Here is a 65562-nt window from a genome sequence, read left to right as displayed (position 1 = left end):
CTAATACATCAACTTTGAGGACAAAATGTCCTCTTGCTGCCATATATATTCCACCGACTAACAGGTGCCGTGATGAAGAAATTATCAGTTATTCATTTCATCTGTCAGTGGTCATAATGTTATGATACCTACCTTACACCCGATCGGTCTAAGGTATAATTTTATACGATCAGCACTCAGTGATGGCAAAGTGACAATTGAGAAGGCTATTGCCCCACAGAAGAAATAGTGGCTGATGTTATGACTAAACCAGTGACAAAATTTAAACCAGAAAAATGCAAGAGTTTCATCTTTGGCGTAAATGAAGTGTAAGAGAAATACAAGAATGTGTTCATGTGTTATGTTGTTGGTTATGTATGGTTTACTACACAGTGTGAGAGCAAGTGGGGGTGTTAACATTTGTAATAGGTGTGCCCCATACTGCTTTCTTAGAATAGATACATGCAAAAAAAAATGGTTCCGGTCCAACAGAATACCGAGTGATGTGTGATTTCAAACCGCATTTTTGAGACCTTTTTTGAGGTCTCTGGTTCATTGCTAGCCTAGAAATCTAGACACACCCTAGCGGCAGCAAATAAAATTTGCAGCCAGGGTGTCTTACAACTCTCTGTTGGCTTACGAGCTTGAAAAACCAAACTCTGGTCAGGCCAATTACATCATGTATAGAGTTGGTGGACGGGCTTAACATAATGATGGCAGAATTGAGACGGTTCCATGTGCTACTTGAAAACAAAGAAGCTGGCAAACAGCTGTCTTTTGAATCGGATTTGGCCGCAACTCTGGAAGGCTTAGAGTTAAACTTTTCTTTGAGAAAAGAACAAAGAACGGCAATGTAGTCATTCTTAAAAAAGAAAGATGTGTCCAGAGTTTTGCGACAAAAATTTAATCTATCAACTAGCTTTGCTTAACCTTCTTCATTGCTCTGGTTGTTTGTAGCGCTGTTCTATTGCGTGTGCGGAGGGAGTTTGAAAGACAACCGTTTATCCCGCCCCTCAGATTGAGCCCTGCCAATGGTCTGTTCCTAGACCAAACATCTTGATATGTGTCTTGTCAGGCTAGCCAGTTCATAGCAGTTTTAAGGAGAAAATACTCAGCAATTGTGTGGATTTATGACTTTGCACATAGTTTGTCTTAGCATATTAAAACACCATATATAAACAACATTAAAAACTTGATTTTCACCACATGGGGTCTTTAAATGTCGACACAAACAAAGGTATTATTCAATGTCTTTGCTGCTATCATTTGATGATCCAATTCAACCATACTAATAAGAAAAAATGACTGAAGATAAACATCACATTTGTGTTAATTTTTTTTATTACACGGCTCCGTGAAATACTTGCTTCTGATTGGTCAATCGCGCATTCCAGCGGTATGTTAATCCCAAATAACAACCACTCAGATTTATCTTGACCGGTACTACTTCTATGCTTAACGCTGGTGCCATCTTGTGGCTTAAACAGCCGTGGGTTACAATGGAAGACTTCAAGGCGGGTTTTCTTTATAAAGTTTTAAATATGGATATTTTTCTTATACAAACGCATCGATTCGAATCAGAAGGCTCGATTTACCCATCGGAGTCGTGTGGAGCACGTTATTTGACGGACAGCTGCATTTTTTATGGACTTCAAACACAACTACAATTACTGCTTGGATTAACGTTTGTCTGAAAGAAAAATGTCATGTACACCTATGATAACTTTAGGGTGAGTAAATCATAGGCTTGGTTTCATTTTTGGGTGAACTAACCCTTTCAGCATTCATTTTCAACATTTAGCAAGGGCATATGGCAAATCTTCAGCAATAGATAAAAGCTTAAATTAGTTTGGAACTGTTTTTCTTCGCGGAAGCTTTGCATAAGAGCTAATCAAATATTTAATCTCAAGACAATATTTTGTGTCTAATTTATTTGAAACTAGTAGACGTGTAATAAGCGGGATAATGTACACCCAGCTGGTTGTTATTGCAGAATAAACCCCGACAGAGTGATCAGGACCCCGACGCGAAGCGGATCCTGATCCGCTTCGGGATCCTCCGCTTCGCATTGAGGTCCTGATCACTCTGTCGGGGTTTATTCTGCGATAACAACCGGCTGGGTGTACATTCTCCCTTACTTAATTGTTGAATTAAGAGTGTTGACATTTCTTATGCGTCCTATTTCAGAAGGGCTGAAAGGTTATTTTTGAGCTGCGCCATCTACTGTACAGATGTGAATATGGATTCCGCTCAGCCTGAGGCTTATTCATTTCCCTTTTGGTGTGAAAGACCCTTTACATTTGCCAAACATGTAACTTTTGTTGGTTTGCTTTAATTTGTTATTAAAAAACAATCAAGCAAGCCCAGCCCAGGTGAGAAAAAGTAACGCATTGCTTTCCATAAAAAGTAACTAACGCAATATTTAAAAAATAATTTCCCCAACACTTCTCATATACTGTAACTGCTTGAAATGGACTTTGTGTCATTCAAAATAATGTCATTCAAGTTGTATTCTTAAAAAAAAAGATCAAATTAAAGATATATTTGAGCATGTCCTAATAATTACTACGCATTGCATATGTGTTTATGCTTCTAACACCGATTCTGTTCTGTTGTTTTCATCTGTGTAAGGTGTGACCCCTTGTTATCGTCATGGTTAAGTTTTGGTGTCCATGGTGACCATCTGTGCTCCTCAAGAGGATATGGTGTCACAGCATCAAAAACATCCCTTCCCCCTTATCTTAACACAACTTAGCGTCACACACTGATGGAAAAATAACAGACTTAAAGACCAGGTGCTAACCTGATATATGCAGAATAGGAAACAAGAAGTCTTACCTGTAGCCATCAGATGTGTTGTTGCATCAAGCCTCTGGTCTGCTGTGATAATTTCAGAAATCCACAGGTTAAACAGGATGATGAGAAAAGGGTGGAGCTTATGTAAATTAGACAGAAGGTTGAAATTTGATCAGAGAAAACCAGAGAATATTCCACAATCCCAAATGGAGTACTGAAGGAAAATGAAAATTTAGAGTTTCATAAAACCACCCAAATGTATACGCAAAGAATGAAGGCTCAACTTTTATTCGCTGAAGTATTGTTGCTGCCGGTGCCACCATGTTATTGAGATGCTGTGTTTTTCTTTGCGAAAACCAAACTACTTTTCCGAAAGAGGCCAATTTTTTTAGAGGACTGTTTCTAGCACAAAGGGCATGTAGGAGCAACAATAATGTATGGTAGTGTCAGGCCCCAGTGATGATAATGCATGCAGAAGAAGATGAAGAAGGACGAGGAAGATGACTTTAGTAAACAACACTTTAATGGACCTTCACCACTGGAAACATAGACTTTAATCAGGACAGGTACAGAGACGGTGTACTGACTAGGGCTGTCCTCGACTAAGGATTTAGAATTGTTGAATCTCTCTATGGTCGACCGATAGTCGAATCATCTATGTGTGCAGGGTATTCTCACAAAAATGCGTATAAATAGTACGAGTGTGCAATGTCGTGGAATGTATACGCCAAAACTCATTTTGGCGTGTCTATGGCACGCTGTTTTTCGCGTGCATATGATACGCATTTTATGGCGTATTACACATACGAAGATAGACAGATAGACATGTGACAGGTAGGCCATGTGTGAAATAATTACTTTTTTAAACCTAAAACCACATAAACACATTGCATTAAACCAAATACACAAAATAATGTTCTTTTTTAAAACCGCCGTATGAACCCTTTAAAGAGTGATTCTCATGCTGAACATGGCCAAAATTTGAAAACACAAGTTTTCAAAAAAAAAAACTCTGGGATTTAAACAAGTTTCTGAATTTTTTAAAAAATTATGATCCTGTAGGACGTAATAAAGGGTGGAATTGTACCACCAAAGCAAGAGCAAGAGCTCGCACATCAACAAGCTTTGTCGAGGTTTTTGGTTTTGGAGTTAGGGTCCGTCAGCAGCGTTGTCATTTTGGGTCATTTAGGCCACGAAATCAACAATGTGACTTAAGAAGGTAACCTTGTTCAGCTTTCCAAATAACCCAGTGTTAAGGAAACAGTGGATAAAGTTTGTTTTTCCCAAGCAGGTTTTTGCAAGTGTGTGTGTTTGTTCCCAGTCATGAGTCGAAACACAAAGTTTCATTAAAAAAAGCTATTTTGTTTAGTCCCCCCTCCCCACGCTGTATCCATACTGAACCGTGACTCTCAACCGGCATGTTTGTGTATAACTACACCCTTAATAAACGTACATTTATTATACGAAGTACAGTCAGATGACCGACTTTTTAATTTTCAGTGTGTGAGATTGTCCTGTTATGTTGTTGTTGGTATGCCGGAGCGTGAGCTCGTGATGCCCCACCCTCTTCTTGAAAGGGGGCTGGGAGAAGCAGCTCATTTGCATTTAAAGGAACACAAAAAAGACACATTTTTGCTCAACCCCAAAATGTGGCAAAATAGGTCTGCTTTAAACAGTCTGTGTAAAGACACTTAAATCTTCAGAAGTGGTTCAGGTTTTTTGTCCACTTTCACTGTGTAAATAGAGCATTATTGGTTTATTTGTTTACGGATACACTTTAAAAAACTGTATCATGTTCACTTGCTGCCATATATATATTCCACTCACAAACAGGTGCCATGGTGAAGAGATAATCAGTGTAATGCACTTCATCTGTCATAATGAATTTATGAATTCAAATAAAGAATTCTATATTGGTCTTAGCACCGAATCTAGAGGTTATTTTAAGGGTGTTCTTTACACTACAGTCTGTGTGTTTCACTGATCTAAATCTGAAACCCTTGATTTATTACACTTGAGTTCAACCTCACCATCTGCCTAGTGTCACAGATAGCACTCAAAGCTCCAAGCTTTCTAATTTGCATGAGCAGAGAGATTTAGTCAACAAAAAATGTGCTATCTGTCCAATCAAAATGTCAGAGTGTGGATGTGCACAAGGCGTGCATATATGCATGCACTTGGAGACTAACACAAGATGATGGTTTTCTGTGCATTTCCACCCATGCGAAATGAAGGGCCCATCAGGGGCTTATTCGGAGTCTGTGCAGATAGTTGATGATTAAGACTCAATCCAGCCCTGTCACAGCTGAGAAGACACACCATATTCTTCTACCGCTTCTGACCATCTCGGGATTGATCATGAATTACACTGTATATCTAATATAAACATTTGAAAGGAGGGAGGAGGGAGGTCAATTTCAATCCAATTGGACTACTTTCTTTCCCCAAAACATTGATATGCTCGACGATAAATGGGGCAGTCATACTGGTGGCTTGATTGATCTGTGGCACATAGAGATCCCAGTGGACAAACTGTGTTGTTTTTCGTTTGTGTTTCTTGAAACGATTTCTTGATTTTAGGCAAGCTAACATCTGGCAGTGATCCAGAGTGAGACTGATGATATAGTGATAATATCTCTGCCGGAGCAGCACAGGAGAGATGAGAGAAAGGAAATGAAAGCCAGTTCTACAAGCATTACATCAGACTAGAGACTAAAATTGAATGGCATCACTAGATAGCATGGTGTACTATAGTTTGTTAAAGTATTGTACAAAAAGCTCCCAGACGTTATGAAGATAAAACTCCACTTAAACATATAATAAATAAATAAATAATAAAAATAATAATAAAAATAATAATAATTTGCCTCTAACCTCTATATTTTTAAACTAATATGTAGGACCTCCATTTGTATAGCAGCTATATTGCACATTGCACTTTTCCCCATTCTCTTTTCTATGTATGATCGACTTTTCTCTTGTTCCAATGGACCTGCTTAATATAAAAGGTAGGGAATTTGCACGGATTACCCAGTAAGAACTTAGACCTTGAGCAAGGTGATTATAAATCATGAATGAAATCATCAATCCATTTTTCTGTGGACATTTTATGGATTCACCACCATTCTTCAAGAGGTCTCATGAAGCTCATTAATACATTACAGTCTCATAACTGATTCGGGGACATTTCTACATTCCCTGACATCACATCATTCTGTTCACCATGACCACTAGAATAGCTCAGCCCTGTCTGTGGGCTATTTAGAGTGGGCTTTGATCTATTGGTTCTAGGATGTTAGAAGTTGGAACTAATTAGCCATTGTGATGAGATGATAAACGTGGTCCTTTAATCTGTCCTTTAAGGCAATAATCATCAGTGTCCTGTATCTTCTTATCTCTAGATATCTGCTTCATCTCATCCCTCCACCTGTCTCTCTGATATCGCTTGTTCATCATCAGCCTCTGTAGAACATCAGAACAAGTGTGTATCATTATAGCAATTACAGAACGTCAATGCGCTTCCACACACACGGGAAAAGCATACACCTGTATGACCGGCTGCTTTTGCTTAAATGTGTTTACAACAGAGGAAATATGGAATATACAGTGGGGCAAATTAGTATTTAGTCAGCCACCAATTGTGCAAGTTCTCCCACTTAAAAAGATGAGAGTGACTTTTCGTAATTTTCATCATGGTACACTTCAACTATGAGAGACAGAATGAGAAAAAAAATCCAGAAAATCACATTGTCTGATTTTTAAAGACTTTATTTGCAAATTATGGTGGAAATCTAGAGCAGTGATGTTTTGGGGCTGTCGCTGGGCAACACGGATTTTCAACTCCCTCCAAAGATTTTCTGTGGGTTTGAGATCTGGAGACTGGCTAGGCCACTCCAGGACCTTGAAATGCTTACGAAGGCACTCCTTTGCTGCCCGGGTGGTGTGTTTGGGATCATTGTCATGTTGAAAGACTTAGCCACGTTTCATCGTCAATGCCCTTGCTAATGGAAGGCCCAATTAATTCTTTCCTTTACATGGATCAGTCATCCTGGTCCCTTTGCAGAAAAACAGCCCCAAAGAATGATGTTTCCAAAGAATGATGGAGCAGAGAATAGGTTCGGTACACAGCAAAATGGCATGAAAAACTCCTTTTTTTTTTTTTGGCGTGTATCGCGTTTTGGATAAGAGCTCTTCAAATACTTATTTTCCACCATAATTTGCAAATAAATTCTTTAAAAATCAGACAATGTGATTTTCTGGATTTTCTTTTCTCATTCTGTTTCTCATAGTTGAAGTGTACCTTTGCTGAAAATTATAGGCTCATCTGTCTCATCTTTTTAAGTGGGAGAACTTGCACAATTGGTGGCTAACTCAATACTTGGTCAGGAATTATTTTGCAGAAATGACTGCTTCAATGCGGCGTGGCATGGAGGCAATCAGTCTGTGGCACTGCTGAGGTGTTATGGAGGCCCAGGATGCTTCGATAGCGGCCTTAAGCTCATCCAGATTGTTGGGTCTTGCGTCTCAACTTTTTCTTCACAATATCCCACAGATTCCTGACCTGAATGTGGTTCAGGTCAGGAGAGTTGGCAGGCCAATTGAGCACAGTAATACCATGGTCAGTAAACCATTTACCAGTGGTTTTGGCACTGTGAGCAAAATCTCCTGATAGCTAGCTGCACTGACCCTGCCCTTGATAAAACACAGTGGACCAACACCAGCAGCTGACATGGCACCCCAGACCATCACTGACTGTGGGTACTTGACACTGGACTTCAGGCATTTTGGCATTTCCTTCTCCCCAGTCTTCCTCCAGACTCTGGAACCTTGATTTCCGAATGACATGCAAAATTTGCTTTCATGCGAAAAAAGTACTTTGGACCACTGAGCAACAGTCCTGCTTCTCTGTAGCCCAAAAGTGTCTTGACCTGGGGATTGCGGCACCTGTAGCCCATTTCCTGCACACGGCGGCTCTGGATGTTTCTACTCCAGACTCAGTCCACTGCTTCCGCAGGTCCCCCAAGGTCTGGAATCGGTCCTTTTCCACAATCTTCCTCAGGGTCCGGTCACCTCTTCTCGTTGTGCAGCGTTTTTTGCCACACTTTTTCCTTCCCACAGACTTCCCACTGAGATGCCTTGATACAGCACTCTGGGAACAGCCTATTCGTTCAGAAATTTCTTTCTGTGTCTTACCCTCTCGCTTGAGGGTGTCAATGATGGCCTTCTGGACAGCAATCAGGTCGGCAGTCTTACCCATGATTGCGGTTTTGAGTAATGAACCAGGCTGGGAGTTTTTAAAAGCCTCAGGAATCTTTTGCAGGTGTTTAATTAGTTAATTAGTTGATTCAGATGATTAGGTTAATAGCTTTTTTAGAGAAACTTTTCATGATATGCTAATTTTTTTAGATAGGAATTTTGGGTTTTCATGAGCTGTATGCCAAAATCATCAGTATTAAAACAATAAAAGACCTGAAATATTTCAGTTGGTGTGCAATGAATCTAAAATATATTAAAGTTTAATTTTTATCATTACATTATGGAAAATAATGAACTTTTATCACAATATGCTAATTTTTTTAGAAGGACCTGTAGACAGTGTGGTACAAGACAGAGAACAAAATGAGAATAAATAGAAGGGTAACAAGCAAGAGTGCAAATGGTGCAAATTAACCAATAATCAGGTAACAAGAGGGGGGAACCAAGGCTAGAGTCTGACAGAAGAGCACATGGCACATAGAAACAAACAAAAAGAACATGACAGAAGCCATTCGCTCGCACAAACCAACAAGACAGAATGGCACATGGCAGACAAACACGCTCATCCGGCATGTGCCCAAACAGAAAACACATGAGACAGAGTGCACAGAGCATGGATGTCAGGACCCCAACGGCGAAACTGAACCAAGACTAAAACGAAGTGTCAGGATCCAGACACCATGACCCAAACATGTAAGACACAGACATAAGAGTGCACGGCCCAGAGAATACCCCCAAAGCCGTACACTCACACAAACATTGTCAGGATCCTGTCACCAAACTACAAGACCAATCAAGGTGACAGGACCATGACGATTTGTTTATGAGTCCACTACCCTAATTAAACATGCAACTTGGTGAGGTTATTATTTAAAATAATCATTTTATAATTCATAATGTTTGATATATTTTGTACTGTTTTCAGGAAATTGTGCAGTATGCAGTAAGCTATTATTTCACTCCGAGCCTTTGACATTCAATCCGTTTATGAGAATGACATACAGAAATTCAATATCATAAAACACCAGGATTAGTCATTTCAAGCATCAGAGATCGCCAAGCTTGCTATCAGTGCTGCAATGCAGTGAAATTTTGACTTTGCAGTAATTATAAAGTATCAATTCTCTGTTCATGTAATTTACATTATCATAGTGTCTACTAGCATTATTCATTAACTCTCTTCAACCTATTTCGGTGTCTCAAATATCAAAATATTATTTTCTTAAAGATTAATGTAGAAGAACAGATGTTGGTTGGCACCTAAAAGCAGACATTTCATCTGTATCAATGAGTTTCATCACATTTTTCAGCACAAAATAAAACAAGTCAAGTAGCTTGTCTGTAAGAGGGGAAGGTTTGTCACAGTTCCAAATCCAACAGTTAGTAGTTGATCTCCGAGGGACACAAAAAGACACTTTGTACCTGAGCAGAACATCAAGCAGAACACTCGCTGCACAAGTGGATCATTTGTCGACAGCCATTATGCTCAAACACCTGCTTAAAAGAGTGAGAAACCTAAATAAGAAAGAAATGCACAAAGCATTACCAGCCTCTATATAAATAGAAAATATAAACACTACTTTGCAGATAGTCAATTTATTTGTGTACAGTGCAAAAGTTACCATTCATGTACAGGTCATGTCAAGTCAAATTTATTATAGTGCTTTTCACAATGCACATTTATTCAAAGCAAATCATGATGCTAATGTTTGTAATATCTTCATGCCTTATGTTCGCATTTAGCAGATTAGAGTTGGGCGATAGTATAATTCACATTTTGCAAGGATACAAGCAATCAACCATTTAATATATGTCATTATATATCGCCTTACATGAGTCTGCTGTATGTATTCAGATAAAGTTGGACACATCCAAATTTATTTAAAGTGCTAGGTGATAATATAGATACATTTTGCAGTTGAGATTTTCTATATAGCTTATATTGCTTTGCGTGAATGTATGCGGATTAAGATGCTTATATTATAAGCCTATATCGAGTTTATTAACCGATAGTACACATACACTGTAAAAAAAATATAGACGTAGTGTCCGTGACATCACCCATAGGATTCTGAAGTGCAGTTTTGAAGCTTAAAGTAGAGACGAAGTGGCCGTTGCCATCTTGGCAACGCATCATCACGCCCAGATAACAGAAAATGGGCGAAGAGGCGGGACATGGGCGGAGTTGAGGTGACGCGAGAAATAACAGACAGCGGATAAATGGCTATCCACCTATCAATCAAAGTAACCACACCCTTAATTATGCAGAAGTTTAAGGCTTTATATCATGTAAACGAATGAGTAAAAAAAAAAAATACACCACCTCACAGTGGTCATGAAGGTCAAAATAAGCCGTATAGACCCAAAACACTATTTGTACCAAGCTTTTTGTATCTCTTTCTTTTTTTCTGCTGTAAAGTTGGGTATTTTAAAGGCGGGGTGAAATGCTGTTTCATGCATACTGAGCTTTTTACACCTTTAAAGACTTGGATTCCCATCCTAAACATAGACAAAGTTTCAAAAACTAATGTTGGACGTTTGATGGAGTATTTCTGTGTTAAAAATACTCCTTCCGGTTTCTCACAAGTTTCGGCGAGTTTTTTTCGAGTATGGGTCTATTTGACGTTAAATAGAGCGGAAGGTCCTTGTATGGGCTGTACAGGCTCTTCTCCCGGAAGGGTGCGCGCGCGTCACTAGAGGGAGAGAGAGGAAATGCACGCTGTAAACAGTCTCTCAGCTGCAGATCCAGTCGTCCGTGAACACATGTCGCGCCGCGCTTCCCTTTATTTCTATGGGTGACGTCGAGCGACTTCAGCACTTCAGCACAGCATTCCGGGAAGGCAGCGCTGCATTTGAACCGATTTGAACGCAGAAATGACGGGAAGCTTCAAGGCATCGCTTCAGTCGCGTCGCAAAGTGGATTTCCACGGTCACTGCTGTCACAGGACTTCACCAAATCATACCAAAGAAGTGTGTTTTTGACAGAGCGGTCCTGCTTTGGAAGATGCCGGTGAGTAAATCAACTTCAAATGTCTCTGCTATTGGCTACCGTGGCATGAGTAAACATCAGTAAACGATACGATCGCGTGCTTCGTCATTCAAATGCGCTAACGGTTACTCCATTGTTGTTCTGTATAACGTTACACTAGTCTGACTCTGACGTGCAAAACCGTTTTGCTTGCTACCTCTAAGGTCTAGTCACATACAATAGTCCATAAACCGAATCATGTCCTCATAAACTGCACACAAAGGCCCCTAAATACAGTACATACCACAGAGACGGACATCCTGATGTTGCCGTTTCTCCTGTTCAATTTATTTCAGCCTCAGATTTGATTGTGGATCATTATCTGTATTAGCTGAGATAGATGGGTTTCTCCACGCTTGAGGACGTCACCGCTTTGCGCGCTCATCATTCTTTAGCTCCGCCCACACGATGCGCCTCCAGGCGCTCGGTTTTTTCCGGAAGGACTCGGTACAGCCCATATTTCTTTTATAAATATGATAAAACTAAAGACTTTTCGGAGATATGAAGGATGCAATACTACTCTATAGGTACTCAAGATTGACATGAGATTGACTGAAACTGAGTGTTTCACCCCCCCTTTAACATGGGGCTCAATGAGATTCTGCTCCCTTCTTGAGCCTGTCCCTAGTGGCCAGTCGATGAATTGCAGTTTAAGTTACTTCCCTATTGGCTTCAACTAAAACTGGGGGAGTTTGCCGGTTGATAGCACATCATAGCACTATTTAAATGAGCTTGACTTATTCTGCATATGAATGAGTGCTCGAAATGCACTTCCTGCTCTTTTCACTCAGGTTTGTGTGGCGCATAAATAATACATGGTTACTTACTGTGAAGTAAGCCTAGGAAAAAAAAAATGCTGAAAACGCCTCCTCCTAGAGTCTTTGATTTATTTTTCAAACTTTGCCTTTATAGAAACACTAGGAATCAATCACAGCTGTCTGTCAAAGACAGAGGTCTCTGATGCTCAGTGAAACATCCACCTAGACTGGAACTATACTGCAATGATGATGCCTCTGTAATACAGACAAGAGGAATGCTTTAACTTTCCAAGCGAGACCCTTTCCAGAATTTCATCGCCACACTGCGGTACATCTACGGTCAAGCTGTCAGCTAAGATTAATGGGAAGCTCACTGCCCCATTGAAGCTCTTACCATCATGACAGATAGAAGGGAAAAAATGACACCGCATTGTAGCCAGAAGCGATGCATTACGTCCAGCAATTTGTCTGTCCACAGCGAAAGCAAAAAGAGCTATTTGAGGTCAATGAGGCTAAGATTAGTTACATGACCAGCGACCCTTTCTTTAATCTAAACTACCAACTGTGTATTTAAAAAAGCAGTGTTCATGCTGAAACCGGTGTCCTGCTTAAAATAAGATTAGATAGTGCATCCTGGGTAATTCCATAGCTCCTGTATACCTAGATCACTATAATGTCAGCCAAAGTTCATAAGATCAAATCCATTTACAAACAAACAAGTCAGACAGACTGACTGACAAGCCAATGTCCAATTATAACCTCACTGAAATATCAGATAGAAAAAGAACTGAACAGAGAACTCAGACATCTGTTCACTTCTAGCATCTCTGCCAGCAGGCAGCTAAATGCAGTGATAAAGCTAAATGAAGTGATACAAAGTCACATTTAAGCCTGAAATTTAATATGATGTCAACAGATATGCTAATAGAAGCATCCAGACAGCACCATACATGAATAGTTAAAAGGATGTAATAAGGAATACAAGTTCCCTTGATGCTTTGAAAATAGCATGTAAACATATTGTAACTTCAAGAACTGAAAACAGTTCAAAAGGCCATCTAATGACACTATACGTCGCAAAAACGTCTTGTTCAAAAAACTTTAAATGTCTGACATCAGAAACCCACATTTATGACCTAATGATATTGTGTATATATATATATATATATATATATATATATATATATATATATATATATATATATATATATATATATATATATATATATATATATATATAAACTTTATTGATCATTGTAGTCCTTCAGCAGTTTGTGTGTTATATTTCAGTATGGATTTCAAGTGGCTTTTATTAAAACTGCATAAGCACAGAAAAGTGCTGTAATGCTGTGAAATGTCTAAACACACTCATAGACATGCATCATTGACCTATTGCTTAAATTGAAAGGTAAATGGGTTTAGTGCTACCACATTTTGAAATCTAAACAGCAACTTATCCATTGAATAAGAATCAATCTTACCATCAAGTATATCTGATGGATGGCCTCTTAAACCCTTCTTGATGTTTCTACATCAATCACTGGGGCCAAGAGAAGACACTTGCCATCTAGATATGGCCTTCCTTGATAAATAATGCCATATGATACATCATTCAAGCCATCCTTCAACAAGATTTCTCAATAAGCACTGCGGCTAAAAGCATCTTTATAGCTAAGCTGATGGCACATCTCATGAAGCTTCCCCCATCTAATGCTGTTAAATGGTGCAGATGGTTATTAAGTTCATATAAATTGTTACTGCAATAGAATGTTCCATCAAAATGGTTAAGAAAATAGTTTTCTCTTCCAAGTTGTTTCATAACAGTTTAAGATCAGTATAACGTGAACACAATTTTAAGCAATAGACATTAGGATGCTGATGACTCAGTGACCGGCAACAATTTCAGTCGTGCATTACCACTTGTTTTTTGCTGACATTTATCAAAAACATGCTGTGGAGAATGCCATGGTATCATTTGTTGGCTTTGTTGGGCTTCACTGAAGCTCGTTAGAAGTACAGTACCATTGTGAAATATATTCTTATCCCTCTTTTCTGACAACTTGTGAGATTGAAGAACATATGATGATATTTCTAGTAAGTGATATGTGACCCTGGACCACAAAACTATCCAAAATATTTGGCAAAGATAAAACTATTTGAAAATCTGAATTCTGAGGGTGCAAAAAATGTAAATACTGAGAAAATTGCCTTTAAAGTTGTTTAAATGTACTCTTTAGCAATGCATATTACTAATACAAATAATAATAATAATAAAAAAATGATATATGTACAAAATATCTTTATGGAACATGATCTTTACTTAATATCCTAATGATTTTTGGCATAAAAGAAAAAAACGATTATTTGTTGTGTGGTCCAGGGTCACATATAGTGATTTTTGACAGAAATGGTTGATTATCTGGATAGTGTACTTACTACGTAACTTGAGAGTGGACTAAGACCTGATCCTGGCTCTGCTTGGGTCAATCATGTAAGAAAAACAAGTGATAAACAGGTTTAACCTTTACATTAAAACAAGCTGATGTCCATTTAATGATTCAACCAGCTGGTTAATCCTGAGAAAAGCTACATATGTAATTTGATTGGTTCATCAAAGCCTTTTTGTCTCCTCTGTACCCTTTCCGATTCATGACTCAGCCTTCTGGGACTTTTGGCGCAGTAGCAACATTGTTTATGGAGCATCTGATGCAACGTGAATGCTTAATTGGATTATAAGTGCAAATATGTGATTTGTTGACAAAGCAACTTTTTTATTATCTCTTTTTTATTATCTCTGAGAATTTATTGCATGTTTAATTCCCCCTCCCCTCCATCTACCCTGCAAGCATTGGGCAGTGGGACAATTTAGTGACCTTACAAAGAAGATTTTCACCTGGGGGCATCAGACTCTCTTAGGGATAAATCGGTAAGAAGAGGTGAAGACCACAGAGATGGAGTTGACCTCACTGAGATCACGTAATGGTGAACCAGAGCTCTAGCAAAAAACTGTACGATTTATAACTCCGTAACTGCTGCATGTCAGAGCTGGCAGATGGCAGGGGCACATATGTACTGCTTTGTAAAAAGAAGAGAATAGAACAGGGTGACTGTGTTTAATGACTGAGTGTTTCAAAGAAGAGGATTAGAAAATCCTTCTATGAACCCTTAAAAACAGGACAAGACTCCGAGATTACTGTTGTTTTATTTGGAGCTGTTCAAGAGCCATTGCATGTTTTATCATATTAAGAAAAGTATATGCATTATGCACATTTTCTGGAAGAGCAATTCTTGCATTTAAAACAGTCAACCAAAAAGCACATCTTTGGATTTGTTAAAAAACGACCTATAATTAATTTAAGGAACGTAAATTCCTCAGCTTTATGTCTAATGGCGTGGAAAAAGGCTCCAAAGGTAAACTATGTAGCTTAATTTTTATTTCTATTGCATGTGTTTTCATGGAGTGCTAAATCTGGAATAAGTCCACAGTGTAAATATGAAGGAAATAGTACTTCAATAAGATAAAGTCAGCTTGTGGCTGATGGAAGACAAAATTCTGTAACTTCAAGGCCCTTTAATTCTTCAGTTCACCCTGTTCATTGCAAAAGTGTCCAGTTTGAGGGCATGGAAGAACATGTTTGATCTAGTGAAGAGTACAATGGTTGTACATCACTTAAAAGGCTCCTGCTGGTAACGGGTGCTTGTTATTCCCGGAAGTCTCTCCGCCATTCCCGAGTAGGGAAAGGTCTTCAACAGAGCCTGGTGTCTCTGTGTCTGGAGTAAGAACTAGTCTAGGAGGAGGAAAGTTCACCCATCCTCCATCCTGCTCGTCCTCGGCTCCTGCGGTAGCAGCCGCGGCTGCCGCGCACTCCTCCTTAAAGAGCCTGTCGTGCTCCTGTTTCAACTCCTGGTAGGAGCGGGAAAACATGTGGAAGATGGAAGTGGCTGGGAAGGCCATTATTAGGATCCCGCTCAGAATGCTGCTAAGTGCCACCACCTGACCGGGGATGCTCCTGGGCACCATGTCCCCATAACCCACTGTAGTCATAGAGATTATTGCCCACCAGTAAGAGGCGGGAATGCTGCTGAAATCCTGTACTCCGGTAAGCTCGCTCTCCGCCAGGTGCACCAGTGGAGAAAAGAGCGTCACGGCTACGCAGAGAAAGAGCAGCAGTAGGCCAAACTCACGCATGCTCCGCCGCACTGTCAGCCCCAGCGTCTGCAAGCCCAGAGAGTGGCGGGCCAGCCGCATTACGTACAGGATCCGAAGGGCACGTAGGATCCTCAGTACCAACCCGAGCTTGTCCAAGTAGCCCTTACCTCCAGAGGGTCGCTCATTTTCATCAGTGGGGGTTTCTCCCACGACCAGAGACACGTAGTAGGGCAGGATGGCCATAACGTCGATGATGTTCAGAGGTCCACGGAGGAACTCCAGCTTGCTGCGTGCCTGCACGAACCGTAGCAAAAACTCCAAGGAGAACCAACCCACACACACCGTCTCTATGATGAACATGTGTTGGCATTTCTGGGAGCACACACCCTATGGAGAGAGAGAGAGAGAGAGAGAGAGAGAGAGAGAGAGAGAGAGAGAGAGAGAGAGAGAGAGAGAGAGAGAGAGAGAGAGAGAGAGAGAGAGAGAGAGAGAATTGAATTTTGAATTTTGAAAAAACTTTAATCACAATAATTCACACAGCTATTACAACAAAATTAAAATAAAAATAATAAGAATAAAATAAAAATAAAAATAATAAAATAAAATACACAATAACAGTCAAGCCTCACAAAAAAACAGGCTTACAAAGAAAAAACTAACTCCTCTTCAAAAACAACACACAATGCTCCATTACAACACCAAATCATCTTAAACGTAGACAAGTCATCCATTGTTTTATAAAATTTAAAATCAATCACCACTCTTGATTTAACCAACATTGAAAAAACCTCAGTGATGCTTTGGCAAGGCTTTTGCTCTATTTTCTTTTTTCTACTGGTATATATTGCCAGCTTTGCTTGTCCCAAAACAAAATTCAACAATTGACAGACATACCTCTTATTGCGACTATACTTAAAACCCAGAATAAACATGTTTTCAGAAAAAGACTCTTTACAACAGTTGAAAATATCCTTTAAAAATATAAATAATTGCTCTAATCTAGGACATTGCATAAAAGCATGAAAAACTGTTTCCCTTTGAAAGCAAAAGGGACATTCAGGACTAACTTCTGGATTTAAAACAGAGATAAAAGAGTTTACAGCAATGATACCGTGAAGTATTCTCCACTGTAAGTCCCCTGCCCTCTTTGATAATGGCGGCTTATATAAAGATCTCCATTCAGGTTTTACATTATCATTTAGCCCCAAAAAAGATCGCCATGGTGTATCAACCTTTTTTTCAAAATATGTCTTATTAAAAGCCATAACACAAGCTCTATACAACAAATTTCCCTTAGTTGACAATAGATCCAACCACAAAGATTGCCACTTCTTTAAAAAAAAACCTGTACACCCATCAAGATTAGGCGAAAATTCTAGACAGGGAAAAAGATCCTGAGCATTGGGGGTGTATGTCCCACAGTTGTACTCTTTTAACATTTGGTTCTCTTCAGCTGTAAGAGCTAATCTCAGCTTAAACAAAAACAAAGAAACAAGACGAACAGATCTAATACCCAAATGTTGGGATGCCATCTCTGCATTCTCCAGATTTGAGCCAGCCAAGGTCAAAATCTGTCCTAAAGTAACCACCCTGGATTTTTGAAGAACAGAACTGAACCCATGTAAGTTACAATTGTTCGTTATATCCAAACGTGCTCCAAAAATCAAAGGTTCCTCTAACAGCCAGTGAAGAGAGTATGATTTTTCAGTCTTTTGCACATGAAACAAACTCCACACTTTAAAAAGGTTTTTATAAAAGTATGGCATCTTTGAAAAGTCCATTTTTAAAGGGTTCATCAAAAAAAGATGTTTGTCCAACCCAAACCCCCCAAAGTTTTGCAATATGGCACAGGCAACGGCCCTCCAGCTCACATCAGACGCACCGTCAAAAAACCTCTGTAGAAACTGTAACCGAAAAGCAGCGGTTCTGCATTGTAAGTTCATAAGTCCTTGTCCTCCTTCTTCCTTAGGCAGGTATAAAACACTCTGTTGTACCCAATGTAATTTGTCCCAGAAAAAGTCCACAAGGACAGCTTGAATTTTTGCTAGAAGTTGCTTTGGAGGATCCACACAAGCCAGCCTGTGCCACAGAGAGGAGGCAGCCAGATTGTTGACAACGAGAGCACGTCCTCTATAAGACATATTTGGAATCAACCATTTCCATTTTTCCAAACGCCCCTTAATTTTTTCACACACCCCTTCCCAATTTTTCTGTTGAGTTACATCATCACCCAAAAAAACACCTAAATATTTAATCCCTGTTTTACCCCAAACAACCCCATCAGGAAGGTTTGGTTTTCCATCAAACCACTGACCAACCAACAATGTCTCACATTTTGACCAATTGACTTTAGCAGAGGATAATAACATAAACTCTCTAATTAATTTAAGTAAAGTTTGTACATCATTTTGTCCACTGATTAAAACCATCACATCATCAGCGTAAGCTGACAAAACAATGTTATTTTTACAATTGGGTAAACATAAGCCACACACCTTTTGTCTTATTTGTTGCAACAATGGTTCAATGGCCAAAGAATATAGCATCCCAGATAAGGAGCATCCTTGTCTTATACCCCTTTGAACCTGAAACGGAGCGCATAAGCCGCCATTTATCTTCAGTACACTCTCAACTTTACTATAGAGTACCTTGATCTTGTCTATAAAATCTTGACTAAAACCAAAAGCTCTTAAAGTCCCCCACAAATATGAATGTTCGACTCGGTCAAATGCTTTTTCTTGATCCAAAGAAATTAATCCGACATCTAACTTTAACAATTTTGAAACTTCTAACACATCACGAATTAGTGAAATGTTATCAAACATTGATCTGCCACGAATACAATACGTCTGGTCCGGATGGATTACCTCGTCCAACACTCCAGCCAGTCTGTTAGCTAATGCCTTTGAAAGCAGTTTGTAATCGCTACACAGAAGTGAGACGGGGCGCCAGCTCTTTATCTCAGTGAGATCCCCTTTTTTCGGTATGAGGGTGATTATCGCTCTGCGACAACTCAATGGCATCATACCTTCAGACAAGCTGTCATTCAGTACCTGTAGTATATCCACTCCTAGCTCCGTCCAGAATGATTTATAAAAATCAACTGGGAGACCATCCAGTCCTGGAGCCCTCCCAGACTCCATGCCTTGCAGGGCCTTATGCAGCTCCTCCAAGCTCAGCGCACCTGAAAGGGCTGCATTACCCTCTTCAGACATCTGGGGTAAGTGAGTTAAAAAGGCATCTCCTTCATTGCTCCCTGACTCAGACTCACTTCTATATAGATTCTGATAAAAAACAACTGCTCTCCTTCGAATATCAACTGGTTCTACTAACAACCCACCATTCTCAGAACGCAAAGCTTGAATTAAACGTCTTTGCCCATTCTTTTTTTCAAGGCTGAAAAAGTATTTGGACGGCGCATCCATTTGTGCTATACTCTGAAATCTTGACCGGACCAGCGCCCCTTGTATTCTATACCCCAGCAGATCATCTAACCGAGCCTTTTTCCTTAATCCAATTTCTAAATATTGATTATCTCCAGTGGATTCCGCTAACTGTTGACATTCATTTATTTCAGTCTCTAAATTCTCCAAAGATCTTCTTATCTCTCCAGTAACATTGTGAGTGTACTGCTGACAGAACTGCCTAATCTGAACCTTGCCAAAGTCCCACCACTGTTGTACTGATTGAAATTCATGCTTTGTATTTCTGTATTCCTCCCAAAAAAAACTTAAAAGAACCCCTAAAAAACTTGTCACTCAACAAAGAGCTATTAAAATGCCAGTAAGCACTTTTAGGTTTGAAGGAATTTAAAATGAAACAGCATTGCACCATTCCATGATCTGAAAACACTATAGGAATAATTGAACATTTATTAAAAATATTAAGATGATGCTTAAACCCATAAAACCTATCCAATCTAGCAAACGACATTACATTGTCTCTTGTGTGAGCCCATGTGTATTGTCTCTGAGTTCCATTTAATTGCCTCCAGATATCAGATAGGTCATACTTCTTTATTATTTGGATGAGCCGCTTTTGTGAAGGCAAATGAGGTTCAATGTGGTTTCTATCCAGTATGTGTTCAGTACAATTAAAATCACCCCCCAAAAATAAATATTCTTCAGAAGAACAGTTTTGCAGGATAGAACATAATGTGTCTAAAAAAACCATCCTTTCCACTACAGCAGTTGGAGCATAAACACAAATAAATACAAACACATTATTTTCAAAAAAAGCTCTTACTTTTAAAAGTCTGCCTTTAATAATTTCTTCAACATCATATGAAATAGGACTAAAACTTTTTGCAAACAAAACAGCCACTCCAGCACTTATTGAAGTAAGATGGCTCAATACAGAAATACCCTCAAACTCCCTCGCCCAATCAGCAGCATTTTTACAATCACTATGTGTTTCTTGTAATAAAATAACATCTAATTTCTTCTGTTTTATCACTTCATTCAACATGGCTCTTTTCCTAACGTCTCTGGCACCATTCACATTCAAGGTAGCCAGGCGTACTTCACTCATGACAAAAGTAAAGAAAAAGAGCCCTCCAACACACAACAAATCACTAAAAATGGTGTCTCTTAATTTCCTAAACATCATTACACAAATCCTTGTCTAAATTCCTCACGATCTTCTTCAAACGGTACACTTCCCGATTATTAAAACCCCCTTCTGCCATTAGGCTTCTCGTTTTGTCAACAAACTGCTTGATGTCAGGGAAATATTCTTGAACACAAACACCTCTTTTGTTTTTTGTTGCCCTAAGAAACATCTTTATGTCCTCACTATCATAGCTTCGACCAGAAAAATCTCTTTGAGAAAGCACTACACTGGAGTCAGACAGCTCACTATCACTTTCAGTCTCCTGGTCCTCACTAACTTGTACATCCATTTTTTTACAAACAATTTCATCCTGCAATTGACCAGGCTTTTTTCTTTTTTTGGGTACTTTGAACATTTTGTTTTCCATCTCTGTATCAACACAATCCACATCTCCTATACTCATCAACAGCGGCAAAGTCATGTTCCCTGCAACACCAGATGATTTTTTACCTTCTGCGTTCCCAGAAAACTGTACCCCATTCACTTTTCCATCATCGCAAACAGTTGTTTCATCGCGTATCATACCTGAACGTTCTTGATGCGTCGAGGTTGAACCAGCCTCAGCGAAGCCAGCAGCATCCACCCTCTCACCGTGGAGTTCCTTCCCCGTGACCACCGACTCCGACTCGGCCCGGCTCACCCCCGGCGCCTCATCGTTCAGCAAAACAGCCTCGGTTGCTTCACTCATTCCGTTAACGGAGTTTTCTTTATTAGCATCGGTTTCCGATTTATCCGGACAATTCCGAATTACATGTCCTGATTTGCCGCAACCGAAACACTTTGCTTTCGCGGTTGTAACAAATATCACGTAATCAAAACCTTCAACCCGAAAATTAAGTGACAATTCTAACTCGGCATCATCTTTAACTACCATATATGCGAAACGCCTAAAAGAAACAACGTGTTTCAAAAGAGGAGATTCACTACTGATCGCAATCTTTTTAATTGGGGATACCAGTTTTCCGTAACGAGACAACGCCTGAGTCAATATTTCATCACTAAGAAAAGGGGGTACGTTGGATAAAGTTACTCTTTTTGATGGTAATACGAGGGGGAGCACTGTGACAAACTCATCGCTGATCACGATTCCCTGCTCAACTAATTCGTTCGCTTTTTCAATACTGTTAAGGAAAATAACCATGGCACTGTTCATTCTTGAGGCAGAAACAATACATTCATGCCCTACAACCACGCCGACCGCCATGCAACATTCCTCAACACCTGCAGCGGACGCCACTTTAACCGCATGGCGCCGCTGTGAGTGAACCCAAACCCTGCGCACTTTGGGCCGTCATGTTTCCCGGTTTAACCAGGTAGCACGAGGCCCCAAAGGCACACCCAAAAACCAATAAGAATAAAAATGAAAAAAAAAAAAAAAAAAAAAAAAAAAAAAAAAAAACACCAACCGAAAAAGAGAGAAAAAAAGAGAAAAAGAAAGTTATTCACTCGAGAAAATCCACCCACGCTCACACCCGTCCACTCCACTCGCACCCAACACTCACGCCGGAAGCAGAGAGAGAGAGAGAGAGAGAGAGAGAGAGAGAGAGAGAGAGAGAGAGAGAGAGAGAGAGAGAGAGAGAGAGAGAGAGAGAGAGAGAGAGAGAGAGAGAGAGAGAGAGAGAGAGAGAGAGAGAGAGATTTAGTTCCCAAATCAATTATTTTTAATAAAAAAGATTTGGATCCCAATTTAAAATCAATCTGTTCAGGCTTAGCTTATTAGAAGTTAAGGCAGAAAAACAATTGCGAATGGGAGATTTAAAATACAATACCCCAGAGAGCAAAAGGATGGTCAGTAATACAAAAAAAAAAGAGGAAGGGAAATGGATAAGATAAGGAAAGTGCAGATAGCTACAACATTTTCCAGAAAATCTCAGTGTTTACTTTTAGTATTCAAGTCACACTATCCGATAAGTCAAGCTGTATCAGTTAATTAGCAAGAGTCAGAGGTCAGATTGAGATGGTGGGGGAGGGAGAGCTAACAGAAAAAAAACAGAAGAAAAAAAACAGACCACTTTGACCTTGAAATGCCTGAATTAAATACTCAATGTTCAGGCAACATGCTGGAAGTGACCCAAATTGGATTTTTCCCTTCATGTGACATGCCTCTAGATGTGATCCTTAAAGCTAAACATATCTGATGCAGTAAGATCTAAAATCACACATTCTGTAAACCACAGAAACCGTGGACCCATTACAGAATGACATCATCATGTATATACTTTCAATTTTAAATGTCTGTGGAGGAGCTCTGACCTCATATGTGGTAACATTTGAAAGCTTAGATTCTCTACTTTCAGGAGATATGCATCCTACTTGGTATTTGGGTATTAGGTATTTGGCATTCGTTTTACACAAAGTAATGTATTTACACTAAATTACCCTGGTACCATTTCCGCCTGGATTTGGCCTACCCAAATTGAAAAGCCTCCCATACACACATTCAGTGGTCTAGGTTCAAAATGTTGGTGTCATTTTACAGGAAACCCTTTGAAGTTACATAAAACACTGCTAAAAGTGATAAACATGTAAGTATATGTTGTCTGAGCTGAGTTGCATACAACATGACACAGGCAAACTTCTTTTGTCCACTATTTTCTGGAATTTAGTCCAAACGCCCTAACTGTCTGCAGGGTGCTAAAGCATACAGGTCCTGAGTTACACAATTTCAAAACTGAATTTATAAAAAAAAAAAAAAAAAAGAAAGTATTTTAAGGTTTTATTTAGTAGGTTATTACTACTTAGACAACATATACTTACATGACACCAACATTTTGAACTTAGGCTGTATGTGTTTATGGGAAGCTAGCTTTTCAATTTGGTATATATTTGGTATAATCCAGGCGGAAATCACAAAAATGGTCCCAGATCTTAAGAGGCTAACATACTGCATGCATATCACACTGTTTTATCATGTTTTTATCATTCAGTGCCAGTAAGCGCCTTGCTAAAATCTCAAAAACCGGGGGAGGAGCAAGCAGAATCACTGGAAAGATGCTGAGATAGCAGATTTAATTAATATTTGGCGAGATGCATTAGTTCAAGCTAAACTCAAGGGAATTTATCACAGACAGCCGTTCCATGTTAGCAGATTAGCTGTTCTATTTGTAGTTACTTGAAGATGTAACAGTTTTGATGTGTTTTATATGCACACTGTATAGAGTGTGATGTTATTGTTTCTGTATATACTCACTCACAGGTACTTTAAGGTCAGCTGCCTGTTCACAATGATGCAGGTATGTGTAATTTACAGTATAAACACAAATGTGAACAGTCAAAGAAAAACGATTACATCTCTCAGCAGTGCGTTAACAGTGTGGTAAGATCTATGATGTAAAACATAGCCTCAGAGAACAAAATTATATGTAAGAAATAATTGATCGCGGACTGTTGCTGTGCATGTCTTTATAATGTGTTTACATCAAGACATTTTTTTTTCAAGCTGCAGAGTTTTTATATCAAGATTAATATTTAAAAGGGGGAAAATAAATGTAATATATAAATATTTAATATATTACAATAAATACTAGCTGATAAATAAAAAAAGGATAATAAAATATTCAAAATGTATACATTTTATGTCGTTGTAATGAAACGATTATCTTTTTATTGAGTCAAAACTAGAAACAAAACTTTTATTTAATTTCACCAGTGTTGGTAATTTCAAACAAAAAAGGGAGAAAGTACTAATTCCCAATAAATGTATTATCAATAAAAACACTTTGCATCTAAATTTTAAATTTGTGAATTCAATTTTTGACGGGTCCCATCAAAAAATGAGGGTGCTGCAAGTATTTTCATTGAATTTTTAATGTATTACTAATGTTTGGCAGTTAACATGTATTGGAGCTACTGTTACTTTCACTGTTCATATTATTGTATCATTTTATTTTGAATTTAATAGCACAGTGAATATTTAGAGCTGCTTCAGCAGGGCTCAAAAAGTGAGTGAGTGATTTTTCTCTGTCTTTTGTTAGATTAACATTGAGAAAAAAATACAGCATCTGCTCGTATCCAACATACTGGTACAAACACGTTTTCTTTTCAACTGTTTAAGTTGACTCAGGCATAACCAGCTATATTTCAAAAGGATACTTGCCTATATGGCCATTTTGACATAATTTTGTGTTAATTTGTCCATTGAAGCTAAAGTAGACATTATAGAGAGAACTCAATTCAATGGGCTATTCGTATACTGTCTGAGGCAGCTCAGGCCAGGACGTGTGCTTCGGGTGTTTGCTCACAGAAAACTTCTTGAAAACATCGTTTGATTACTGTATTACCTTCCTGTAAGAATACAGGTAACCACTCGTTATACTCTGTTATACTCACACATACAATTAATCATACAACTCATGAAATTCTTTTTTTTTAAGCAATCAGAAATCTAGGGGGGCGGACATGTAAATGAGGGCCCCCTCAGGCCCCCTCGTGGCTTTGCCTCTGGTTTAAGCCAGTTTAGCATATTAGCAGTTAAAGTAGACTCCTTTTTTTGTGAATGAGAGATTTAAAATAAAATCTGTGAGAGCAAAAGGTTTGTCAGTAATACAAAAAAGGAAGGGGAAAATGGAAAAGATATAAACTAAACATAATAAATGGAGCAATTCTAAGAAGAATTGTAAACACAACAAAGAATCTGTCAATCTAGTTTAAAATGCAATCTGTGAAATACTACAAGGTAAATCCTCACCTTGAAACATTTATAATCAAGAAACCAACTGAAATACTGCATACTGCAAACCTAAGAAGCTCACACTGCCCCACTTAGCCTATTTCTTTCAAAAAACATTGAAAACTCATTCATACTTTTCCTTGTCAAGTCTGAAAAGCCTTTGCAAATGGTCAATCTTTCATTTGAGCAACAGACTCACAGTTAGAGTGAACATATTATCAAACTGCAGCAGCTCTGCGGGTGATTCATTTGTGTAAATTCAGCTATTTTAAATGTTCAGCACACAATTTGTACTCTTTTGTCCAGCACATTGTCTCCTTTCCCTCTCTCTCCCTTTCTGTCACTCTCCCCAGTTCTCAGTCATTCTCATTTCCTCCTTCTACTCCAACAACTTCCTCACATCTCATTTCTCATCCCTGTGGTGGGGATGGAGTGTTGTGACTGCAGCTGCAGACATTACGCATGTAAAAGAAGGATAACAATTTGCAACTCGTCAAGTTGATTGTCAATTTCTCAGTGCTAATGCACTTAGGGTGACCTTATCTCTGCGCTGCCACTAGAAATGTCAATGACATCCCCCCTCCTCCTTTGTGCCCAAAACCAATCAGCTGTAGCCCCAGCATCTATACAACCTGTACATTTAGAAATCACTGAGCAGATTACCAAGGCTTATACCGGGGCTTCTGAGTTCAGCATTCATAGCAGTAGGGCTGCACACTTAATCAAAATAAAACTGAAATCCTGATGCTTCTTGTTCTTTAAAGGGATAGTTCACCCAAAAATGAAAATCATCCCATAATTTATTTCTTCATTCAGACTAATACACAATCTGAATTATATTAAGAATGTCCTGGCTCTTCCAAGCTTTATAATGGCAGTGAATATTGGCCTAAAATCTGAAACTCAAAAAAGTGCATCCATCCATTATAAAAGTAATCCATGTGGCAATGATATTATGCAACGCAGGCAATTCCTGAAAATAGGCTAACTTCCATCAACATAACCAACGTGACAACTTGCTTTCACAGAGAGCGGGCTGGGGACTTTCATGCGCTGCACACATGGTACGGCAGCTAAATTCCTGGATTATTACGCAGAAATGAGAGTATGGTTCCTAGCCATATCAATCAAGAAAATCGCAACTTTTAATTTTTCATCGGCCTTAGTTTACAAAACACATTAGAAAATAAATAGAAAAATGCTGCCGTTATTTTGTCACTTATTGAGCAGTAGGCTAGATGGAGCCATTTACCTCCAGTCTTTGTGCTAAGCTAGGCTAGCAGTGGGTGTGTCAGAGTTATGGCACACTATGGACTTATCTAAATCTGAGGGATACGGCGAATAAGCTAAAGTCTCAAAAAGTCGGTGAGTTCCTTTAAATAGCAGGGTCTTTCATGTGGGATGCATGTGCATTCTGAGTATAATGATGAATTAAAATCAATAGGATGGTTGGAATAGGTTTGGCTCAACACAACTGCTGCAGTCCCAGAAAAAAACAAAGAAATGAAACAACCAAACACAGAACTACCATCCAAATCTTGCCAGCATCTTTGTTAAGGTAAACATGTTATATGAACTGACAGCCATCTTTCTGGAATGAGTTGTTAGATGGTCTGGTTGTCTGTATGAATCTAGAGGGAAGGTCTGAGAATGCATAAATGGATGTATTGAAAACGAAATGCAGTAAGGATAATCCGATCTGTGGGCTGCTTAGTGAATGAGATATAGGGACCCAGGAGTGGGGACGTCAGGAAGAGACGAGGGGTTGGACAGAGAGTTGAATAAGCAACGCTACTGCCAAAAACACAAACACGCGCGCACACACACACGTTTATCTGACTGTACACATTTAGAGGGTCTGAGAAACAAAACCAAACACATTACTGGCATGTACAGAACTTAACACTTGTTAGCACATTCTCATTTATGTTAAGATGCAACACACAAACTATTGGGGTCAGCTGTTTCCTAAAATTTCAATTAAAAATTAGACTGCTAAACATTTCCACATCTTATATTTTCATGGACATGCATCAGATATTCATAAAAAAACAACAAAATAAAAAAAACATTATTCATGAGAAGTGAAACCTCAGCTGGAATCTGGCCCTAAATGCATATGGCAAGTGAAATGCATGCTGGAAAACCATAAACTATATAACGCTCAACATCTAATATTAAAGCTTTTATAAAAAGATTTAAATTAAGTTATGGAAAACACTTGCAACTAGGTTTCTACACTTTCAGATATTAGGGCCCTGTAGGGCCATGGCAAAATCTTTTATTACTCAGAGCAACTGCATTATTGAATATTAAAAGGCACAGGAACACGTAAGGAAATTTTGAGATATGAAGCTGTTTAAGCATGGTTAAATCAAATCTATTTCAGATTAATCAGTCGTCAATGTTTTTAAATGTTTGGCAACAACTTCATTAGATGCATCCTCTGATTATTTTTCAAAATCATGGAGGGAGTTCCCATGTAAGGAATGGCACATTTGTTCACTCTTTTGGTGTCATTCGTAAAAATAAATAAAAATAATGACAAGTGAGTAAGTGAGTCATAAGTTGATTCACTAAAACCAATCTGTCAGTTGATTTGTTAAACTGCACCAGCTGAGCAACTTGTTGGCAAAGTTCACTCGGATAATATAATTACATTCATGTTCAAATTTTGGGGTCACTTTTTAAAGAAATTAGGTATTGGGATGTTTAATATGGTCATGCAGAATAAGGCATTAATATAAAAGTACTGATAAACAGCCAATATTATAGCCATATGTATGCTAATAAGAAACTAGTTAACAGTGAGAATTGGACCCTAAACTAAAGTGTTACCAAAAATTGTAGCAAACCCAAACTACAGTACAGTATATGCACATGGCACTGCAAATTAATGCACAGTTAAAGCATTTAAGTATAGAGAGAGAGAGAGAGAGAGAGAGAGAGAGAGAGAGAGAGAGAGAGAGAGAGAGAGAGAGAGAGAGAGAGAGAGAGAGAGAGAGGCTGGGAAAAGATATCACAAAGCTCACAGACATTCCAAGACTGATGTCTTGTCTCTGATGTTTTCGAGCTTGCCACTTGTCACAGAAGTGATAGAATATGAGGCTGAAGACTCTCTCAGAACTCTTTCTACAAGTAAGAGGGATTATTAACTGCCGAAAAATAAAATAAAAACAACCAAACACCTTGAAATAGAGGTAAATGGATGTTTAACATGGTGCCGTAGTCCTGCAGTGACAGCAGCTGTACAGTGTGATATGATGTAATGTGATTAAGTTGTCTCCACTGCACTGCTGCTGCTCAGCCGTGTCTTCCAGCTCTAACACATCAGACATGAGCCTACACACTCTGTCTCTCGTCCATAATCTAAGCCCATTATTCATACTCTGTCTCGCTATTTTCCACTTTCTCCTGCCAAAATATGTTGTCGAACATTTCCTGGCACCGAGTCAATAATGCCACGTCATTCCGAGAGCTCCTAGGAAAAGGCCAGAGGCAGGAAATCGTTGAGGTCAGCATATTGCTTTTATTTAAATCGCTGTACTCTCGAATCCCCTGTCTGCTCTCTATTCAATATTCGGATTGAACATTGTTTCAAAGACATAGAGGATAAAGTAAGCACAAAAATGTAAAAGCGTGCTCAATCTGTCATGTTGGGTGTTTATCAGGCTGTGTGTGCTGATGAAGGCATATGTCAAAATGACCTTGAGGTCATTGCCAGAGATTGAGAGAGAGAGGCAAAGGCAGAGATGGAGTGATTGGGACATCGAAATAACTCTGTGTGCTACATCGCAGTAACCCAGAAACCCTCACACGCACTAATACAGTCACAGAGCAGAGACAGACAGGAACATGACAGATGATCAGATATATCTGTGCCTGGGTCTTACTGGCAACCAACCTCCATTTTCCTCCCTGGAAAATTCGCGCACACACAAACACACATATGGGCTCCTAGAGAAAATATAATTATAGGTCAAGAGACTTAATGGTAAAGTGTGAGATTTTCTTAAAGGGGTGGCAAAACACAATTTCACTTTTCTAACTTTAGCTAGTGTTTATTGTTGTTGTTTTGGCATAAACAACATTTGCAAAGTTACAACGTTCAACGTTTAAAGCAAAGGTTTTAATTTTTTTTATTTCTAATGACTACAACAAACAGCCGGTAGAGAATTACAGACATTCCTCCAGGGTTGCTGACATCACCAGCCCTAATATTTACATAAACCCCTCCTCTGAGAATATTAAATAAGGGGAGCGAGGACATTTTTTATTGCTTAGTTGTTGTGGTATAGTTAGTAGGCTGGAGTGTTGTTGCCGCAATGCAGACAAAACCCTGTTACTTTCATCCGGATTGCACTCTGCCCCTCATAATTATTACCCAAATCTCGTTGTCTGTGCTACACATTTTACGGAGGAAAGCTTCCACAGTCTTTGCGAGTTCAATGCAGGATTCGCACAATGGCTTGTCCTGAAAGATGGAGCAGTTCCAACTTTAAAAACGGGCCACAACCTGCAAGTATTTATTTTCCATCGATGTGTTTTTCTTTACTAATTCATATTGTTAATTGTACATTGTAGCAAGGAAGTAAACAAATGACAATGCATGTTTGGCTCTGCAAACCAGATCGTTAAATGCTCATTCATACTTAAAAGGGTTAATTCACCCAAAAAATGAAAATTCTGTCAATAATTACTTACCCTAATGTCCCTTGAAGGGGGGATTCTGAAATCCACTGCCGCGTCAATATACCTGTATATATTTTTATCCTAATTAACTTCATAATATAAACCTTAATTAATATATATCTTCCTATATTACCTATATTATTATAATGATTCTTTCCAGTTATGATTTTGCTTTTAGTTTCTTGTTTTCTAAAGTGTATATTTGGTTTCTGAGGAGTGACTGAGGGTCTGGCCTAGAGATGTGTGATGTGTCACTAAACACTTGCAACAAGGTCGTGTGTTTGTGTTTTTGAGGCATCACACACCCCTAACATGTCAGAAGTGCAGTAACAGGGTTTGCTCACTTAGCCCGGCTTCCAGAGATAAAATATGGATTTGTCTTTCATTTAATTTATTAGGGGCCAAGCACCGAAGGTGCGGAGGCACCTATTGAAATCGTTAGTGTTCCTATTATTATTATTCTGCTTCTTCTTCTTCTTCTTCTTCTTCTTCTTCTTCTTCTTCTTCTTCCGCCATAGGAGTCTCTGGCAGCCCATAGAACCGTATGGTAAAAAGTTGTGAAATTTGGCACACTCATAGAGGCCAGTCTGAGCTGTCACTATAGCAAATTTGGTGCCTCTAACTCAATCCCTCTAGCGCCACCACCTGTCCAAAGTTTCACTCATATTTATGCTTATAACTTTTGACCCCTAAGGGCTAGAAACAAAATTCTTTTTTCATCGGATTCCTTGGCTCAAGCCGATTCGATTTCACCCTATGATGTCATTTTCCGGTATGCAAATTTTCCCGCCATTTTGAATTTTCTGAAAAACCTACTTTTTCGAACTCCTCCTAGGCCGTTGCTCCGATTTTCACGAAAATTGAAACAGATCATCTTCAGAGCATGTTGACAAAAAGTTATGGAATTCAAGTTGATTCGTCCAATCGTTTTCAATAAACGCACAAACAAATTTTACGTGGAGGTTGCAAAAACACACTAAAGGCTATATCTCCGCAACGCTTTATCGTATTCAAACCAACCTTGGTACATGTCATCACAAGCATGACTTGAAGCAACATGCAGCGTTTCGGCGCAGCGCCACCTACCTGTCCGGAGATACGAAAAATGCCTATTTTGGCTTATAACTTCTGAACCGTTTATCCAAAAATCATAAAATTGGTCTCATTAGATTCAGGGCGTCATGCCGAGTCGACTGATATCCAATTTTACCATGTCGGCCATTTTGGATGTCGGCCATTTTGAATTATGTGCAAAAATGCTGTATTTTATGAACGCATGAACAGATTGTTATGAAACTTGGTATGGGTCATCACCACGATGCCCTGAAGTAGCCTGAGAAGTTTCGAAACAGCGCCACCTAGTGGAGAATTTTTTTTTTCAAACGCTTATAACTTTGGGTGTGGTTGACATATTTTGATGGGAGTGTGTTTTTTGGTCTCCTGAATCCTTGCCGACTCCAACGATACCAGACTTGCCAGGTTTCGGCATATGGTTTGCGCAGAGTTGTAATTTAGTGCTTAAAAAACATTTGCTGATATCTTCGAAACCGCTAGTCCGATCGAGACGAAACCAGCCTCAGAAGTTCGGAAACATAGGTCGATAGCTATACGCTAATGCCCAAATCTCAAAATATTGATAGTAAGGGGTAGTAAAATCCAATCAAAGTCAGGTGTCAGTCCTTTTTTACGTGTTTTTTCATATAAATGTCTATAACTCCAAAACAAAATGAGATATTTTCACCAAACTTGACACACATATGTATGGGCTCACTATGAGGACACATAAAAAAATTGGTGGGATTGTGCCTCTTGGTGGCGCTATAATAAAACAAAACATGAAATTCCCATTGACTTCAATGCAGTATTATGGTTTAAAATGCTAATGCTATAATTTAAGAATGCATTAGCGTATCGTTACAAAACTCGGTATGTGTCTTCCGCTCCATGTCCTGAAGATACTCAAAAAGTTTCGGGGTAGCGCCACCTTGTGGTCAAAAGTTGTAATAAAATGTACAGAAATGCGAATAACTTTTGATTAAATTAACCCATTGTAATGAAACTGGTCATAATACAGTCAATGGCTCATGCCGAGAACATGGATACCAATTGTGCCATATTTTGCAAACCTATCTGTCCTCCGTCTTGTTATTTGTTAAAAACCTACTTTTTCAAACTCATCCTAGACCGTTTGTCCGATTTTCACCAAAATTGATCCGTATCGTCTTCAGACCATGCTGACAAATAGTTATGGATTTCGGATTGATAGACAAAACAGTTTTCATATACCACTGCAACAGAGTTGAGCCATGATGCAAAAATTACTCTTGAGGCTGTATCTCTGCAATGCTTTGACATATTGACACCAAACTTTGCATGTGTCATTGTCATCTCAATCTGACTAAACCACATCAGTTTCGTAACAGTGACACCTATTGGTCGAAAGTGATAAACCATTAAACCATTATTATTGACTGTATTTAAAATTTGACTGCTATTTTGCCTAAAATCAACTTAATAGGTCCTTAATGGCTCATTGTTGCAGTTGGCTTGAGACTTCCAGCCATGCTGGCATGTCTTGTCTTCTTCTTTGCGCTTGGCCCCGATAATGGCTGCTTGCAGCTATATTTATATTTTATTCCTTTTATATTTCCTTTTACTGAAACACAAAAGACTCAAGATGAATATTGCCTTTACTATTGTGTGTCCCTCTCACTGTAAGAAAGCACATGTTATCAGTATGTTTTGGTAAGAACTGGTTAGAACTGGAGCTTAATCTACTCCAACCTCGGAGAGACTGTGTATCTGTGTATGTGCGCAATATTCTATGTTACAGATCAGTGTTGAGAATTGTCTATAATGGGCACCCTAAGAGATGGGTGGACTTGTTGTTCTGGGCAAGCTGGCGCCTGCTCCAGATCTGGAAGGTCACTACGGGCCTAATTCCGGGTTGAAAGCGTCAACAAGTGACACGTCTATGGAAAAGGGCATCAGATTAACTGACTTGAGTGGAAATTTACCATGACTGTGCATTGTCTCTGAGCCAATCAGAACCGTCCACATTGCAGTCATGACGTGGATAAGACCTTGAAAATGGTATAACTGTTGGGACAATTGTATGTACGATAGGGCGAGGCAACGAGACGGTGAGAGAGGGAGCGCGGCCTACGAACTCCTTGTGAGACTTGAAGCTGGCTTCTGCTTTTGAAACTGCAAACTATATTCTAAGTAAATTTTTCTTTTAATTAATTGCAATCCTGACTCGGTCATCATTTCTTCACTACTGGTCCTGGGTCATAAGCTGTTTACCAGCTTAAACTGCTGAAATCACGTGACATTGGCGATCCGAATTATAAATTGATACGCTCATTCATAACCATTCAAATCTTTGTTTTAAAACAAACACGGAAGAGAAGACAATGCTGAATAAAGTCTATATTTAAATCTAACATATTTTGTGTATGATCCCATACAATAGCCTAGTGAAATACATAACTATATTTTCATGTGACTTGACAGTTTATTTTATAAAAAATTCTAAAAGGTGTGCATCGTACCCCACACCTAGATGAACATTTTACAGTTGGTTTAATGTAAGTCATTCTCTTCAAATGCTATTGAAGTTAGAAACATGTATACCAGTGTCATATGTAATTTTAGAGAATAAATGTGCAAATATCGAATGTCCTATACGACATGACAGCTTAATGTCAGTCACATCATTTGCACTATGGTTCTGGTGTTGAAACTATTTTCGATTTTTTTTTAATGATGAACGAATCTCCTACATACATCGCACATATATCTCTGCTTTGTTGTTCATGGTGAGAGTGCAGATTGCAGTGAGTGAGAGCACGCTCTGAACAAAACGATGACTTATCTGAACGCCTCTGATTATTAGACATTGCATTCATAAGCTCAACAGAATTGTGTGTAATTGGTTATAATGTGCAATGCGATTAGAACGGATGCCTTTTGAGAAGACTACAATAAAATTCAACCCGACAAAGTGGTTAGTGGGCTTGTAGTTGTCGCCAAAATATACTGTATATTGTAACCTATATTGACCAGTCCTATAGGTTATCTTTATTTTTGTCATCAGATCAAGTCTCTTGTTTCTCTTAACATTTTTTAGAATTCCTTAGAGAAACAAGAGAACATCAGAAACATGAGAGCTCAGATCATTTGGCCTTGGAGGAATTTGATGACAAATGTGTGAGTTCATATAGAATTTTTTGTTTTGTTTTTGATTCCAGACTTTGATAAATTGCAAATATAACAATGTGAGATTAACGTCTGTTTTAGCAAACAAAACAAAATCTCTGAATATTTAAGCAGCAGCTTTAATTTGCTCTCCATTTTATCACACTTCTGTCTAGGAGAAACAGTTGAGATAACAAAGTCAATACAAAATTAAAATTAAAACCATTTTCTTAATACTTCTTCCTGATCTTATTGTGCATCTCAATTGAACAAAAAAAAGTAATCATGATCTTTAATCAAAATGTAAAAAGCTGTGTATAAAATGACTTTGCTTTTCAGCTTACATCAAATCACCTCTTATTTTTGAAAGTCTCTTTATTTCTTTCACAAACACACACACACAGACACACACACACAGACACACACACACACACACACACACACACACACACACACACACACACACACACACACACACACACACACACACACACACACACACACACACACACACACACAGTTTTAGCAGTTTTAGATGCTTTAATCTGCGTAATCCTTCAAAATGCACTCTACTCAATTTCTCCCCCTTTTTCCATCCTAGCCCAGAAACCTAAAGTCTAAAGCACAGGTTTGGATGGTACGGTACAGCTCTGTGCTAGCTTAAGTACACAGTGAGACGATCTCAGAATCTTAAACACCTGCCTCTCCATCTCCTGCTTGCTAAGCACTCTCTATATTTCCAACTGAGACACACTCGTTCACTTCTCCCTACCTTATGCTCCTATAATTGAGACTAATGAAAAGATAAAGGGATAAATGAGGAGAAAGCAAGTTGGCATTAGTAGGGCGAGTTTTTTTTTAAATTTATAATTCTGTAATCAATTTTAAAGGTTTAATTCAATTTAAATAATTATATTTAAGTAACATTGTAAAAAAGGGATCCGTTTCCTTTAACCCTTGAATGCATGACTTTGCCAGTCATTCTTACATATTCGGGTCTTTAGCGACCCGGATATATATCTAACAAGGATAGATGTTAGACCTGTCGTGATAATATAAAACTCTCCTGATATTAGAGTAACAGTTACAGAAGAATAAAATAAAGCATATTTCGTTACCTTTTGGAGCTTGGAAGGGTTCAGTTTGAGCAGATGTTTTATCCCATCATCACATCCTCATCAGAGCTCATTTGCCAGTACATTCAGCATCTGCCTTATATTCGCGATCTTACGCATATTCTCTTCCTGACAGTTTCTTTACCAGATCCATCATCAAGTGACAGTGACACTAATATTTGAATGTGTTCAATACTTGCTCTGCAGTAAATCGCTGAGCCATTTCAAGTTTTTTGATTTTTGATTTTGAAGCAGATTATGATTATTAGATTAGATTATATAGTTTCGTTTTCTGTCTGAGAGATACCTTAGAAATCTAGACGCACCCTTGCGGCAGCAAATCTAATCTGCCGGGATTTTCGTCTAGCAACTTTCAATACACTTCTGAGCTGTCACTTCCAAACTCTGGTCGGGCCAATCACATCGTGTATAGAGTCGGTGGGCGGGGCTTAACATAATGATGGCAGAGTTGCGCTTACGTGCTACTAGTAAATACAGTGCTGGCGAACGGCGGTCTTTCGAATCAGCTTTGACCACGACTCTGAAAGACTTTGAGTTAAAGGGGTACTTCAGCGCTGGGAAGATTAATCTGTATTTAAACTGGGTCATCAATGTAGTAGAAATGTGAAATTATTTTTGAATTTGGTGCCTAGACTGAGAAAATACAGAAAATGTATTTTTGTCTCATGGGGATGAAAGACTACAATTCCCAGAATGCTTCGCTGCCCTCTGAGGCCATTCCCAAAGCCACCTACTGGATTACTGTGACTGAGTTGGAGAAGACACTACAATTAAAAACTGAACGTGTCTGTTCAATATAAATGAGTGAGGCACCGCACGAGTATCACAGCACTGAGCACTAACTGCAGGAGTGAGACAAATGAGCTGATGAGCTCTTGTGATGACAGCTGAGGTAATCGCGATTACATTCGCGGCATACATTCACAACGCAAGTTCAGTCTGGCGCGCTTCAGTTCATGCCTTTGCAAGCTTAAATTTCATAGAAATTAATTTGAGAAGTTAAAAGACTTACATTGCTCACCATAGCTCCGTTTAAATGAGTGCCTGCAGCTGCCAGCTGAGCTGTGAGTGTAATCTCCCATCCCCCATGCGCGGGTTCAAAACATGCGGAAATGGCTCCCTCTGCTGGATGTAGTCTTTAGCCTTTGGCCAAACATTCCTCCTATGATGCAAATATCGTCAATTTGCGTCATAGGATTGTCAATTTTTACAGAAATAAAATGCATAAATCTCTTGTCTCAGGGGGATATGAGGGGGGAAAGCACAATCAATTGAATATACTCCAGGGTTTCTACTGATACAAAGCCATATGCTAATCGCTGAAGTAACCCTTTAAGCTTTTCTCTGAGAAAAGAACAAAGAACGGCACTGAAGTCATTCTTAAGAAGGGAAGATGTATTCTGAGTTTTGCCTGGATAGCTCTGCTTCACCTTCGTTGCTCTGGTTGGTTGTGGCGCTATCCCATTGCGTGCACGCCGTGCAGAGGGAGTTTGAAAGACAACCGTTTATCCCGCCCCTCGGATTGAGCCCTGTCAATGTTGAGTTTCCAGACCAAACATCTTGATGTGGGTCTGGCTTGTCAGGCTATCTGAGAGAACTATGAGTGAAACGTCACTTTATCATTGCATATCAGACATTGCCACCTTGTGGAATAAAGGTGAATTGCACTTATTTCGTCATTATATATTTATTTTATGTTGTGCAGAAATAAAACTATAGTGGAAAAACAGGCATTCAATTACATTTGTGTTATTGTTTTCTTGTTATATTGTATATAATGGATTGATTGAGGAATACTAAGAAGGTTGATGTCTAACTTTAAAAAATGTATGAGGAGAAGGGTAGTGAATGACATCCCTGAATGATGTATGTATTTAAGAGTTAATATTATTAAGTAATAAACTTTATAAACTTACACCACTTAACAAACTAAAGTGGTGTATCCCCTCCCCCCTTACTCGAGGTTAGCCAGATAGGCTGCAGGATCAGCAGGAATGTTTGTAGCTGCAGCTGTGGTAACTAGAGCAACCCGGATGCTGAAACACTACCGACTTTGTGATTGGTCGATAGGTGGAGGGTGGAGATTCAGGCCAAAACACAACATGTCAACATCAACATCAGTTAAGGGCTGCAACAAAAACACTTAAAGGTGCACTATGCAACTTTCTGTCCACTAGAGGTCGCCTATTCAAAACAAATGCGTAGTTTGATGACGGCAAGTTAGAGCGCAGCATCTTGGGACATGTGGTCTTCACCTCACAGCCGGTGGAAAATAGGACTTGGGCAGAAATCAAGTTCATGAATGCGGTTATTAACGTTACTGTAGTGTGAAGCAGAGCAGTACCGAGTGTTGTGGAGCTGAGCACAGCTGCTGGAGTGATTGTTACACAAACCCCCGCCTTGCGAGGAATGGGACTTTTATTATGATGAAACGGAACACAGTCGCCGGGCACTATTTCCGCTTTTCTGGTCATTAGTATGAGGTGATGCAGTTATATTTATCATATTAGCTAGATTTTTTAGATACATGTAATGACGTGTGTTGGCTCGGGTTGGCTCTCTTTCTCTCTCTCTCTCTCTCTCTTGGTGTGTGTGTAGAGAGAGAGAGAGAGAGAGAGAGAGAGAGAGAGAGAGAGAGAGAGAGAGAGAGAGAGAGAGAGAGAGAGAGAGAGAGAGAGAGAGAGAGAGAGAGAGATGCTGCAAAGAGTTATCCGCTGCAAAAGATCAACTCAACACATTTATATCTGACACAAAAATAGATCCACCTGTGACTGTTCCCACATGACCTTTGGAGGCACTGGTCACATACTCACACCTTTCATCTAACTGCATCGCTCTCATTCTGTTCTTCAGCATCCTTTTCCCCCTGGTCCCTAGACTCTGACGCTGCATTCGGCCCATTTGAGCTGTCCTTTATGGCAGGTTACTGCACATCCTGTCAAGCGAGTTTTACTACTAGTCCTGCACCAGCAGTTTTGTGGTCTGCATCTGCCAAAGCATCTCTACATCAGACTACAGAAATCAGAACTAGCAACCACTAAAACTATTAGAAATGTATTATTATTATAATTATTATTAAATATTATTAACTCTTGTTAATAATAAACTCCTCTACTCATTTTGTAGAGATTACATTTTTTTTTTTTTACATCATATTTTATTTTGCTTCGCTGCAGTGGAAAAAAAAAAATGCAGCTGGCCAAAGTGATATAAAACAATCACTTTCACACCAAGTTGCCATGTTTGTAGCTAGCTACCTGGAGTAGCCATACTTGCAACCATCACAGTAACATAACACATGGAAAGTATATACAATGGAAGCGTCTGTTTCCGCTGTTGGCCACACATTCAACTATGTTTCTGGCCTAAGTGTAAATGGCACTGTAACATACTCTCCTTCCCTCTCAGCAGCATCTCTAGCTTTTAGTCAGGACCCAGGAGACATTGAACAGACATGGATACCTAACAGCCAACCTATAAACATCTCAGTGGAAAAATAACCAAGAGGTCAATGGATGCGTTCATTCATCATGCTGGTCTGTAAAGAAAAATGTCCTAAGGAAACAAGGGCTTGGTGTAAATATACAATGTTTGAAGGGATAGTTCACCATTTTTTTTAAATTCTGTCATAAATACCTAAAGAAGATATTTTGATAAATGTCTCAGTGTTTTGGTCCATGGAAGGCACCAAAATGGTTTGGTTAGAATATTCTTATATCATTGTGCAACAACTTTTGTACTGGAGAATTAGTATGAATTAGATAAATAGTATTTTATAATGTCATGGTGAAAAATGTCAAAATATTTTACTAAATTAACTGCATATTAGTAATTCACCTAGTGCACATTGTGATTTATTGTAGTTAACCTATACTTCGACAGGAATTTTGATATGTAAAATAACCAACCACATTCAGATTTACCAGCCCAACATGACGATTATGGACAAGACATGCAAATCTGAAACCAACGCTATTGGAACAGTATACAACTGCCTACAAACTCTTGTATGTCTCTTAAAAAAATGTTGTGAACCTAATGTTGGCAAATCCAGGGACTATTTTTTTTCATTTAAAGCATTATGTTAGCCTAGTTACTAAAATGTTGCCCACCAGAAAAATTGATATCAGTAGATTTTAGGGGGCTGTGATCTAAAAGCAAAAAACGGACAGTAAATTAACAATATTCATGCTAGAAGAGTCTGCATACTTGCATAGAAGGACTGGGCGGTATGACGATATATATCATTACCATGGTATATGTCTATCATTACAGATTTTACTATATTGTGCACATCACAGTATGTAAATATATTGACACTTGAGAGTAATGAAATGCATGAATGAGAATATAAAGAATGGGTTAAAAGGAGTTATACAGGCAGTATACAGTGCATCCAGAAAGTATTCACAGCGCCCCCCCCCCCCCCCCCACACACACACACACAATTTTTTTTATTATATTACAGCCTTATTCCAAAAGGAATTAAATTTATTATTTTCCTCAAAATTATACAAACAATATCCCATAATGAAAACTTGAAACACGTTTGTTCATCTTTAGCACCAATTACAACCTCAAGTATTTTTAAGTATGATGTTACAAGCTTAGCACACATATTTTTTGGGCAGTTTCTCCCAATCTTCTTTGCAGGACCTCTCAAGCTCCATCATATTGGATGGGGAGGGTCAGTGCAGTCATTTTCAGATCTCTTCAAAGATGATCAATTGGGTTCAAGTCTGGGCCCTGGTTGGGTCACTCCAGGACATAGCCACTATTTTGTTATCTAGGCTGTGTGCTTAGGGTCATTGTCCAGTTGGAAGATAAACCATCACCCTAGTCTGAGGTCCAGAGCACTCTGGAGCAGGTTTTCATCAGAAATGTCTCAATACATTTCCCTTGATCCTGACTAGTCTCCCAGTTCCTGCTGCTGGAAAACATCCCCACAGCATGATGCTGCCACCACCATGCTTCACTGTAGTGATGGTATTGGCCATGTGATGAGCAGTGCTTGGTTTCCTACATGACACTTGCCATTCAGGCCAAAGAGTTTGTTCTGGCCAATCATTGTTTCATCAAGCCAGAGAATTTTGCTGTTCAGGAATTTTCTGCCTTTTGGCAAACTCCAGGTGGGCTGTCATGTGCCTTTTACTGAGGAGTGGCTTCCATCTGGCCATTCTATTATACATGCCTGATTGGTGTGCTGCAGAGTGCTGCAGAGATGGTTGTTCTTTTGGAAGGTTCTCCTTTCTCCACAGAGAAATGCTGGAGCTCTGTCACAGTGACCATCGGGTTCTTGGTCACCTCCCTGACTAAGGTCCCTCTCCCCTCAATCACTCAGTTTGGTCAGGCGGCCAGCTCTAGGAAGAGTCCTGGTGTTTCCAAACATCTTCTGTTTATGCATGATTGAGGCCACTGTGCTCATTGGGACATTCAATGCTGTATACATTTTTATGTACCCTTCCGCAGATCAGTCATGGAGGTCTACAGACCATTCCTTAGATGTAATGGCTTGGTTTGTGTTCATGCACTGTTAACTGTGGGACCTAATATAGACATGTGTCATGTGTGTGCATTTCCAAATCGTGTGCAATCAACTGAATTTACCACAGCTGGACTTATGTATGTGATCCCCACCCCTCTTTTATTTGTAATATATTTACAAAGATTTCAAAGTAAATTCTTTTGCGTTGTCATCATGGGCTATTGTTTGTTGAATTTTGAGGAAAATAATGAATTTAATCCATTTTGGAATAAGGCTGTAACACAACAAAATGTGGAAAAAGTGAAGTTTTGTGAATACTTTCTGGATGCACTGTATCCTAAAAAGGAACACGGTGCTGTGCTCGTGCACACAGACAGCTGCCTCTCTCAAAATGTGATCGCAAATTCAGGAAGAAATCTATGTTAAAAAGCACAATATTCAATAAGCACAATTAGCAGGGAAAAGAACTCAATGCGGTAAGCAGAAAACCACGTCTCTCAACATGCAAGATTTATTATTGAACTTGATTGGTCGAATGCACACATAATTATGTCTAAACGCCATGTGGAGTATGTAAACACAGCCGGTTATGTCTCAAGTGAAAGTAAACAGTTGGGTGTTAACTGGATGCATTTCAATAGAATGGATCCATATGTGCGTTTAGTCTTAAAGTGACAGCAGCCTAATATACCTGCTGCTCTGTGTCATTAATGTGAATCCAGCAAAGGAGAAAATTACTTACTGCTCTTGACTGGATAATTTTTTTAAGCTTTAATAAGAATACATTTATTTAATTCATACAGTGAAGACTATATGCAATATTTTATTTTTACATTTGATTATTACATTTCTGTACTAATTCTAACTACATGTTGAACATATTGTACCTTTATATTGTATTTGTCCTATTCAAAATAACTATATTGCAATATATATCATTATTGTGAAATAAAGTTTCTCATATAGTGAAATAAAAACTTTGGTCACATCACCCACCCCTATTGCATAAAGTATGATTTCAGGCTAGGGGTGTCCATGGTTAACCGATTGACCGATTAACCGTTAAAAATTGCGTAACCGAGTGAAACATTTTACTCGGTTAAGTGGCGTTAATGACGTGCTTTGAATTTAGTTGTAATATATGTTTGCACCCCTAGAGACCGCAAGAGCGCTGCCAGACATTTGTAATATCCACAAGAAGAAGTCATGACCAGCTTTCTAAGCGGGCAAAGAAAGCGTGGGAGCACTTTAAAAATGAGAGTGACGGGGCAAAATGCAAGTATTGCAATGCAGTGCTAACCGCGTTTCTCAGGCTATAAGTTACTCCGGAGTATGAGTCGCATCAGTCAAAATATGCGTCATGAAGAGGAAAATAACATACGTCGCACTGGACTATAAGTCGCATTAGGGCAGAAGCAGAGCGCGAGCTGCGCGCGCTGTACATAACGGAGCAGAAGAAAGAAAGTTTTAAGTGAGAAACTTGTGAATGACTAGAGAAAAGCAGACGTTACTTTAACTGTAATGAAGAAAACAAAAAAGCTAATCGCGGACTGAAAGCAAGATGGCCAGAGCTGAAGGGACGAGTCCAAAGATGCTTGAACTCTCTGCCGGGAGAGGCTCATCAGCCGCGCGAGTCAAACGCTGTCTGTGTGAATCCTTCTCGGCTGCATATTTTACTACATGCCCTAATCATGCAGGCGCCCTCGCGGCCACTTGCATTGCTCGTGAACTGGAGCGCATCTCATCCTAATTTAAGGAAACTCAGCGTACGCCTCGCAGACATGAAATAGATCTAAAGAAACTTGAAATGTCTTTTAACAATTTAAAACGAAAAGAAATAGGCTACTCTCTGATTATGTAATCCATGATGTGCATTTCTCTCTATAGGCGCGTTCACTACGGAGATGGTGGTCGTCAAATTAATAAGCTAAAAATAACCCTGACGCACAATATGGTTAACCGAGTATTAACCGCTAAGGGCCTCGGTTAACGGTTAATGAAAAACTTGAAAACGTGCAGCCCTATTTCAGGCATTTGAGTAAAGCATAGTGACGGCTACATAATGCTATGCTTGTCAGCAGGGGTTGAAAACTCAGAGAGAGACAACGAACAATATATTAAGCTGAAAACAAGAAAGTCCTAGGAGAAAACATTGTACTGTCCTCCAAAAGCACTAAGACTTCAAGGGTGATTCATCTTCTAACAGGACAGATACCCGAAGCATATAGCAAAATACACATTTAAAACCCAAAACAGTGAAGTCCTGGAGTGACCTAGTCACTTCAAGTAAGTGTCTGTGAAATTACTTAAACACTGCAGTCTTTTAAACAGTTTCTTCTTAACTTAATAAAGTTGAGGCATCAGTTTCTTGTCGATAGACAGAGTAATCAAGTTCTCTGATGCAAACATGTCTCATGACTCAATTAAAACACGGTGGAAAAGTTCAAAACTGTGGTAAAAATGTGTTTGTATGTCTATATGCACAAGAAAGAGGGAGAGATAAAGGGAGAGTGTGTGAAAGAGAGACAAAGTGTGGCCTACACAAGATGAATTGTATACATCTGAGTATCTTGCCGATTTAATTCAAGAAAATTATAGAGGAAGATAACAAGCAGGCAGGCATTAAAAATGCATCTTTAACTCTGGGATGAAGCTACGTGTGGAATGAATATTTTGATAGATGACACTATTATTTACTCTATTTACAATCGCTGCATCTGCTGAATCAAAAATGAGTATGCAGCACAAGTAGAAAAATGATCAAACGTGCACGCATACATTATCAGCCTTGCAACACCACACCATGTATCCTCACACTGTAGTTTCTTATTGCTTCTCTTCTGTTTTATTAAATTAAAAGCACAAAAGTCATTTAAATAATTTAAAAGAAAAGCATAGCATTTTAAAACAAAATGAACCCCCTCTCTTAGAGCAACCTGGGTTTGAGCGACTCAGGTGATTAAAAGCCACAACCTTCTGGATACCCTGAGCTTGTAACTACTTCCCCAAACAAATATAAGCACCACTGCATAGAGTCAGCCAAGTGTGTGTGTGTGTGTTTTTACGCACACCTGTGAGACACTCCAGAACCCTGGAGTTTTTTTGTGAACCCTGTAACCTTGGATCCGAAAAGATGTTAGTGCTCGGAATAGTAAACATCAGGCAGGGGTAAGCACAGCTCCACTTCAGAACATTTTCTTTCAAGTCATGCTGCTCCTTTAAAGAGTTCAAGCAAGTCAATTCGTTCAGGACCTCAGCTCCAGCTTTAACAAAGGTGATTCTGGTACAATAACACTTTTGGCCTACACTGGCACTTTGTGGCTTGGAAACTCCTGCTGCCGAGTGTCATATGAAAAACTATTTTGCAAGCTGCATGTGAGGGCACTGCAATCACCTCCCAATTTCTCCTGCATCAATATTGGAGCACCACAAGATTGCCAGCTCTCCTATTCCTTCACACTTTTGATAAAAAGCACATATAACTACAAAAAAGTCAGCCCATTTGCAGTAGAGAGACAGTCTGCATTCTCGTAAAATAGAAACTAATACTTATCTCTTTCAAAGCCATGGAATTAGTAATCAACCCTTCCAACCTACTTAAGCAGAGATTCTGGCACCATTATTCCACTGCGGAATTTCCTGCTGAGATGTAAGTTTGCAGTGTGAATTTAATATAATGAAAAGGAAAAATATGTTCCGCAAAATATCATATAAGATTGAATTAAATTGTATTAGGTTATAATATAATATATTAGTTATAATATAACAGTGATAAGATGAAAAACTTCTGAAAATAATTATAAATCCGCACAGAGAAAGTTTTTTGCATGTGTGGTTTCAGTTGTTCCTACTTTAAAAAAATATATATTTTAGAATACATTTTTGTAATGAAGTTAGTGATTCATAATTTGTTCTTGAAAACGTCTGTACATATATTTGCTTATGCCCATGCTTAGTAAATGAGATCCAGTGATTCTAATCCCAATACAGGCAAAAGTTCACTTCAAGAATTACAAAAAAGTATTATCTTAGTGTGTAATGGTGCTGTTTGAGCATAAACAACATCTGCAAATTATGACACTCAAACTTCAAAGCAAAGTGAGACATTTTCTAAATCATTTTTAAGGACTACAACAAATGGCTGGTAGGGACTACAATGAGCATCTTCCCAGGTTGGTGGCATCACACAAGCCCTAAAATTTACATAAACCCTGTCCCGGGGAATACGCAACAAAGGGGGTGCATGTTGGGCTGCTTTAGAGAAGAGGAAGAGTTGTTGTAGTAGAGTGTTCTTGTCATGCTGTCAAAACGCTATTATTTTAACCCCTCCACGGACTCTTGATATCAGAGCCGTTGAAGATGCAATGGATTAGTTTTGTTTTTGAAGACAATGCCGACCCACATACCTAAATTTGTTTATGTCAGCACAAATCATTTTACACCAGACTGCTTTGTGAACGAAGGTCAATACAAAGAGACAATACAAAACACAGGTTTTGTTAAAAAATAGTTACACAAGGATGGATCAGAAACTGTTCATAATCCATCTTAAAGAGTAATACCGGTCATGGCAGTAATGAAAGGAGTTATTTATTACAGTTCATCTGAGTTGTTTTCCGTATATAAAGTTGGCCAGTTTATTAAGCACCCCCGAAAAGGTATAAGGTCTGTATATATTTGTTTACTGTTAGTTGTAATGTTTTTGTGTGTAATTCACTGTGTATGTTGATGATAATGATAGGGAGAGAGAGTGTTTATAGACAAGGCTTTAATGTGCTCTTCTTGTATTGTGTTTTATTCAGCTCTTACAAAGATTTTCTGGAGTGGATCTGATGTATAATGAACTTAAAACTAAACATAAAACTCACACTCAACATCTGACATTGCCCGTAGACATCGCCCGATAGGAAATGTGCAACACCTCTACTGACAGTTTCTGACATTTTTAGTGTGTGAGATTGTTCTGACACCAGGGCATGAGTTCTTGAAGCTCTGCCCTCTTCTTAAAAGGCATTTAAATGGACACACACACAAAACCAGCAAATTCTTGCCCCCCAAAAGTGGAAATTTTAACATGTTATAAAAAATACTAAAACTTCACATACACACTATGGGGACATCAGAGAATTATTTTGCATCTTGTAAAAAATATTGAGAAAGTATACACTCTAAAAACGGCAATTAATAAAATGTTGGAAGAGCAAAAAAATATATGTTGAACTAATTTTCTTACCTGGGCTAGTTAAGAAGACATATTATATTAAGTCTGCAGAAATATATTTTAAAAAACATGAAATTAATTGTTTACTCCTTTTCAAGGAGCTGGGATGTCTGAGGGAGTCGCCTGTCAATTGCGTCATATCTGCGTTACCCTCGGTTTCATTTGGGTTTAATTTGGCAGAAATGCTTTATTCTTAAAAGTGCGCAACAAGTGTCACAGCAGCCACTGAGCAAACGCACACATTTACGAGTAATGTCACAAAGTTTTAAACACACTTAAATGTATCTGATATGATAAACAGAGCTGCGATACCTCATACTCATGACCAGGAAAAGTGGAAATGGCGCCGGCAACTATGTCTCGTCATTATAAATGTCCCGCTGCTCTCGAGCCTTATGTTCGACAACAATCGCTCCAGCGGCCTTGCTCAGCTCCACAACACTCCGTCCTGCTCTGCTTCATACTACAGTAACGTTAATAACCGCATGATTGATGCGGTTGATGAACATGATTGCCCGAGTCCTAGCCTGATTCTTTTCCACCGGCTGTGAGGTGAAGACCATATGTCCCAAGATTCTGAGCTCAAACTTAGCGTCATCAAACTACGCCTTTGTTTTGAATAGGTGACCTCTAGCAGACGGAAAAATTACACAGTGCAGTTTTAAATGGTTGGACAAAACTTGCCAACAACAGAAGACTTCTACAAATGCACCCAATCTTCATCTAGCGTTTCCTTTATTTCCATTCTTTGACCATGTCACTTTAGCCTCATCATGCCATGTTTGGGTGGGTTCCTGCCCACTCAAGGGGAAACCTGCGGCACATTGTCCAGATTGCGCCGTGTATTGTTTACTCTCTTCTAACTTATATTAATGACCCAGGCCAGAGAACAGTGCCTAAGATCATTGCTAACCCTTTAACACCACCTGTTCTAAGAACTCACCTTCTGGCAAACCATACAGCCAAAATGCAAAACTGCAACACAACACCGAAACCACTCACGCCTTGCACCTGTACCGACACCATCTGGCCCTCTGCAATACTCTGTCCAACATAGCATGAGCAGAACACGTAGAGCATTAGCTAGCCTGTCACTGATGGGTGTGTGGAGAATATGATCGGTCAAGAGGAAAATGAAACTAGCTTTGGTTTGAATGGGAAGACTGACTAAATCTCATGGAACTTACAGAAGTGAATGTGATGTAGAGCTGTAATGTTCTCTCACATTATGTGCTTGAGTACAGTTAGATGATTAATTTATCAGTGTAATGCGTATTTTGTTCCCCCAGCATTTTCATCTAGCATATGTAGGGAATATGCTCAACTTTGTGGCTGTTCATTATCTCGTAATGTGTGTAATCAAGTGAATACACCTGCAATATAAAATATTTTGATTATCTGTAGCGGTAAGTACAATTCCCGGTAAAGCCAGCTCTTTTTAGAAGGTTTCCATCAAATCACAATGATTATGTTTTTTTGTTGCAAACACAAATCTACTCTTTGCCTGATGCATTGGAGGGAGACTTTTAGCTAAATTAAAAACACTGAGCTCATGACATCGTACTAAATGTTTAATCCCTCTCTGCATTTATTCAATTCAGGCCAATTCAAACATGCATTTGTATATAATTTTAAATTAATACATTTTGCATTGATCTTTTGACATATAAGAGGTCTTTGCACTATTAAAACTTCCTGCAAGTTTTGTAGCTTAAAACGTCTTCCTCATTATAAACAAAATATTTTTTTAATCAAGCTTGAAAAAAAACTTGCTAGTTTTGATATTGGGTGACCTGTGACATCACACACTTTGACACATCCAAAATTCATAAAATGTCATAATGTTTTAGTATTTTGTCATGAGAGAGAGATCGACTAAACGAGTGTATTACCTGCAACTGATATAGCATTATTTTTTCAGTTAGATGTCCATAATATTATAGCCATTTAAAAAAAACTATTTAAATGTCCGCTGAGAAAAAAATATATATATTTGTCTTTGTCCTTTTAAAAGATTGACAGCACTGAAACAACTCCCTTAAATGGTTAGTTCACCCAAAAATGAAAATGATTTCATTAATTACTCACCCTCATGTCGTTGGACACCTGTAAGACCTTCATTCATCTTCGGAACACAAATTAAGATATTTTTTTTTAAGCTGGTGGCTGAGAAAGGCTTCAGAAAGGCCTCCAATGGCATTTAGTACACTGACCCACGCAAAAGGCCCATAAAAGGCATTAAAGACGTCGTTACAAAGTCCATCTCACTACAGTGGCTGTACAATAATTTTACAATGCGACGAAAATAGTTATTGTGCGCACAAAAATCTAAATAACGATTTAATCCACCAAATTGTTGATGTGAACTCGACACATGCGCGAGAATATGACACAGCTCCACCATTTGAATCATAGCGAATACATGACCCGGAAGAGGAGGAGCGCCGCTATCACGTGAGTTCCAGGTGAGTTCACGTCCGAGACCTACACGGAAGACAATATCTTAGCAGATAAAGTCATTATTTTATTTTTTTTGGCCCACAAAAACTATTCTCGTCGCTTGGTAAAATTATTGTACAGCCACTGTAGTGAGATGGACTTTGTAACGACGTCTTTAGTGCCTTTTATGGATCTTGTAAGTGGGTCAGTGGGAATGTACTGAATGTCAATGGAGGCCGTTTTGAAGCCTTTCTCAGCCATCAGGTTACAAAAAAAATCTTGTCATTTGTGTTCCGAAGATGAATGAAGGTGTTACGGGTGTCCAACGACATGAGGGTGAGTAATTAATGAAATAATTTTCATTTTTGGGTGAACTAACCCTTTAACCAGTCACTAAAGACGGTTTAAAGTGGTTTAATAATCTAACTGTCACTGAAGTCGACTACTGCAATCACTGACGGACCCATACTCAATACCAACTACAGCATATTTATATAAAACATAATATTTATTGAACAATATTTAAATGAACAACAATAACCATTATAGAAGACAAAAGGAAATAAAACACAAGCAAACATTTCAGTCAAACTTACAAAAGCAGCGCTCTAGTAGGCCATACAGGACTTAAGTTAAATAGCCTAAATATACAATTATGAAACTTAATTTTCCCCTTAACCAAGATTGATTTTCTCTAGAACATGTGATAAGACCAAAGCTTGACCGTTTGATACACTCCAAATTAATTATATTTGTTTAACCACTATCTACATAAGAGTCAGCGGCAAATTCCCGAAGGACTGGAAAGGACTTTCACAGGATACTGTGAATAAGTGTGTGTGTCACCAGCACTTGGTGAGTGAGAGTTTGCAGGATGCTCATAGCATACAAACACCCTTGGTCCTGAGTCCTTGCTGACTCAAACAAAGCAAAATTTACACCTGCAGCCCGAGGAGGAGAAAAGGAGAGAGAGTATAAGACAGCATTGGGGAAGGTTGGGGCAGAGAGTGGTAACAAGAGTAAAGGTGAGAAAAGGTAGAAAAAAAACATAAGATTGCAGAAAGAAAGGAAGCCCAAAAGAAGAAAAGCAAAGGTGGAATTAATATTTAATAAAGCAGAGGGAAAACTATAAAAAGCATGGCTTTAGTGTATTTACTCTTTAGTCTCAGCCTCAGATGTCACGCCTATGGACCGCTGGCTGAACCTCTGATGCATATGGCACAATTAAATGGAAACACTTCAGGATTTTCGAAGTTGTCATCTGATTGGTTGAATTCTACAGGATTTCTGAGAGACGTGTGTGTACCATTCTATAATGTTCTGCCAAGAAACAAAGATGCCATGACGCCAAACCCCCTTGTAGAAGAACACAGTCGTGTTTTCAACTGTGACAACGAGCGCTTATCAGGATCAACTAAACGCTGGATTTTCAAAAGTATGTGAAGTATGTAAAGTTTGTAAAACATGCTGGTCTGTTATTGTAAGGATATCGATTGCTTCGTCACGCACCTAAACATGACGCGGAACAAAACGAACTGTGATTGGTTGCTTTACATCTCAGTCAGACGGCCTCTGGGGAGTCCTTGGCCAAAGAAAATGGCTATGGAGTCCAGACCTTCTGCCATTGGTCTGAAGGTATGGCTATGGTAGACTAATCTATTGTAGGACAAGAGAGGAAAAAAGTTAAATATCTATAGGAAGGAGCGATTTAAGTGAAGCACAGATCCATAAGACAGATCCTATGAATGCTCAGATTATCTTGACTATCTGATGTTTCATCCCTATGTTATAGAACTAGCAGAATGAAAGTCAGTTCATTTAAAAAAAATATAATACACTGTTACAAACCTGCAGAATGTACACCCATGCATACACATAACACAATTCCAGTAGTACTGCTTCAGACTTATCTAGCTGCCATAAAGATAAAGGGTATTAGGGCATATGAATCCAGATAAAACTCATCTTATCACCATACAAGAATGTATTTATTGTTATCTAAACAATATAAAAAAGGTGCTGCTTGGGATTATGAGAATGCCGCCTGCTCTCAAACACACAAGATAGTTAACCTCTTTGGATCGATTCCCAGGGTTGTCAGATTAAACAAGTTCAGATGCTATTCCATTAATGTTTTGTACCTCTTATCTATCCATAGCACACTTAAAATACAAAACACAATTTCAGTTGCACCAAGGAGAGTATGTAGTGTACACAGAGGCCCCAGAAGAATTTGGACACTTAAATCACACTTAAAAATCCTGAATTATGTAGCATTTGAACAAGTGATCAAACCAAGTGGCATCTGCAAACGAATTATGCTAGACCTTACAATATATTTAACTTCATTTTACTTGACGAATGATGTTTAGTGGATGGATGTTCACATAGATGTAGTTCATCACTAACAGTTGACAACAGAACTAAGTGTCCAAATACTTTTGTCTTGATTGTGAACAAAAGAAAAAATATCTATTGTTTTATAATTTCAAAAATTTTTGGGAAAGATTTTGAGAAGTGTGCTTGTGCGACTTTTCTGCAAAATGAATGCTAAATGGTTTGATATTTTGTTGTCTAATCTATGACGTTCCTTTATACTGTATGTACTGTATAGGTTCCTCAAGGTTCCTCCAAATACTTTGTGAGACCGCTGTACATTCATATAGATTAATTTAGTGCTAGAACAAGAGCTGGATAAGCTACTGGAGCTACTGGGTTCTGTAGGTCACATTGATGTCAAATGTTCACACAAACCTGTGTGTTGTTGAATTTATTCAGTGTTTTTCTCTATCAGCTCATTGCGAGTTTGCTCACAGTGTTTTTTTCACTTCTGTTCATGTTTCCTGTTTACTAGAGATTTGCTGCCTGGTCTTTCCGGGTCTGATATTGAGCTCTAAAATAAAATCGTGTTGTATATAATTTATAGGGGAATAAAACTTCACCAAAAAGTTTTATGCTTGTAAATTTACAGAAGTGTGAAGCATCAATCGGCACATCTTCACATTTGACTACACACAAATAATTGAAAGTGTTGTGAGGGAGAGGATGTCATCTTGTTATCACTCAATGAACACGCATACACACACACACACACACACACACGCGCGCACACACGCACACACGCACACACACACACACACACACACACACATTTATGAGCGGAGATGAATGACTCCATACTCCGGCCATTCCTTTTCTACCGTGCTGGTGACACTGACAAACGGCCCGGCAGTGTGAATTAAATATGACAGTCCTGCTGCTTCCAGCGGGACTGTGCCTGTTGGATGCTATATGCTGGCGTAACTGCATAGACACTGCCAGAACTTACCTTGGCATATACAAAAGCACATCCAATCACACACACACACAAAGTATTACATTTTCGAATCAAAACACGTAGAGCAAAACTTCAGGCAAATAAAGCTACAGTCAGCGGCCTACCCCTTACACTTTGGACAGTGTGAGGTGCCTGCCTAAGGGCGATTAAAATTCATAGTCATTTAACAGCAAAAAGGTCTAGTCTTCTCAAGCGAACCCCCCTGTGTGCCGGCTGACATTCCAGAGGTCTCTATGGAGCTGGTTCATTATTCTCTATGTATGTTTGCTGACATTGTGGAGGCATTTCTGGTCCACTTCATTACTCTCTGGGTATTTACTGACATTGGGGAGCCCTGCTGAGGTGCATTCATTATTTCTCACTAGGATCAGCGCTCAAAGGTCTGCCTGAAGACCAGAAACACACCTCAGTAATATACTCACATTCTACCTGAGAAGAAGAAGGTCTAAGTGAACAGCTGAACATTTTTGGCTTTTGCTACTTACATCTTGTATTAAGACGAATTGAAAAAAAATGTAACATAGAGAGAATATTTATTTAATAATAGTTTAATCATAGTTTTAGTTATATTTAATTATAGATTATAGTTAATTTATATAAATTAATCATGCGTTGGAACTATTGTACAACCCACCCACTTTTTAAGACCAATGATATTGGACCCACTCACTTGCCGTCTCTAATTCAGCACATGTCTGTTCACCTTCCCCTAACCGATAAACACTTCATTATTAAACACACGTTAGATGCTTTATTTCCACTTTTCAAATGTTTTCTTCATTTTTATTAAAATGCCTCTTTTGTCCCTGATATGTGATGTGAAAAGGGAGTAGAGTGAGTTCGGCAAAAGGCGAATTGGAACCTAAGGTCAATTTGCGTTAAAACCTTCTGCCACATGCCTTACTATCGCCCACTATCACCAATGTTTGGTGTCTTCTGTAATTTTGTCTAGCCCATCCAGATGTTTAGTAAACAAGTCGGGCTATTTTCACTTGGTGGGAGGACCCACCCACATTTTTTTGCTTCCGACACCCATGCTTAAACAGCTCGATTCATATTCATTTTACAATGTTTTGTATGACCTTTTTGGATCTTCAAAACTTTGGTTACCTAGACTTTTAATGGGAAGACAGAAACTTTTCAGGTTTCATTAAAAATATCTTAATTTGTTTTTTGAAGCTTAACTGACAAGAGGGTGAGTAAATGATGACAGAATTTTTGGAAAGTGTGTCATTACTTGCTCAACCCTCATGTTGTTTCAAACTTGTGCAACTTTCTTCCTTTGTTGGAATACTATAGATATTCTGAAAAAAGTCAAACTGGCTTGGAACAACATGATGACAGACTTTTCATTTTTGGGTGGCCCATCTCCTTAATCAGGACATTTTGTATGAACTCACCCTATTCTCCTCTTCTCTGAGGTCCGGCATGGTGCTGATGCACAGGCTGATCACTGTCACCGCCACCATCACCACAGACAAACAAGCAAATATCTTTCCTGGCAAGCCCGACTGAGGGTTCTCCACCATGTCCCTCAGATCGTTCATGAACTTGCGGTAACGTGTCTCCACTGCAGGAGGGCGCAGCTGCAAGCTACGTTGACGGCGCTCCTCTTCTCGCCGTTCGAGCTCGGCGACCTCCTCAATGCGTGTGTACATCTTGCGCTTGCAGCAGCGTTCCATGTAGGCCATCTCCACGCCCCAATAGTTGAGCTCCTCGTGCAGAGAGAGTGCGCACATCTCCCGTAACATACGGAGCTTCCCCGCTGCAAGGAAGTTGAGGATTACACGAAATGCATTGGGGCTACGGTCGAAGAAAAATTCACGGCGGAGCTCATCGTAGTCGTCACAAACGTGAGCGATCTCCTCAGGGCTGCTGCAGGGTTTTAGACGTCCTAAGCGGGTCAAGGGGAACTGCTCCAGCGTACTCCATGGGAAGATGTAGCGGTTGCCCCCCACGTTGATGAGGGCCTGCAGGCCGTGGTCCACCGAAAGCAAATCTTCAGATCGGCGAATGAACTGAGCACGCTGATAATAAACTCCCTTGATGGTCTCGGTTTCTGGGATCTCAGTAAAGATGTGGTCCAAGCTGCTGTCATCACTGACAGAGAGGTTGCTGAAGTCATGATTGGCGTTGCTGATGATTGGCATGGTGGCATTGAAAAGGAAAGTTGTTCAAAGTGATGGGCGAAGCTCAGGTCGTTTCAATGTTAGCCTGATACCTGGGTGCTGGGCACTGAGGTGTTTATTCGAAAGTCGATCCCATAGGATCTTGTGCACAGTTCAGTGAAGAGCCAAACCGCCCACATCCTGGCACCCTGGTGGAGACAAAGAGAAAAAAACTCAAAGGTCAAATAGCTGTGTTCATAAAATAAGTTTGATATATATATATATATATATATATATATATATATATATATATATATATATATATATATATATATATATATATATATATATATATGTTTGAAATAGTACTATAATTGTATACTATTATTAAAAGCACAGTCTATGGAGGCTGGGTGTGTTAGAAAAGGCCTGCAGTCATCCAACAACTCAACAGACAACCCACAAGGAACACTTTTTGGTTATTCACCGTATCCCCAAGAGTTAGATAAGTCCATACAAACCACCATTCTCATCTCCGTGCGTGCCATAACTCTGTCTGACGCACCCACCGCTGGCCTAGCTTAGCACAAAATCTGAAGGTAAACAGCTCCTTCTAGCCTACTGTTCAATAAGTGACAAAATACAGTGTTTTGGTAAATACAGACAGTGTTATGGCACGCACAGAGATTAAAATGGTATGTATGAACTTATCTAAATCTGGTGGATAAGGTGAATAAGCTAAAGTCCCAAAAAGTTGGCATGTTCCTTTAACTGAGATTGAATAATTTGCTGTTGTCAAGGTGTTTCATTATACTATGGATGGGAGTGATAAACTATTTATTAATAGAAGGGTATTCCCGAGGCTTGCTTTACTGTGTGGTAAGTTAATTGAGGAAAGTGTGTTGAGCAGCCCAGTGCAGTGGCTCTATCAAGACCATTCTCTCTAGTACAGGCTGATGAACAGAATGTGAGGGGAGCAAGATTCTTCATAATCACACATAAGCAGGTGTTAGAACAGGGTGGAAATTAGGAAGGATGTTACCAAGCAGACAATGCATGATAATTGCAATTGCCTCTAAACAATGGCAAAATAATGGGCATACTTGTATAACAACAGACAGCATGCAAGAAGGGTCAGGGGCCACTTCTGTTGCTTTTGAAAATGCTTATTGAAAAATCCAATGCACATCTGAGTGAGTTATTGACTTTAGTCAATTCAAAAGATCATTATACTGAAACTTTAACTCAATGTGAGGTTCCATGAAAAACAAAAAGCAAAACATTTCCACAATCTCAATGTCTGCCACCTGATTACATTTTTACAACCATTCAAATATGTTTATTCCAACAAATCTTTTTGCAAGCAAAATCTAAATCCCAATATTGCACTATATTTAATTATATTAGGTTATTTCTGAAGAAATAGCCAGTTCATTTGGATGATACAATAACCTTTATAAATCAGTCAGGGCAGTTAGACTACTGAATTAACAGGACTCACTGAATTTCACTTAGTTATGTGCAAGTATTTTGTAATCTATAGTCTACCAATTTTGAAGCATCGCAGAAATGCATTTTTATACTAAAATACAAACATCAAAAGAAGGAAAAGAATCGTTCCTGGAATTGAAATAGTTTAAGACGATTCAAAATAGTTACTTTACTATTCCAATCCTTATCCCATCCCATCAAAATGTAATGAAAATTCCTGGCTCATTTACAACCCATAATACAAAAAATATACAATGTAATAAGTTCAAACGCTGTCGAACTGAACTTTATTACCTCTGAAAATACATACAGAAATTAAAATAACATTATTTTAAGACACTGCATGTGTAGCCTACAGTAGCCTACATACAGTCAATCTATGAAAGAAAATGCACCAAATAAAGCTAAAGCGAAATAAAAACGCACCACTGACAGCCTAAAAGTTGATAAATAAGCTATATATGCAAAAACGTAGCGTTAATGATTCTATAAGTTCACTAAAAGAGCATCAAAGTAGAAACTCCCAACTCACCCCTCGCCACGACTCCGGCTTTCTTCAGCAGAGACATTTTCTGTCCATAATCCTCCAAAACCAGATAAACGAACTCACTTTAGTATGTGCCTAACGCTTCTTGATGGAATGCTGAAGTCAGGTGCGGGAAAAATGATCAGGGCGCGAATATTCTTCGCTGACACATCATCATCACTGTCCCGCGCGCTCAGAGTCACTATCACTGCATAGACCCGAGCGAGTGTGTGAGTGAACGCCGGTCGGTCGCGCGCCCCTCTCGCGCCTTATCAGAGGCACTGTAAGTTTAAAGGGAAGTCTAAATCAACGTAGGGACGTACTGAATACAAACTCTGGTCACGTACCGTTCGCAATAAACTTTATACACAGCAGATTATTTCATTACGGGTTCCTGTTTTAAACGAGTTCTAGATGTGCACGTCATTGTGCGTCAACACGACTGAGGCATGATTCATTATTACACTCGCAGTGGACACTTGAACCATTTTCCTTGTTGCAATGGCGTTTTCAAACTATTTTCGAATTTAGTAACTGAATCGTAAGGCAAAGCAGCATATGCTTTCCTAACCGAAGATTTGTATCATGAGGTTGTTTCATTAACCGCAGTAGGCTACTCCATTACGATAGTTCATATATCTACAGGTAAGTGCATAATCTATTTGCTGTACACAGTAGAATCATGATGTCTATTTATGCATTGCACACAGTGCAAACACCCCGGGACAGCCCAATTAGTTTGATTCAGTATTTGCATACATGCTGTTCACCTGGCAGCACAAGTATGGAGCTTGCAAACAGACGAGTACAAAGTGTGTGCATACTGTACTCATTAGGTTGTGCATGCCTAGGGAAATGCTAAAATAACTAAGCAGTTTGCACAGGTCCTGGTGGCATATGAATGGAAAGTGAGACAGCTGGCATTGTGCACTCACTCACACTCTCCATCATTGGATGCCAAGGGTCTGCACACATAAAACCCATGAATGATTGTACAGATATGCACTGCTGATATGCATATCCTCCCCCTCCTCCATTTTTTGTACCCCTTCAATCATACATTTATGTATATTTGCCACATAATAAAGCCATTCTGAGGTGTAGGGTATTTTCTAATATAAGTACACCAACAAATTGAAACAAATGTTACTCTAAATGTTTAAATAATTACAAAGAAATGGCAAGTATAAAGATTGAAATAGTTTACTTGAAAAACAGACTGTTTATTCTTATTAAAAAAAAATCTTACTTCTATGGGCAGCTATATTTAATCAATTAATCTGTCAAATACACCTGATCTGATTTCCTTCAAACAAAGTACATAATGTATGTATGTATGTATGCTATACATTATATATATATATATATATATATATATATATATATATATATTTTTTTTTTTTTTTTTTTTTTTTATAAAAATTTTTTCACACAATGTGAATTACACATAATGTATGTTGTATACTACATTGTATACTTTAAATTGATGGGCACCTGACAAATAAAGACATTTGTCTTTTATTATTTCCATTACTGCTGTTATTAATTTTAATGATTAGTTGCTAAAATCCTACAATGTCTGTGTCCCAATTCAGAGACTGCACCCTTCGAAGGGCTCGGACTTCAAAGGCCATGTCTTCGAAGGCCAGAAAGGTCAGTTAAATGGGACAGTCTAGCCTACAGAGGGCTGTTCTTGTCGCCTAGCAACTGTGACAGCTGCCGTTGATGAGTGGCGGTAACATCTGTACTGGACTTTTTTGAAAGTTGTATTCAACTTTCAGGGTAGAACTAAGGGTTCACAATCTGTCTAAATATGTTCGCCATGGTCAATTTCTGTATATAATTAAGAGTATTAACTAAATCGGCAATTTTCCCTCTCTCGTGCAATGAATTCTGGGGTAGGCTAGGCAGCAAAGGATCCATTTGTTGTATCCTTCATTAGCCGGGAAACGAAGGATGCATTTCAAGGCCGCATTTGAAAGAGCCTTTGTCGCTCCTCTGTGATACAATCTGCCTACACCTAGGACCAATGAGTACAAGTTATCTCACACCTTAGCCTAGGACAATGCTCCTTGTTGTCTCCCAGACGACACCATTGTGCGATTTAAAATGAGTGGGTTCATTAAGGATACAGTGGTTGAAGTGATGGCCCTACAACATTTAAGAGAAACTGTTTGAGAACGAGACAGAGGGTAAAAAGCACAGGATTCAGTTGGAGGATTAATCTGTAATCCCCAGTGACAAAGGGATAGGGTCAGACTCGGGGAAGGGATGTGGAGCAGCACCAGCATCCGATAGGCAGTTGTGTGTCCCACTGACATCCGTTTGATCCGGTGTATATGCCGATCAACCTAATTGCTCCTCAAGCAGATGTGTGGATAGCTAGATTACTACCAAACAGTGCCTGGCAAAGTGGAGGAGAATGAGTTCTGGAGCCACCGTGAGACTTTCTCAATCCCAATGATATAGGTGTTTGAGGAATTGTCTCCCACCCCAATTGAATCAATATAACCAAAGATGGGGGTTTTGTTATGCTTAAAGCACCATGATGAGATGGAACAGCAAATACTGGTTCGCGCACAACCATGCTCTGTTTTTTCTACTGGATGGCAGTCCTAATCCAGGATGATTTACATAACATTCAAATTTGTAATCAAATCCTGAAGGCAGCTAAGGGAAGCAGGTTAAATGAGTTTTCTCCTGGGGGGCAGCAGATGTCAGTCATCTAGAATTTGGTCTGGTCGTAGCGTTGGAGATTTTTAAAGAGAAAGATATGCAGTATGAAGCCTTCCACGGTGTTCCTAATTAAACATTAATGTTGGAGGACGGGATGCATAGACCTATCCCTTTATGCAGACATCAAACCTCCCTTTGAGCTTAAATTGGAATCTGAGAACAGCCAGGAACGTAGAACTCCCTGGCAGTCACACCATCTGAGTGTGTGTGTGCATGTGTGTGTGCTTGAGATAGAGCAAACTGCAGACCGGATATCCCCATACAGGAGGGCCAAAAATAGAATGGTCTTCATCATCTGCACATGGTGAAGCACATCTGAGCCTTTCCTGTACCAAAAGCACCCCGTCAGCATTTCAAAGAAACCTCATGTTCTATAGAATGAATCCATCAGACTATCAATTAACTCTCGCATGCAACTCTAGAAGCGTCCGGTTCTTGTCAACAACATCAAATGATATAGTTTACAAGGACACATTGCATTGCCAATAACTGCAGCCAGCAGTGAAACTAACGTGACTGTCTGTCTCAGAGTGAGGGACTTTCTGGTGTCTCTGCTGTGCATGCAGTGTTTTATTTCCACATTAATTGAGTCTATTTACATCAGCAGGCCTTACCCTGCTGCTCAGGTTACCTGTAATGACACACCTGGATAAGAACTTGAGCACTCAACCCGATCATCTCACTTCCCTGATCTCTGATCAGTTTACAGACGCTGCGGCTCCATTTCCCGGCCCATCATGAATCAAATCAGAACACTGGGAAAACTTTCTTTTCTTTCTTTTTAGAATGAAAGATTATCAATGTCTCATCATCTCTCCTGTTAAAGTCAGCATAAAACTTTTCCATTCCATTAAACTTCTGTAATGTGATACATTTACAAATGAAACAGGATTAGGGGGAAAAAATGGCTTGGCATCTGATCAGAAACTGAAAAAAAAACTGGGCAGTGAGGATTTTTTCTTTACTGAAACGCATCCAGAACCCATTTTTTGAGGAGGGTTTTTTGATCCTGAAGTTCAGTTTTACCCTCAACATCAACCTTGTCTTTTTCAAATTAATTGTTAATATTTCCTAAAAGCAGTGCCCTTTATTACATTAAATTACTGCATGAAATTACTGCAATAGGGATAGTTGAATATTTGGAAATTGGTTTCCCGGAAAAGCGTGCGCACACACCAACCACAGCAGGAGAGCTCACTTATTATTCAGGTAACGCAAGTCAAGAAGGATTTTTGCAGCGTTAATTGAACAGTGGATGCAGTTTATTTTTCAAGTGTGTTCCTGGCATTTTTGGTGACAAATGTTTTAAAAGCAAGGGTTGTTGGATATGCAGATTGTTGCAGGCAGTGGGTGAAACTGCATCAAATGTCTGTGTTTTGTTGGCAATCGGCGCATAAGTGCATACAAAAACTTATAGTGAATCAAAAGTTATCCATGAATAATGCCATGCAGTTACCGTAACTGTTTTAAAAAGTGGGTGAGTGGGGGAAGTCATGAGATGTCATGTTTGACGTGATAGTTTCCCCCTAACGTTACATCTGTTAACTATAGCATAATACAGTATTGTCAGTACCACGGTTCTTCAGATTGCTTTTGCATCTTTCAATGGTCCAGTGGTAGTTTTTCTGGGTTCGAATTCACCATCGTTTAGTTTTTTTCTCATTAAAACCAAAGGTGCTCATCAGTGATTCTGTATCAAGAGGAGGGACACATTTGTGTACATTTTATTTTGTGATTTCGGAGAAAGAGTCTATGATGACGTGTGTGTGTGTGTGTGTGTGTGTGTGTGTGTGTGTGTGTGTGTGCGTGCGTGCGTGCGTGCGTGCATGCGTGTGCGTGTGTGTGAGTCATGCCTCCCAGAGATCTGCTTTTTTTCTGAAAGAATCGGTACAGCTTATCTGTCCTTTAAGGCTGTTATCTTACCTTTTGCCAGATAGAAAAGAAAAAAAACACCCATAATGCACTGGGCAGGTTTCTGTCCAAGGCCACTCCTACCAAATGGTCTTTGGGTATGCTTACCATCAAATACTGTCAAATACTGCCTCGCTTTAGTAGGGAATACTTCTTAGCAAACTTTTAGTCATAATGGTGTATTGTTCCCAGGTATAAAAGCTCAATGATAAATGTTTAGCAGGAGTGAGTTACTTTCTTTTTCCAGTGAAGGATCCAGCGCATTGTAGTCAGTGGCTAAAGGCTGTAAAGAACTGAAATACAGAGAGAATGGTCATGGTGGGAAAAAAAAACCTTTTTGTTTTCAACATTTCAAACTGAATCACAATGAACACAGTGTTTCAGTACAAATGGAGAGGAAAAAACTGAAAGAAACTCCCTGAAGCAAAAGACTGTCATGTACAGGCATTAACTTCTTGAGCAATTTGAGCTACAATCGCTCGTCTGTTTAAACGGACCACAAATCACTCCCTACATGCATCAATGAGCCTTGGCCACCCATGACCCTGTCAACGGTTGACCACTGTTCCTTCCTTGGGCCACTTTTGATAGATACTGACCACTGCAGAATGGGAACACCCCACAAGAGCTGTATTTTTGGAGATGCTCCCAGTCGTCTATTTATCACAATTTGGCTCTTGTCAAACTCACTCAAATCCTTATGCTTGCCCATTTTTCCTCCTTCTAACACATCAACTTTGAGCACAAAATGTTTACTTGCTGCCTAATATATCCCACTCACTAACAAATGCCGTGATGAAGAGATAGTCAGTGCTATTCACTTCACCTGTCAGTGGTCAAAATGTTACGCCTACTCGTTGTATGTACAACAACCAGTACAATTACCAAATTCATGTTCATTTGTTTTGATAAAACTGAATTTCACTTTTTTTTTTTAAATGAGCAAGATAGTAGTAAATTCGCAAGAGAATTTTTTTTCAGTAAGCCTGGGTTTGTGAAAGACTGGTGTGTCAGAAAAATAAAATAAAAATTCACATTTGATTAAAACGGACGAATACCAAAATGTATCTTTTGAGTAATGTACACTAATGAACTGTGCATAAGACTAGGAAAATGTGTGAAAAGTAGAAAAATTTCATATTCAGGAGACCAATCAGAGCCTCTCAACAATTCCCAAATACCCTGACCTGTCAACATGCTACCGAAGAATGAAGAATAGACCAAGACAGGACAAGAGCGCAGTCATGGAGATAACAGCTTCCAGCAAAATACACAGAACACAAAGCCTCATATTTTTCTGTTGCAACTCACTCACCCAGCGGCTATATGGGCGCCTGTGGACTGAAGGACCACGCAATCCTGGGACAGATAAGTCGAATATACCTGCATCCCCACAGACAGTCATCCAAATTGAATCACCATTCCTGCAAACATTGCAAAGAATCATTAACTCATTAGAATGAATTCCAGCTTTCAAATGAAGTTGCTTCTACACACCAAGCAGCCATCAAGACTCATCAAAACCAATAGACTGAATCAGTCAAGCTATCGACACACATCATAACAAAACCAATGGACTGAATCAGTCAGCCTCTCTCCTCCACACCTCTCCATGCCCAGAGGCAAGAAAAAAGGGGGGACTGAGTTTTCAATAATTAAATCCCAGCAGGAATGATATATTTTAATTTTAAGGGAGAACTGACTCTGATAAGCAAACATGTGCTGGGGTGTTACATTGCCTGGTCCAATTAATCATTACACTACAACAGAATTCAATATTCTTGTCAGGAAGTATTTGCTAGCTAGCTGAGTTAATAGAGCTCTTTCTCATTCCTCACCCGATACACTGCTTACAGCGGGAATATCGACAGTATGTTAGCACACCACAGCATCAAACACAGGAAACAAAGCTTGGTTCTGCCAAGTCAGAGTTAGCACGCTGATTAATGTTTTAGCTTGTAGTTGCTTTTGTATGATAGTTAAAAAAAGTCATGATATTTAATGTGTTAGTTCACCTGAAAATATATTCAATCTCATGCCATTTAAAACTTCCAAGGAATGCTTTCAAACTCCAAAAATGCTTCCACTGCATGGAAGCGTCTTGTGAATATTTTCAGTAAATAACAGCTTAAATGTCTGTCTTAAATGTTGTTAACTAAAATTTGTTTTTGGTAATTGAAGTCAAAGTTAAACTTTGAAGTTAAAGTCAAACGCTGCGTTCACACCAAACGCGAATTGAGCGTCAAAATCGTGTCTACCGCGTCTAGTTTGACGCGTGAACATTTTGAATTCACGCGTCCGCAGCAAAATAGGCGCACGTTAAAGGCACTCCAGGTGAAATATATTAAGCATTACCAGCCACACATGTGGTTCAGCCAATGCACCACCTGGATTATCTTCACTGCATGTATGTTTAAATAAAATATAAAGTTCACATAACTTTACTTTGCCCTCAGTCAAAATGATTTGGTAGGCAACAATAGATTAATTGGACACAAGTTTGCCCATTAGATGTACACAAGATGAAGTATATGTCATGTTTAACCTCTACATAGACATCCGAGCCAGCGGTAAACGGCAGAAGGATTGGCCGAGGAAAGGCTGCTCTCGCTGGGGTTAACAAGCACTGAGCGCCCGGAGATCGCCTGGATCTCACAACTCCAAAAATGCAAGAGTGTTCGTTTTAAATAGGCACTGTCTTTATACGTAAACCACATATTTTCGCTTTAAACAACTACATTATCAACTGAAAAGCATTAAAACTACAGTTAGGGACAAAATATCAGTATTTTTTTTAATTAAATGCAGGGTTTATCACGTCACTTTACCACGTGACAGCAGCAAGCAGGCTCCTCATTGGTTAACACGGCGCAAATTGATGCCAAAGTTCAAATTTTTCAACTCGGGCATAGACGCGTTCAAACGCGTGAATGCACAAAAAACAACACTTGCGCGTAACGCGCGTATCGCGCAAGACGCTCAATTCGCTTCAAATTCGCGTTATTTGCGCAAACTGGATGAGCGAATGAGGCGGAATCGCGTCCATCGCACTGCGCGAAACGCATCTATCGCGCCGTTGGACCTCCAGACGCGTGTCAATACCCCTTTCCGTTGACTTTACATGGAAATCAATCGCCCCAGACGCTCTATTCGCATTTGGTGTGAACGTACCTTTACATGAAGTGTGTGTTAGATTGTGGCCAAAACTGGTACTGCAGTCACTATCCCCTCTCCCCCTCCCCACCGAATCGAGGTTGCCAGATTGGCTGCAGGATCCAGCAGGAATGTGGCAGCTGTAGCTGCGGTAACTAGAGCAGATCTGGCAACCCGGATGCCAAAACACTACAAACTTCGTGATTGGTCGATAGGTGGAGGGTGGAGCTTCAGGCCAAAACACAACATGTCAACATCAACATCAGTTGAGGACTGCAACAACAACTTTTAAATGACAATATCCTGGCCGGACTACTGTCAGTGATATAAGTATTTGAAATTAACATTTCTTACATACAGTTCCTTTAAACTAAAATTAAAATTAAAAATTATGCTTTGGCATTTTCCAAATCAAGCAATGGCTCAGCGTTTATCTACATCCACTTTAAACGAAGGCACAGGGCTCCATATCAGCTAGTCAGACATGGTTAGCTCAGGCTCCGGGGTGGCTCAGGCATCGGCTCAGGCTCATTGTCTGCGGTGGGCTCAGGTTTAGCCTCCATTGGAATGATGTGGATGACGCGCTGAATTCCTCCTCTCTCTCGCAGTTAGTCGAGGGGGAGGGCATGATGAAGCAGCACCCAGTCATACTCCTTGACTCTACTACATACTTCCTCAAGCTCCATCTCTGGGCAAGCACGCTCATGTCTCCATGTTGAGACATGCTTGGAAAAAAATACACAGGCTATCGTACAAATCCAGGAAGGCCTGTGTGTGTCTCTTGAGGGACTGTTGTGAATCTGCGCGAGGAGATAAATCCATTAGCAGGTGGTCTGTTCTTGGTCTGCTCTGTCAGTGCCGGTTGCAAACACAATGAAATAAAAGTCTGGATTTAATCGCATGCAGTAAGGTTTAATGAAAACATTACTGAACTTTTCAGAACACTTTTTTTGGAGCTGCCTCAAACTCTGTTAAAAAAAATAATGCTCTGAATCTTTTGTGAAATGTTTTAATGGAAGAGGGTTTGGATAATGATATCTCACAACCAATTTGTATGTATTTGTACGAGGTGGCTAATTCTTACGAATTCGTACAACCTCACTCATTTGGATTCATACGATTTGTCTACTGGAGTGATGGGTAGGTTTAAGGGGCGTGGTTAGGGGGTCGAATTCGAATTGACTAACTTGTCAAATACGTAAGATTTAAAGGTGCACTAGTAATTTTTGCAGTAAAAGGTCTTGCAATATCCCAAATGTTTCCAACTATTTGTAAATTGTGAGAAAATTGCTATTTTAACCAAAGAGCCGGGACGCGTGAGCATAGCGTCTGAGGGAGTCGCATGTGGTAAGTGGTTGCACAACTATATTGAGCATTTTTTACAAATAACAATTTAGTTATATGAACAAAAAAATTCAAGTAAAACTGGCACAATTTCTTTGAGTAAATACAAACCATTTGAATTTGTCACTGTTACATAATATTTATAAGTGCCGTTTACTTAATTATGTTATGTTAAATTTATAAGTTTATTATGTAAGGTGAACACTGTTATCATTTTAATTTGCCTTTGAATTTTTTAAAATACAACAAGCATATTTTTAAAAATAAAATACAAAATTAACTCATTGGACAACCAAAAATATTTAACTGAGAGCAGAAATTCCATCCAATGAATTTGTAGCCACAGCCTAAACACAGGCACTCTTCTGCATAATGGTAACCACAAAATTACAGAAACACTAGCATAAACTAATAACATATTTCCCTTTACTGAAAAACACATAAAATAACACTTTATCCATTACATTTTCTCTCCTAGCACAGTCGCTTGCAAAGCATGCTGGGAACTACAGATCCACTACCCAGTTAGTTATGTC

The 65562-nt window shown here is 39.1% G+C and overlaps 1 protein-coding gene across 1 annotated transcript; it reads right to left on the bottom strand.

The window, feature by feature from the left end:
• Positions 1 to 15000: 15000 nt before the first annotated feature.
• On the bottom strand, positions 15001 to 56304 carry kcng4a (potassium voltage-gated channel, subfamily G, member 4a). Its single transcript, XM_067420260.1, has 3 exons — positions 55889 to 56304; positions 53158 to 54074; positions 15001 to 16354 (listed from the first exon to the last, which is right to left on the bottom strand). Exons 2-3 carry the CDS (start codon positions 53905 to 53907, stop codon positions 15488 to 15490), a joined length of 1617 nt encoding a protein of 538 aa, XP_067276361.1. The 5' UTR covers positions 53908 to 54074; positions 55889 to 56304; the 3' UTR covers positions 15001 to 15487.
• Positions 56305 to 65562: the final 9258 nt, after the last annotated feature.

Source organism: Pseudorasbora parva, chromosome 16, assembly GCF_024679245.1.
Source record: "Pseudorasbora parva isolate DD20220531a chromosome 16, ASM2467924v1, whole genome shotgun sequence".
NCBI classification, from domain to species: Eukaryota; Metazoa; Chordata; class Actinopteri; order Cypriniformes; family Gobionidae; genus Pseudorasbora; species Pseudorasbora parva.
This window is presented reverse-complemented; position numbering and strand designations above follow the sequence as displayed.

What these genes read in the sequence shown, in the direction of transcription:
- kcng4a (XM_067420260.1), bottom strand. Translation starts at nt 53,907, where the DNA reads ATGCCAATCATCAGCAACGCCAATCATGACTTCAGCAACCTCTCTGTC. An exon ending in TCAGAGAAGAGGAGAATAGG is followed by an intron (nt 16,355 to 53,157) that starts GTGAGTTCATAC and finishes CTCTCTCCATAG; the next exon opens with GGTGTGTGCTCCCAGAAATG.